The sequence below is a fragment of the Miniopterus natalensis genome, chromosome 8 (assembly GCF_054644295.1).
Source record: "Miniopterus natalensis isolate mMinNat1 chromosome 8, mMinNat1.hap1, whole genome shotgun sequence".
Classification (NCBI taxonomy): domain Eukaryota; kingdom Metazoa; phylum Chordata; class Mammalia; order Chiroptera; family Miniopteridae; genus Miniopterus; species Miniopterus natalensis.
This window is the reverse complement of record NC_142088.1, coordinates 48,860,005-48,932,093: the sequence shown is the minus strand read 5'-3', so window position 1 is coordinate 48,932,093 and position 72,089 is coordinate 48,860,005. Positions and strand designations below refer to the sequence as shown.

At 38.1% G+C, this 72,089-nt stretch overlaps 1 protein-coding gene and 2 pseudogenes across 4 annotated transcripts in view; 2 read left to right on the top strand and 1 right to left on the bottom strand.

Annotated features, from left to right (window-relative positions):
• Window positions 1-24,358: 24,358 nt before the first annotated feature.
• On the top strand, window positions 24,359-25,048 carry LOC107545694 (nascent polypeptide-associated complex subunit alpha pseudogene; annotated as a pseudogene).
• A 16,190-nt stretch (window positions 25,049-41,238) lies between these two features.
• Window positions 41,239-41,974, bottom strand: LOC107524188 (thioredoxin domain-containing protein 9-like; annotated as a pseudogene).
• A 25,570-nt stretch (window positions 41,975-67,544) lies between these two features.
• TANK (TRAF family member associated NFKB activator) overlaps window positions 67,545-72,089 on the top strand; it is a 42,219-nt gene continuing 37,674 nt past the window's right edge. For 2 of the 4 annotated variants that reach the window (XM_016196359.2, XM_016196299.2), the window contains exons 1-2: window positions 67,606-67,687; window positions 68,389-68,492. In XM_016196359.2, coding sequence (XP_016051845.2) covers window positions 68,457-68,492 — 36 coding nt within the window. In that variant the 5' untranslated portion in view covers window positions 67,606-67,687; window positions 68,389-68,456. Of the gene's footprint in view, window positions 67,688-68,388; window positions 68,493-72,089 lie in introns of all 4 variants that reach the window. The other 2 variants (XM_016196215.2, XM_016196142.2) reach the window with 1 other exon arrangement.

Genomic DNA, 72,089 nt, shown 5'->3' with positions numbered 1-72,089 from the left:
GTTATATGACTAAGCCTATTTGATTTGAAGAAAAACTAATAATTACAATGCCTAGGGTGTCTTCATGAATAATCAATAATGCACTCATTGTGCTGTGGCTGTCTGGGTAAGCTATGCTTAGATGCAAGAGGCAATAAAATAAAAACGTATTCTAATATTCTAATTGAATTTTATGGGATGGACATACGTAATGTTAGAGAGAATAATAATCAGGGAGGGGCATGGAGGCAACCTATGAAACAAGAAAATATAACTTACTTTGTATAGCTCAAGCATCGCCCCTCAAAATTGAGCATCAATTTTATTATCTTCTAGCCCTGCCCAAAGCTAGGCTACATAATAAAGCAGTTCTCTTTGCAAAAGACAGGACAACAAAACTGGCTGCTTACCCTAAGGCAAATGGGTTGAATACTGGCTGCCCCAAAGCAACTAACTAGGAAACTGGGCCATTAGGATCCTGTCCATGCCTGGCAAAACCTTCCTCACCAATCCCAAGCTCAAAAGTGAAAGCAAAGCAAAACAGAACAAAAAGTGAAAGCCATTCAGCAGATTCTAAAATAAATGCCCAGTTTTTCTTAACTAGAAATCAGAGTTACTGGGAAATGCTAACAACTCAGGATGATCCCCATTTCCAAACTTCATGCTGAAACTCTAACATTATAGTTCTCAGAGTTCTAGTTTTCTTTAGCAATTACCTCTGTGCCTCTGGACACCCCAAGGTCCATTGCTGACAAATGCAAAGAGTAACCCACCCAAAACACATTCTTTCACATGCTGGCAGCAATTCCTAAGATTAGACAATATCAGTTAAAGGAATTAATGTGACCGGCCAGGGCTCAAAGATAACATCTTAGATGCTGAGGTTTTCCTGAGGGATCCTGAGCTAATTTCCTAAAAGTGTACATACATATGCATGGATTCCATCACATTTTCTCGGTTTCACAAATCAAGGTGGTTAATAGAGAGCTGGGACCTCACATTATCCTAAATTTTCCAGCATGTGTGATTGCAAATTCTCCCCAGCACCTTCCTGTGTACCTCCTCACAAGGTTCTCTAATGGTTACCTCTTTACAGGCCCTTCTCCCCATGAGGAAGATCGGGTTTTAAAGAAATTCTTAAAGATACTAGTAGAGGAAACCATAAAATGTGAGAAGTGGGAGATTAGAGAAAAAAAGATACACTCTCTAGGCAACAAGTCCTGATGTGGTGCTGTCAATAGTCACTTCCCATTTATTATCTAACTCTTGATATAAAAAGCTCATAGGCCAAACTGTGAGCCCACAAATACAGAACCAGGACATAAAATAGTATAGACATACTCCCTCAGCTATAGAAAATAAAACTCTTTTTTTGATCATAAGCATCCAATTTAGAATTTTAAAATTTATTTACAAAGATCCTTCATTACCTTGTATCAATGTAAAATTAATTTTTTCTACCAAACAAAATCAACAGACAAATTCAAACTTAAAACATTTCAGAATCTCACATGGGAAAAAAATTCCAAAACTGGCAGCTGTAATTAAGATAGAAGTGTCAGAATGAAATTTTAAGGCAAGAAAAATCTTCAAATCTGTAAGAACTTATGTCTAAATAATGGTAGATATAAGAATTTACATTAGCAAGTGAAACAGGCACAAGAATAAAAATTATACAGTTAAAGAAAGGCCAAAACTTAACCAGTCCTCACATAAAATGTAACATGTCTATTTCTTACCCTCATGCCTTAGCCTAGCCTACAGAATTCATAGGAGACTAAGGCCTAAGGCAATTAGGTACAACCATCTGCAAATCACCCAGAAAATGATTGAAAGTATAGTATCAAAAGACTGACAAGAAGGAAACTCTTATGATGAGAATTTACAGCATTTAAGGGGGGGGGGGGGGGAGCAGTGAAGCCAGATGTCAAAATATGTATTTAGTAACTCATACAATTTCATTGCCCCAAAGTGAAAACAAAAAGAAAAGAATACCACACTTGGGAACATTTTCATCTGATGCCCCTAAAATACTTCTAACTTTAAAATAGTTCTTTAAACCTTCTTGAAGTGCTTTGCATTCATTGATATTTCTCTTATTTTATTGAGATTTTTCTGACTACAGGATTAGGAGTGGATCCAGCAGCAGAAAATCAAGATAAACCAAAAGTCAAGTCTCCCATACTCTGCTTATGCACATTTAGCTCAAACACGAAGTCTAGTGAGACGGGACAAGCTGGGGGATAAACCAAGGGAAGGAAATGGATCCACTGTAATCATATTCCTCTCTTCCATCCTCATAAAAGGCAGTCTACGAGACATATCTTTCATATTTAATTCTTTAACGTTGTTTAAAAACCTCAAAAAGAGAATAGGACTGAGTACTTTACACCGGAGAAACTGAAGAAAATGCCAGGCATGAGAAGCATTTCCCCAAATCCGTCAGCCCCAGAAGACTTTATACTCAGGTAAAATTGCAGACCCAAGGGCCAAATCTGTCCACAGATGTGTTTTGTTACTAGAGTGCCTTTCAAGAGAGCTTCACTCTCCAATTTGCTACAATTCCCACCACTACCTCTTATATTTTACAGAGACACTTCACACACTCACCTTACCAATTAGTCTCTGGGTACATTACAGATTCTGACCCCTGCAAATGAAGATTTATCTTCATACACTCATATAAACTCAATATCTGTGGGGCCTTTAAAGTTCATCTTCTAAAACAATCTTTCATTAGATAATTAAATCCTTCAGTACATTTTTGCCTAGATTTTTGCAAAGCAGAAACAGCAGAAAAACTTATTACAAATCTCCGACCTACTGAATTAAATTTCCAAGGGTGGAAGTGAGGTTGGGGGTGGGAGGATCCTAAGCACCTGTGCAGGCAAATCTGATGAGCAGCTGAGGTTACAAACGATTTCTTTATTGCATCCATTAAGAAGAATTCACTGCCTCCCAACAGTTTTTTTGAGTAAGAATGTAAAAAAGTTCTTTCCTCAGGCAAGTCTTAGTGTTCAAACTAGAGACAAAGAAGCGTTACCTGCCTCTCAGCCCTGGGGTAGTTTGACAGTATATCAGAGAGCCTTGTCAAAACTCTGCAGAGGTTTGTTATAGAAACTAGACTTCACGTCTTCTGCTTCCTGCCATATGTTTCATCCCCTGCTGGCTCCATTCTGAGAAAATTTTCCATCTCTATGTCCATGTGAAAGCTAAAGCTACCTATTCAGGTGTTACAGCTGTCACCAACAATATCCTGGTGATGGATGAAATAGATTTTGCTTCAGGAACTATAAAAAAAGTTGGTGAGCAGAAATGACACGTTATGAAATGATGAAGTACAACAGCTGGCTCAAAACTGAGTCATACAGGTGTCATTAACAAGACAAACAGGAAGCTTCTTTGTTAAATAGCAAAGTTAAATTTCCAGGCTATTTTAGACTTTCTCAACACAGGCCTATTAATCAATTCAGTCAATATAATATTACAGTGGATATGACCAAATGTTTAGCTGAATTAGGTAAAATGGCTGATTATTATAATATAACAAAGAGTCATCCACATAATTGCCTAACTGAAATTTGATAGCTGTAGGTCAAAAAACTACATCATCATAATACCAAGTCAAAACTGTATACACTGATATCTTTCAAAGCACTTGCTCACAAATTATCTCTTTGAAATTTTAAAGAAACCCTTTTGTCAGGTGAGAATGATATCATTGTATTAGTTAGTTATTTATAATAGGAAAGGAGCAAAGGGGAGGCCAGACATTATAGTCACAGTCATTTGGGCAGCTGCACCAGGAAGCTGCAACTTTGCACTCCTCAGGGCACCACCAGCCCATACCCCACAGATCACTGGGCAAAAGGATCCAACAAAGAGGAGATGGCTGCATGTTCAGTGAAGTTGGGGTAACTAGGGAATGTGCTTATCAGTCACACCTGGGGACAGAAGAGATTGGCCAGAATGTGTGGGGCCACTGCAAGCGCTCAAAAATTTGGGAATACATAATCCCCTAAACAAAGAAGTTTGCTCATAGTGCTCTCTTGTTCCTGCTTCCTTGCATTTTCCCATATTTCCTCCATAGCCATGTGGCCCTGCAGACCCCACATGCATGGACTGATGGACTGCAGCAGGGAGAACAAATTATGCCTGATGCTGGACTGGACTCTGCTACAACATGAAAAGGAAACTCTGGACACTAGCTCTGATTTTAGCTCTGCTGAAGCCCCAACTGCACTTCTATGATTGGACAAAGGGAAATGGGACCTTGGAAACTCAGGGATTTAATTCCACAGAAATAAAGCTTTCTACAATATTTCATTCTCCCATACTAGTCTCATAAAATTCTGTTTCTAGGGGTATTAAAAGAATTCCACTCCCAGAAGAAACAGGTGGGGATGAGGGCCTCTCCCTACCAGTAACAATAATAAACCCATATAATACGTGAAGAAACAGAGACTTCTGTCAAAGCACTTACCCAATTTACTCAATTAAGATCCAAGCCTGCACAGATCCCAGATTCCCCAAATCTAAGATCATGCTCAAATTCTGAGGACCTTCAGATTTTTAGATTAGAAGAGAAAGCTTAAAAATAAATAACAATAGATAATAGATGATGATAGATAGATGATAGATGATAGATAGATGATGATAGATAGATGATAGATAGATGATAGATAGATAGGTGATAGATGATAGATAGATGATAGATCAGATAGATAGATGATAGATGATAGATAGATGATAGATAGATAGATAGATAGATAGATAGATAGATAGATAGATAGATGATAGATAGATTAGATAGATAGATAGATGATAGATAGATAGATAGATAATAGATAGATAGATAGATAGATAGATAGATAGATAGATAGATAGATAGATAGATAGATGATAGATAGATAGATGATAGATAGATGATAGATAGATAGATAGATAGATAGATAGATAGATAGATAGATAGATAGATAGATAGATAGATGATAGATAGATAGATAGATAGATAGATAGATGATAGATAGATAGATAGAGAGAGAGAGAGAGAGAGAGAGATGATAGATATAGATAGATAACCAACATAAACCTAACCATAATTCTGGAAAACACATGACCAAACAGGAAGAAATGCAGTAAAAAAAGAAAGTGTGAGAAACATCCATCCCTGGCTGCCAAGAGGCATGTCAGTTTTCAAACTGAGCCCTAAGGTACTACTGATGACAAACATCTGCAACTGATTCCCAGTCACACTGAGAACCAGCTGTGAAAGTCACAGATACAGAACAGAGAACAGAAGAATACCACCACATTATGATTGTGCAAAACTTTACACAGTTATGCAGAGGAGGTGAAACCCATTTTGCTGCCAGGTAAATCCTGGCTGTGGAATACTGGGGCACAGGAACTTTGGGGAGAAGAACACGTGCAGTGCAGCTGAACAGCCTTGTTGAACTTCAGCCATGACACAGTGCTTTCTGATAGTCAGCAATGATAAGGGGTGAAACTGAGGTCCAAGGCAGTAAATAAATAACTTTGAAAATATCATTTATTATGTGTTACTTGATTCTGTCATATTTGGTTTAGCACACAAAGTTAAGTCATGGTGAAATGAGGAAGGATGTCTCTTAAATATCAAGAACTTAAAGCCCTAAATGATTAATTCCCCGGATCATTAATCTGAGACAAGAAGTTGAGTGAAAACAGTAGGGTCCTAGGGCCCTCTCTATTAAAATATATGGGGGTGAAATTAAATGTGGAATAATTCCTTGCTATTTAGGGCATTTTGTTAGAACTCTGCTATGAAATTACTAGCAGACTGAAACTATGTGAGATATGAGGATGCAAAGATGAGTAATACAGGACCCTGCCCTCAAGAGGCTTACTATAGGCAAAGCAATTCAATACTAAGGGGGGGGGGGGGGAGGTATCAGGGTATGGTAGAGACACAAACCAGTAATCAAAACTCAGATGCTAAGCAACCTTATATTCTTCTCTAAGGAATCTAGACTTTTTATTGTAGGCAAGGAGAGCCATTAAAAAGTTTTAAACAGTAATTGTCAAAATTGTGTTTTATAAATAGCAACACTCCTGAAGCAGGACACAGGATAGCATGAAAGGATCAAGATCAAAGATAGGATAACTAAATAGAAGATTGTGTGAGAGTTCATGTAAAAAAATTATATGGGCGTCAACTAGAATCATAGCAGGGAAGATGGGGCTAAGTGGAGTTGATGGAGAGCAGGAAATGAGCACCATAAGGCACCCTATTGAATATTCTTTTCCAAGAACCAGAGTGTAGGGGAGATAAAATAATTAACAATGGGAGCTTCCTGACCCTGGAAAGGGGGACCTCTTCCACAAGGTGAGAGGAGATGTCAACAAAAGGAAGAAAAGGAAAATCGGCAAAGACTAGAATAAATAGATATTTCTCCAAAGAAGATATGCAAATGACCAACATGCGTATGAAAAGATGCAAAACAGCACAAATCATCAAAAAAATGCAAATCAAGGCCACAATGAGATATCACCTTACAGCCATCAGGATGGCTACTATTGGAAAAAAAAAAAAAAAGGCCTGGCCTATGTTGCTCAGTGGCTGAGTGTCAACCAATGAATCTGGAGGTCACAGTTGGATAAATGCCCAGGTTGCAGCTCAATCTCCGGTGGGGGGCGTGCAGGAGGCAGCCCATCAATGACTCTCTCTCCCTTCTTCTCTCTGAAATCAATAAAAAATATATTTAAAAAAAGAGAATAAGCATTGGAAAGAATATGGAGAAACTGGAACTCCTGTGCACTGTTGGTGGGACTGTAAAACGGTACAAACTGTTATGAAAACAATATAGAAGTTCCTCAAAAAATTTACAAATAGAACTACCATATGATCCAGCAACCCTACCTCTGGGTATATATCCAAAAGGATTGAAAGCAACTTCCAAGAGACATTTGTACACCCATGTTCATAGCAGCACTGTTCACAATAGCTAAGATGTGGAATCAACTCAAATGTCCAATGCAGATGAATGGATAAGCAAAATGTGATCTTTCACACAATAGCCAAATATTCAGCCTTAAAAAGGAAGAAAAACTTGTCACATACTATGACATGGATGAGCCTTGAGAACATTATGCTAAGTAAAATAAGCTCAATCCAGAAACATACTTCCATCTGTAGGAGGTAACTGGAGCAGTCAAATTTATAGAGGCAGAAAGTAGAATGACGGTTGCTAAATGGTTGCGGGGCAGAAAAAGGGAGTTGTGATTTATGGGTACATAGTCTCCAATTTGCAAGATGAAAAAAATCTGTAGATCTATTAACACTACTGACCTGTACATGTCAAAAATAGTTAGATAGTTAAGATAGCGGAGGAGGAGAACAAGAGATCCGGTCCAATGCTCTCACTTCCCCTTTACCTCCTCAGGGTTGAACTTTACATGGGCTGTGTAGTAAAATTACTCAGATTGGTTGAGGAGAGCAGTTCCCCAGAGCAGGAGCATTTCTCCAGGACAGGCTATAAGCCTCTCAGAGAAGCTCTGCAATCGCATAGGGCATTGCAAAACTAGCAGGGCACCTGAGCAATAGAGAAGCAACTGGACAAGGTGCCTGACCAGATGGGCTAGGAGAATACCTTTACACCAGGGCCTGCAGGTGTCTGGGTGGTCGCAGAGGTTGTTCAGGCTGTCAAGCTCATGAGAAGTTCACCAAGACCGTGGGTGAGGGGGCTATAGTGGATTGCAGCCAGATCCCAGAAGGTTTTGCTCACTGAGGCTAAAGGTGAGGGCCAAGTCAGCAAAGAAAGGCATCAGACCATAGTTACTGGGGCCATGTACACTACAGCATCTCGTCCAGCAGGAATGCAGAGTGCAGCACAAGCTCGGGCATTCCTCTCCCATTGCCAGGAGGGTGATCAGCATTTCCTCTCACCTAGATACTATCTTGAGAAGAAGAAAGGAAATGGGAGATGCTTGAGAAGGGAAAGAGAGGGGCAACTTCAGATTTTGCAGTGCCTGAAGCTTATACAATTTAAGGATTGCTTCAGGAAAAAAACAAAATTATAAATAGAAAATTGCTAGGGTTCCTCCCAGAAACTTGTAAGGGTCCCAGGCAAGTGAGGGGCCCTGAAGCATAAGCTTCCCTTAATTCCCCTCTGGGAGGAGACCCTGAAAATCTCAGTAATTGCCCAAAACAGACTGTTCTGAACCTGCAGAAATGAAGGTATGTGTTATTGGCATGGCCAGTACGCTCTGCTGTCAGCTGGAAATGGGGTCTCCAGAGTACAGTGAAATCAGTTGTAGAAAATAAAGTGAAAATATGAGTCTTGATGTGTAAATTTCTACCACCTGCCACATTTTCTATGTTCAGAGATTGAAAAGTCACTCTGTAAATTATTCAAAAAGGAATAAGCTGCTGGAAATCAGATTTGAGTTCTATTGCTTTCTGAGTTTAACCTCATGCATGCCCATAACAATGAGGGATGTAACCCCCTTGAAACTAATAAATGTGGGGATGATAAGATCACTGGATATCTATGTACCGTGAATATTTTTCACTTTTCCTGGCATTGTCATATAGACAAACTGAGATAAAAGCTACTCTGTGACAGAGGGCTCTCAGAGGGCACACGAGGTCCTTCCTTTTCCAACTTACAAAGTTGTGTGTGGCTGGATTTTTTCAAATATACACTTCAAGCAAAACAACATTTCACAACAGATTGAATGCAGGAGCAGACATGTGAATCCAGCTGTCTTCTACTCAGCCAAAAAAAGATGGAGATTTGCAAAAATGTAAAACAATGCCACTCTCTTCACTAAATTTTTTGTTTAAAAAATAATAAAATTTATACATGAATGTATAATATATAACATAAATTATGTTACCCATGTTAAAAAAAAAAAAGTAAACTCATCACACGTTATTTTTAAATAAATTAATAAATTTATTTTAAAATTAATAAATATGTTCACATTTTTCTAACTACTAATATGGCAAATATTAATATAATCCACATAACCCAAATCTCTTTGGGATCCTCAACAATTGTTAAGAATGTAAAGGGATTCTGAGAACCACTGGTCTATGAGAACCAAGATATGTATTGTATAGCAAGCTTTATTCCAAAGAAATCAATAATGAAATACTGTTCTACTTTCATAGCACAGGGGAACCAGTAAAAGTTAAGAAACACATAAATAACACGTATTATATTAACAGTGTCTTTAAACCTCAGCTTCAATGTCACTCTCTCAGAAAAGTCTTTTCTGACCACCTTGTCCAAAAGGGCCTCTTCCAGTCTCTCTCTCTCTCTCAATCTGGGAGGGGGGGCCAGGTATGTGTGTGTGTGTGTGTGGTGTGTGTGGGAGGGTGGATGTGTGTGGGTATGGGTGGGTTGGTGGGTGTGGCCTGTGGGGGGTGTGGATGTGGGTATGTGGGTGGGGGAGTGTGGTTGTGGGGGGGGGTGGCGGGGGGGGGTGCCCATCCTTATCCTTCTTCCTTCAGGACACTTTTTAAAAATCTCTAATTATCTCATCTCTTTGCTTGGTTTTCTATGTGTTCATTTTCTGTAGTCCCCACTCCTTTCTTATTATCCATCTCTCCTCTGGAATATTAATTTCTTGCAAACCTTGGATGTCTCATTCAATGCTCTGTCCCCTGCACCTACATAAAGATCTGACATATAGTAGGAGTTTAATACTTGTTGACTGAACAAACGAACTACATCTGTTAAATACTTGCTTCCAGAGCTATAAAATGAAAAGAACTGAGAAGTCTAGAAATCATTTTTTAGAGAACATTTTTTTAAAAAAATATATCTTTATTGACTTCAGAGAGAGGAAGGGAGAGGCAGAGAGAGAGAAACATCAATGATGAGAGAGTCACTGATCGGCTGCCTCCTGCACGCCCCCCACTGGGATCAAGCCCACAACCGGGGCACGTGCCCTGACGGGAAATCAAACTGCAATCTCCTGGATCCTAGATCTATGCTCAACCACTGAGCCACGCCCAGCCAGGCAAGAACATTTTTTAAATGTGATCCTAGCTCTTCTTTTCTGAAATAGTAAATGTTTCTTAAATATTAAAGGAGCTGCTCTTCTCCTTATAGTTTTTCTTATGAAGCAAGGTCTTGTCGATAGTCAAGTCTACTTGGACCTCCAACTAGGAATATTTTCCATGAGGGGAAGATAACACCCACATGCAAACCCTGGGGAAACCTGCTAGGGTGCTTCTAGGATTGACAGAATTTTGTTTCATATTTATCTCTGGCCAGATTTACTGCTGCTTTTTGTCTATATTTGTTCTAATAACAGTAGCTCAGATCGAACCAGCATATCAAAAAGTTCCACACCTAAACACACACACACCACACACACACACACACACACACAGAACTCAACTCAGGCTATGATAAACATATATTTCTATCAAAAGGACAACCTGTCCCAGAGAAAGTCCTTTAAGTGTTTTCACTCAGGCAATGGACATTTATTACATTACAAAAACATACATCACTGTGTGTTTCCTTAACCTGCATTTCCCTCAAGCAGGGACTCTGATCTTTAGCTTACAGACAGTGCTATTCAGACCATCACATTCCATCTAGTCTGGGGCTGCATAGCTCTGAACGGTGTAGCTGCAGTGAAGCCACAGCATAGTTAAAGCATGTCTTTATCTGTCCTGGCTAACAGCATGACCTTGCTTAAATCACTAAGCCCTGTGCCCTGGTGTAACTATTTGTAAAACGCAGATGATAGTGCCTGTCCCAGGCACTCATCCTGTAAGGCTGTTGTAAAGATAGGTGAGATTAGTGATGGTAAAGCTCTTTGTTTGAAAAGTGTTATTTAAATCGCAAGTACTATTATTAGGGCTCTCTGCAATTTCTCAGCTAATGGACTATGCAACAGATGGGGCCTAGAAGACATTTGATATTATTGATGTGTCCCCTGAATTTTTTTTCCCTCTTTCCACTTGTCTTGTTTATTATTTATTAAAATTCTAACTCTCATCTACATAACAAGAAGAAAAAAAACAGAAGGCTTCTGTGTTTGGGCTGAGTTTGTGAAGATCACCTTATCCAGACAGTTTAAAATGTATTACTCCTGTCATGTGTAAATGCACGAAGGTCTTACCAGCAGGAACAACTGACACAGTTGGATTAAGCAGTTACGAATGTGTTAGGATTTAATGCAGGCAAGTGGATGGACTGTGAGTTCTTTTTCTTTCTTTTAAAACATTCTTTTTTGGTGTTTGATGTTTGGAAAATAAAAATTGATGGAAAAAAATGTGTTTTTTTACCTATACTAAAGATGTTTGTCTGGAAGGTCTAACATGAACACTTTAGACTAAACTAATAGAGTAGCGTTAACTACCGACGGAGATAACACCAGTTATTTACAATTCCACAAAGGAGGGCGATCAGGAAGACTCAGTGATGGAGGGCACTGGCCACTCAGAGACAGGAGAAGAGGGCAGTGTGGTGGATTAGATCTGGCAGGTGGAGGAGTGACAGTAGGAATAAAAAAGGTTTCAGAAAACAGCCTGATTCATAAACCTAACATAATCACAATCTCAGGCCCAGCAGCCTCCACCACCAACTTCCTTTCTGCTTTAAATCACCTCTGACCAAATCAACTCCATTTTAGTGTGTGTTTTAGTCTCCCCTCTAATACAAATTATTCCAACAATTAACTCACTGCCATGACGCAAGTTTAGGTTGAAAAACACACTTAAGATTTGAGAGGGAAATGCCCAGTAGGATACTATATTTGACCCCGATGTGGTTTAACCCACTCACCTAAAGGCTGCTGCTGCTGAAGTCTCCAATGAGCAGACTGCTGCTGGGCAGAATAAGAGAGAAAGGAGCAGGTTGTTCCTGTTTAGTGCTCCTTGGTATTGTTCTCAAATAAGTGGATGCTAATTGAGAGGGAGGGTGGCTTCAGATTTTATGACACCCAGGGTATATGTTAGGAAGTCTCAGGAGGGCTGCTTTAAATTAAAGCTAATGTTAAACTCTGCTTAATTAGCATCGCTATAACGAACTTCACTTTTCCCTGTTAGAAGAACGTGCTATATTCCAGTTTTCCTGTTGCAAAATACTAAACTATAAACTCTATGGAGGTGAAGAAGTGATTTGGGAACTGAATGACTTGCTGGCAAGGGAACCCAAACAGGATGGCATTTTACTAATTAAGATGAGTGGTGTGCTATTCATATGGGAGGAATACAGAGTGGGACAATGGAAAGAAATCCTCAGAATGCCACTATTATTTTGAAAACTATTATATATTAGATGGGATTGAGGAGGTAGAAGCAATTCCCAGTAACAAATGAGCCAGTCACTCTTGAACAGTCTGTGGTAAAAAGCGTTAAAGATGCTGAAGACTGAAGTCCTGAATTCCATGTAAATCATTCATACCTGATGAGTGTATGATAGAAACAGCAGAGCTAGGAATAGCCTCTAATTTTGCCAAATATCACTGCCCATCAGCACACCAATTGCTCTATCTTTGACTTTTCTTAATCTTATCTCTGACACTGGTTTTTGCTTGGTTCCCATTCACACACAAGCTGTGCATCCTCTGTGCACTAGTGTAAGCTCCTTCCTTGAGTGCCAGAGCCAGAGCGCCACATGGGCTGCCAGTCCCCCAATCTCTTGATGATTTCATCTGCAGCAGATGTGGAAGTATCAGGTTGGGTGTTTCTGGACTGGCCACCAGACACTAAGCTCTGACCATTGCATAAGGCACAACCAGACCAGAGGAACTTTTACAGATTGATAGAGCAAGAAGTTGCCCAGAAAAAGAAATCCAAGCTTGTAGTTAAACAAAAAATGATTTACCAAGTGAACTGTCCTGCTCACAGTCTCAGGAGAAAATGTCTGAGTATGACCACGACTCAGTCCACCAAAGAGGACCATTGTCATCTGAGAATAAAGAGATGATTATTCGGCTCTCTGATGCAAGTCAGAACACATCTCCTGCTCACAAGGAGCCAGCATAAAATGGGTACTGAGCAGGGAGAACAGGTGTGTTTGCACTTGGGGGAAGCAGCTAGGGATATGAAAATGACTTAGCAGCTGGTGAAAAAGAAGATTGAAGTTGTGCCAGGAAAAGGGTGTTTTTTCCCCCTAATTATGCAAAAGCCTTAAATTCATTGATCATGTTGTTCTTGTCTTTCTCCATCTAAATAATATGAAGTCTGTGCAACAATTCATTTGGGAAGTCAAAAACATGGCCAGGGATGCTTATTAAGGGAGTGAGGGTCAAGAAACACTCTTTAGTAGATAACCTTGCTATTTTCGCAGGGTTGATGAACCAGAGAAGCTTAATTAGAAAAAAAATAAAAGATGTAATAAAATGAGATGCAGTCATTAGAGCTGACAGAAATGGCATGGAAAGAGTGACCTCAGAAAACATAACCCAGTAAACCTGAAAGTCTCTTTTTTGTGTGTGCAGCTATTTAATTTTTGGCACTTATTCCTTCACTCTTTTGACAAAAATTTATGAGACATGTATTTTGTGCCAGGCACTGAGCTAAACTTTTAGAATACAAAGATGAAAAATGTGTTTTCTCCTTCTGCAATGGTTCACAATCCAGGGGGTAAAAAAATATTTCACCCTAATTCAGTCAAGGTGGCTGTTGAAGCAGCTGCTTAGATAGAACTTTATTCTAATTAAAATTAGTCTAACCTTTCATGTCAGGTGCAAATTCCATTTTTAAAAGTTGAATCTTAGTTGAAGTCTTCAGATGATTTGTGAGAAAATTAGCAAGTGATTTGATTGAGGGCAAGGACCTCCCTCACCCACATATGACAATGAGACTCAGAAGGCCCTGGTCTCCCCCTTGACTTGCCCTGTGATCCTATAAATGATCCTACATGAGCATGTAACCCAGATACAGTCATCTTTTCCAAACCCAAATAAAGTAAGACCAAAACCAACAAAATTTTTTTAAAAAACCAACATTCACACAAAAAGGAACAACAAAAACTGTCGGTGGCGACATCACTGCCCTTTGCCTCCATTCTCCCTCACTCAGGGAAGCAACGTGTACCAAGCGGCCAAGGAGTTGAGGCAAACTTCTGACTCCACAGCTTGTGGTTGTGAACCAACATTGCACATCTCTCGGCACTGTCAGAAACTGTAGCAGCAGTCCTCAGAGCTGGAAACAGCAGTCACAGAATGAGGTTCCATGTCTCTCTGTTTGACTTATAAAGTGTCAATCATTGTGTGGTCTCAGATACATTGACTTGCTCACTGTTTGGTAACATTGCAATGACAATGTGTTTTAAATATATGCTGGAAGGACAATTTAAACACTTGACAGAAGTGAGAGTCAAGACAGACCATATTTTCCTCTCTGAATCTAGTATGCAAGAGAATCTGCACATACTGCCAGTGTTTTATTGTCATTTACATAGTCTTCAAATGTAGAAGTGTTGGCTAAGCAGGCATTTTGCTGGTTGGTTTTACCTTGAGACCCTGATAGAAGGAGGAAAAGTTACTAGTTAAAGAGAACACAGAGGTCAGGAGCCTAAGGTACCAACCTCCAGGTTTCCTATTCATTCTGTGGCTCTCTGGATGTGGCACCTTTTCCCTTAAGACCACACTTACCCCCAGGCTACCGTCCTGGAATTTACAACCTTAAAATGCAATACTCTAAAAATGGTCATCCACTTTTATTAGGGCAAAGAGTCTAAGGAGAATGTAAGAAAGAAAAGATATAAAACACAGTGTAGCAGGGTAATTCATTGAGATACTAAATCATGCTTTATTCTTAAATTACTTTTTCATCTTCAGCCCCTTTCCAGGAAAAGATCCCTGCCTTTGGACTCCTTTGCTCCAGGTGTCCAGATAAATTCTTCCCGACTTTGTTTCCCAAACATTGTAAGCTCCTTGAAGATATTATGTTATAAAGATGATAAGAAAGAAGTTGGCCTGACAGAGAGAGAAGGTTTCACCTCATCTGTAAAGAGAGTGAGGAGCCTGTGACCTGCACCTTCCTCCCCAGGTGGGGCTTCAGCAGAGATGTCCATGGTCAGGTTGTCAGAGAAGAAGCAGGGTCAGCTGCTTCAAGGGGACTTCACTTTCTCAGACAAAGAGCCTATCAGTGGTGACCAGAATGGACCATACTGGCTCTTCCCCCACGTTCTGGGCAAAATTTAATCCTTGGGAAGGAAAGGGAGCACAATAATAGCCAAGTTTGGATTTCCCACCTCTTTACAGAAAATAAAGTAATATGACATTTATTGATCACATAAATTTATGACTCCAAATTCAACAGTTTTAAATACAAGCCAAGTAGACTAATCACATTTGTTAGCAGTTCGTTCTGCTAGGTGTCTTCTTCTCCCAGGGAAAGTGTATCTCCTGTTATTTCTTCTTTGGCTATACTTTGAAGAAAAACGCTGACTTCTCCAAGAGTCATAAATTATGGTCAGAAGCCCCAGAGTCTGTTATTTGGATCTTGATTCTATTCCATAATTTTTAATTGAATGCCATTTTGTGGTTGTCAAGAACTGTTAGTGTTATTGTATTGATTAGGTAACAAGTTAGCCTGTCACAGTTTCATGGATTCTGGCTGATGACTCTTGGGTTAAAAACAAAGGACTTTATTACTCACAGCACAGTAAGCAGCATGAGTAGCATATTTCTGTCTGTTCTCCCTTGTCTTCAAGTCCCACAGAGGCAACATAGATGGGCCCACATGGGTGCCTGCACGTGCAGTGGCTTGCATTTCAGGAATGGAACCCTGAATTTAGAGAACTTGAATCTTTTATATTGGACAGCAAGCATGCCTATCTTTTGCTCTGGAGGGAAATGCTATTTCAAAAACTGTTTGCTATGCTTGTCTCCTTGAAAAGACATTACAGGGCAAAGGACAGTCCATGTCTCTGCTCCCAAGACATGCAGAAATGTGAGAAACACGTGGAAAATTATCTCCCAACAGTGCTAAGCCTTCTGTAGAACTTATAAAAGCTAAAGAAACGTGACCTCAGCCCTCAGAGAATCTAGTGAAAGAGATCAATTAGCAAGTGTGGGACTATAAGCAGAGAAATCCAATTTCCAGTGCTTCTCTTTCTGTGATTATAAAATAGGAATGAAATCTTCCCACTCACTGCTTATTTTGAGAAATAAAGGAAAAAGAACAGTCTGACAAATGCTTTGAGTTTCATGATGGACACTCTAAAATAGAAGACATTATATAAAAAACATACTGGGTTCTAATCACACTTTTATTCTCTGATGTCTTTGGAGGAAGTGTGATAAACATACAGATATTTATTCTGATAAGGAAGAGATACTTATTTTTTAAAGGGTAAATATAAGTTTAAGCCATTAGTTTCATCAAACTGTAAAGCTGACTAGATATATTTAAATACTCTGTTCTTATTAAAATCACTGTTAAGATTTCTTAAGAAATCAAGTAGATTTGCTTTTTTTGCTTTGTTTTGTTTTGTTTTTGTCTTTGTTTTTTTTGTTAATCCCCACCCAAGGATATTTTTTCCATTGATTTTTAGAGTGGAAGGGAGGGAGGAAGGGGAAAAACGGGGGGCGGGAGAGAGAGAGACATCGATTGGTTGCCTCCCACACTCACCCCAACCGGGGTAGGGATTGAACCTGCAACCCAGGTACGTGCCCTTGACCAGGAATCGAACCCTCAACCTTTCAGGGTGTGAGGGTCAATGCTCTAACCACTGAGCAACACAGGCCAGGGCAGTTTGCTCTCTTTTGATCGCATCACTTTCTAGCTGGAAAAAAGTACCAATGTGTGATCCCGGAGTCCTCACAATGTCTTCCCATACCTCTCATCATCTCACACACACAGTTGGCAGGACTGCCTCCCTATCTGTCTCCCAGCTAAGGGGTAGCTGATCTCTTCATTCCCCCAGTCTTAACTCCCTCTCTGCTGCCCAGTGAGTTTTAACATAAAGTCAAAACTACACTATATACTTACAGCTACAAGAATCATTAGACAACCCAGGCTGTATTTCAAAGTTTACCTAGCCCCACCAGTGTGGCTCAGTGACCAAGCGTCAACCCATGGACCAGGAGATCATGGTTTAATTCCCGGTCAGGGCACATGCCTGGGTTGTGGACTCGATCCCCAGTGGGGGATATGCGGTAGGCAGCACCAATAACTCTCTCATCACTGATGTTTCTGTCTCTCTCTCCCTCTCCCTTCCTCTCTCTGAAATCAATAAAAGAACTTTTTTTTTTTAAAGTTTACCTATATTCAAATATAAAACCTCCAGCATTCTATGGTTAATTCTACAGCAATTGTGTTAAAAGACATCCTAGCCCTGGACCAGGTGGTTCAGTAGGTTGGAGCATCGTCCTGTGCACTAAAAAGGTTGTGGGCCTGATTCCCCTTAGGGCACATACTTGGGTTCAGTTTGATCCCCAGTTTGGGGCGCCTATGGGAGGCAACCAATCAATGTTTCTCCTTCACGTGGATGTTTCTCATTTCCTCTCTCTCTCTCTCACTCACTCATTCATACGTGGAACTTAATGAACAAACTGAACTACCAAGCAGGCTGACAGCTCTGGTGAGGGGTGGAGTCTGGGCAGGGGAGGAAGACTGAGCAAAAAAGAAATATGAAAGAGCCCATGGGCATGGACAACACTGTGGTGACTGGCGGCAGGGCATAGAGGGGATAAATGGTGATGGGAAAATTTTTTTTAAAAAATCAATAAACATCCTCAGATGAGGGTTAAAAAAAAAAAAGATGTCCTAAATTTCCCTGAAGACATTGCTTATCATGTGTTCTATAACCCTTACAAGAGAATGCCTAGGCCTACACTCCAGATCTGGTTAATCAGAACATCTGAGGATAGAGTCCAGAAATATGCATTTTAACAGGTACCACAGGTGATTCTCATAGCCACTAAAGTTTGAGAACCTCCTTTAATATAACAACCAATAGAACTGGTGGTTCAATAATTATGTTTATCTTCTAAATTTTCGAATATAAGACAGAAGCAGAGGCCACCCCTTGAAAGGCAAAAAAGGCAAGAGACAAAAGATTTTTTTTAATGAAATTAGAAGATTTAAAGACCAAATAATTTTTAAAGACCAGACTTAATTATAGACATAAATAGCCTGATCCTTTATTAAAAGGCAAAGAATCTGAAAGGGTTAAATATCCAAAAATAAGAAAAAAGTTAACTAAATAGTACATCTCCTGGGTGAAATATTCTGCAGTTGTTATAAACGATTATTATGAAAATTATTAAGCAATATAAAAATCTGTAAGAAAATAAACAATACAGTAGAGCACAAAATTGCAACTAAATCTATGTATGATTTTGGAAAAAATAAGAGAGAAAAAGTCAGATTATGGGTGAGTCCACTCCCTTCATTTTGGGAGGTTTTTTTTTTTTGAGGGGGTGGTTGTTTTTTTCTCAAAAATACACTTAATGTTTTATTTCCCTAAAATTTTAAATAAAATTTAGATTGTGATAGAGGTGGGACTCCAAATGCAGCCTCTAACAATTCTACTAAGTAGATTAGCACTAATTAGGCAAGTATTATGAAACAAGGAAGTAGGTGAAAATGTTTCACTCTAACATATTAAGATCTTTTTATTTCCTATCATCTTCCCACTACATCCAGCCACTTATCATCAAGACTTTTTTACTCACTTCTCAAAGGAGAAATCAAATAACTCTCCTCCTTCCTCCCCTAACAGTTTCATGTGCCTGCATCTGGTCTCTGTCTCGAGGGGGTAGCCCAAAGATCCGCTGTCCAGAAAGTACCTACATTTCCCCTCTCTGGAAATCCATGGGTCAACTGGCCAAACTTAGAATTCACAATAAATTTTGCTCTGCAGTACAAAAGCCACTGACTGACCTGCTAAAATTGGACACATTTGTTTTTATATTGCAGTTGTTTTTCTTAGAGTTTCAATTTAGGAAGAGAGAATTCTTCCCCCTCTACTGACGAATTGAAAATGATATTGAGAATCCAAGATGAAATACTCTTCTTAAAACATCCCCTTAATTTATAAGCAGTAAAATAATACAAATAAAATAAAATCTTGTGTCAGAGACGCCATGAAAGGTTTTGCAGGAGGTGCACTACACAAGGGCTCAGGCAAGAAGCTGAGTGGCAGCCAATAGCCAGCAGAGCTTTGCTCAAGCGGGAAGTGTACATTTCTCTGCTGGGAGAAAAAAATCTGCTATATGTTTGTTTATTTTTAAAGCTTATATTTTTCTTGCTCTTTTAACTATACTGGGACAAAAAGAAGTTGGATCGCACGCTACCAAGACTGCTCCTAATGCTCAATTTCTTCAGGGCACACAGACTTCTGAACAGAGTCTGACTTGTACATATTTCCCTGACATAAGGGAGAAAACCCTCAACTCTAGCATCTGTTCCATCCAAGCACAATTCCAGAGAAGCTCAATAATAATGATGCTGGTGTCCCTGAAAATGGCATAGCTCTTTCAGGATGTGGAATAAAAAATGTAAGCTGACACTATGTACCTACCGTAAGTCCTCCCTATTTATGAGCGTTTAACTTCACAGCTAATGTATACAAGTGCTTAACACAATACCTATGACAGTTGTGTACCTAATGAATCATAATATTATTATCGCTATTATTGTTTCTCCCATCTAAGCTCTGAGTGAAGGGGAAATCAGTCAAACATTAAACTGGAGGTGGGGAGATCCCAAACTCATGCACTGGGTAAGTTTCAGATTAGTTATAAAACTGCATTTTCCGCTTAGCTAACCCTTACCAAGATTAGTGAATATTTGTACCACGCTTAGCAGTGAAACCATTCCTTGTGACAGTCATGTGCCCAAACAGCTGTCCTAAACCACCACGAGACTGTTTTTATCACGAAACCCATCTTACAATTGTTATTAATTTTTAGTCACTGGTATTTTTCTTTTTACAGAATTGCTCATTTTTAGCACTTTCCAATCCAACAATTTCCAATCCAACAAAAACTACAGCTTTCAATTTCATTATTCAATATTTAGTGTCCATTTGTAGAGTTGTCATCAAAAACTTTTCCCTATGAGTTCAGCCTTAAGTGATTCAGACAGTCTTGATTACGTCAAATTATAAAGAGGCAGCCTCAGAATTAACCTTTAATTAATAATTCAGAAATTCCCAGGGTCTCAGAAACCCGTAATGCTAACTACTGAGTGTTACACCTAATTAATCTCTAAATTGGAGTGCTTGAGACTATAAGTCTTCCCCAGTTCTACCTGGCTCTACCTCAAGTCAAGGCTCCAACACCCGGCAGCTCATTGAATTCTCTTGGGTACCTCCAGGCTTGGGCTAAACTGATCCTTCACCTAAACTTGCAGACTGCCAGGCCACAATCAGCAACAACAGAATTTTTAGAGAATCTGGGAGTTAGGCTGACATTTGGCTCTTTGGCTCCACAGAGAGAGAAGGGTCATATCATAGGATAGGAATAGTCAAAGATTCACCGGAAAAATTGAAGGGAGGTGACGAAAAGTGAGGGGAGCCAGATCACAGCTCACTCAGGTGTAAAACAGAGCTGTTCACATCTACCTAATATGTTTCACATGCAAGGCGGTTGTTGATTCTTAAAGAAATAATTTTTAGCCATCTATCATGTGTAGAAAATATATTCATGGATATAGAGAAACATGATCTAACAGGCCCTTCTGGGAAACACAGCATGTGTGCCATACAAAGACCCTAGACCCTGGAGACAAACCTCCCTGAGTTCAAATCCTGATCTGCCATTAACTATCTATACCCAGGTTACTTAGTCTCTCTGAGCCTGCTTAATCCTCCAAAAAATACCTAATTTACAAGGTAGTTGTAAATGAAATGAGAAAACCTAGCTAGCACAGAGCAGGCACCCAATGAGAGTTAGCTCCTTGCTTCTTATTTTCATAAGAATTTGCAAACTTGGTGTTAAGGTAATAAAAATAATCTCCTTGTTTCCAAGATTGGCCTTTTGTGGAGCTGCTCCACTTCAAGACAATCTAATTAACACCCATTCTTCACCTTCACCCACAGTTCATCAGTTTCAAGAACAGTTAATGGCTAGCAGGAGGTCACAGAGCAGATCCTGCCTCCCGATTCTTAATCCCAATTGATACCTCTGAGTATCTGTTTGTGACAAAGAACCTCAATCAAATGAAAACACAATACTTTGGAGTTTAAAAAAATATATACAGGGCTTCAAATTCATGCTCCCATCACCCTTCTAGGCTCCAACACAATAACAAGATATTCCTAAGTACATGTTTACTTTAGTTTTTATATTCATTTATAAAGCAGATATTTATGCTGTAAGTATAGCTGCCTTTTTATGGAGTGTAAATACTCTTTTTTTTCTTTTTCTCTGCAGGTCTTTATTTTTAAAGTCTTTAAAGAAATAAAATATGGACTTTGCAATGACATTTGCACATAACCAGGAACATTTTTTTAAATGCTGAGGCTTGGGACAAACCTCAGATTAATTAAATCAGAATCTCTGGGGTGGTACCCAGGCACTGGGGGGGGTTTCTGGGGCTCCCCAGATGATTTTAATGAGCAGCCTGAGGGAAGTAGGATGGAGTAAACATGACTACTTCTTTCCCACTTTGTTTATTATACCTCAGAGCCCTATTCCCCACTGATTAATCTCTGAGTGCCAACTCTTGCCAAGACACCAGTTGGGATTTTAGAAGAGGCACATCATCTTTCCCAGGAAGGAGTCCTGTGAGTTTGCAATGACTTTCTGGCCCAGCCTGGAAGCATTTTCTATGATGCAACTGTTCCTTTCAACCCTCCAGATGACTTGGCCTGGTCCTGTGTCACTCCTGCACTTGGCTCTCTCCTAATCTCCTATCTTGTGCTAATAGGTTGTGTTCTTTCTGCTAGTTGTCCAGGTCTGGTTTCCTGGACAGAGCAAGAATCACCTGGGGATCTTGTTAAAATGCAGATTCATTAGATTCAGGCTGAGAAATGCAAAGGCAGGGCCCAGACATTCTGCATTTCTCATAATCTAATGGTGCTGATGCTCCTGAGCTGCCAACCACACTTAGGTAGCAAGGACATAGATGGTATCAGAGTGAGGTGGGGATTGAGGAGTGTAAGAGTAAGTCAGGAGGAGAGTGAAGAGGTCCACTACGCCCCCTTTGTGCCCCTTTCCTCACTGCAGGTTCTGAGCCCATCTTAGTTCTAGGGTAGATTATGTTGTTTCAAGGCCTTTTTCCTTCTGTGAGACATTCTTTGTTTGCCATTTCTGGTATATTTAATGTTGAGTCTTTAGGCAAAAATGCATCACTCATCAGGAAAAACACAATCCATGTTATGAAAACCCACTTTCACATTCAGCTCACAGGAAGCACCATGTTCAGGAAAAGGGAGAATTTCCTGTCTAAATAAGTTGATAAATACACCTGGAGCAGTATATACTGACTATCAAATGAAGGCATTGACCTGAAATGGGAAATACACAACAACCACAAGTATGCCCCACTGTCTTCCCTCTGGAGCCCTTGGCAGATATCAATGACTATTCTTAACATTCTTTTTCTTTGAGCTTGTAGGTGGCCTTAGAATCCCTCCCAACACAGAGACCTACCCAATAGCCAACATTGGCATCCCTGATATGGATATGATAAGAGCTCAGAGAAGGAAACAAACAACTCCAAGTAGGAGCACTTCCCTAAGGGAATTAATTTTGATTCAGGCCAGACAATTTTCTTTCTTTGTGATGCCAACCTGCCAGTGATAACAAATTAGAATGTTTAAGTGTTCACACACTTAAAATAACATTAAAATTCATCTTGTTTGCAACTATGTAATTATGTGCGTTTTATCTATCCTTGATTTTCATCTTCTTGATATACTATTAATACTAACAAAACAACAACAATTTCAAATGGTACCCAGAAGTAGCATTGATAGAAAATTCATAGGCAACATTTATGATGGGCTTAGCTCCTGCTGCTGACTTGGAGAACTGGTCTGCAATTTGCTACCACTTTTGCTCCACAATCTGTTTATCACTATCCAAAGAACATGCTCCCTTCCTGATTAAGTTATCTGTTTCTTTGCCAATTGGTATATCACTATATAGTGAGTGGCTTAAATCAGAACTTCGAAAATGTTTGGATTTTATAAACTAGTACTATTTTCAAAAACATTTTGGAGAACAGTGTAAAGTTGTTAATCTTTAATTTGCTAAGCAAAGATATAAAATCAAATAACTACCATCCACTAACACTGTTGTTTTATTTTTAAAAACCACATATTAAAACAAAGCAAAAAAGAGAAAACCGTAATCTCTAAATAAAAAGCAGTTCTTTTTTCCCTTTTTATTGAATTTATTGGGGTGACACTGGTTAACAAAATTACACAGGTTTCAGGTGCACAATTCTACACCACATCATTGGAACACTGTATTGTGTGCTCACAAACCTAAGTCAAGCCTCTGTCCATCACTATTTTAAAAATCAGCTCATTAAAATGAATAAATTTCATTTTAGAGAAAAAAATCACTGCATTATTCTTTTCATTTCCCATGGTCTGATTAAAACTTTATCATAGACAACAATCCATACACTCTTCTTTGGGTACCACAGTCTTAAGTAACTGGAAATTTTGACCGCAGGTAATGTTTCCCTTGTCAACAACAAGGACCAGGGGCTTTGCTCAGAAAATGAATGGGATCTTTTTAAACAAGGTTGAAAAACAGTATCTGCTAAATTTTATCTGCATATATCCTGCATTTTGTGCTCTATGCAGTAGACACCTGCTGTCCCTGGAAAGCCAGTTTCTATTTCCAGTTGTTCCACCTCAGCTTCCTTCTTCTACCTGCTAATCCATATTGGCCTATCAAGGCCAACCAGTGTTAATCCTCTCTTATCTATTGAAGAAAGTCCAGAATATGAGTTGCTGATTTCCCTCGAGTTGTCACATACTGCATTACACCACGCAAGCTGCATTAGTGAACCCATTTATGAGCAGCCCACACAGTGTAATTACCTAGAACAGGAACAAATTTCTGAGTCTCTGTCAGGATTTAATTCTGCCACCATTTTTAAGAAGCTGTGATAGCTTTCAAAAGAAGGCAAAACTATGTTTCTCCCATGTTTTAAAAGTGACTTCAGTAACAGTAAAGATTAAGTCAAAGGAAAGATTTTGTAGTTAGAGATATATTAACTTTTGAAATCTTTATTAGTCATCAAGCAGTGAAAACAGTGATAGAATCCTTCCTTCTGAGTCATAACAATGGGATGAACCATAATGAAATAAATTCAAGGCCACAGACACCAGAACTCAAGCAAGGGAGAAGCAGAAATCCAGTCCAGATTGTAAATTCAGAATTGGAAATATGATCATTGAAATCGAGAGTAAAGCTTCCAGGCTTCCTTCTATGACAGACATGGGTCATGCTACCTCTGTCTCTTTCTGCCATCATCTTGGTTCTGCGTTCTCCGCACAAAAAACCCAGTGAAAGCACAGAAATCATCCCTGCTACAGAGCAGGGATTGCCACAGCCCCAGGCTGACACAGGGCCTGGAACAGAATCAGACAGCGATGAATCAGTACCAGAGCTCGAGGAACACAATTCCACACAAGCAACCACACAACAAGCCCAGCTGGCAGCAGCTGAAATCCATGAAGAACCAGTCAGTGAAGCAAAGAGAACCGAAGTGAAAAGAAGACACAGAAGGCTATGTCCTAACTGGGTCTTCAGACAGGTTTCAGGGGTTACTAGGGTCACTATCCAGAAATCTAAGAATATCCTCTTTATCATCACAAAACCAGATGTCTACAAGAGCCCAGCTTCAGATACCTACATAGTTTGAGGGGAAGCCAAGATATAGAATTTATCTCAGCAAACACAGCTAGCAGCTGTTGAGAAATTCAAAGTTCAAGGTGAAGCTGTCACAAACATTCAAGAAAACACACAGATGCCAACTCTACAAAAGAAGAGTGAAGAGGAAGAGGTTGATTAAGCAGGTGTGGAAGTTAAGGACATATAATTGGTAGTGTCACAAGCAAATGTGTCGAAAGCAAAGGCAATCCGAGCCCAGAGGAACAACAATGACATTGTAAATGTAACCATCTGCAAATGAGGATTTTTATTTTTATTTTTTTTTTTGTGTGTGTTTCAAAAGAGTAACTGAAGTTTGATTTAAAATTTGTACTGTTTCTATCATTAATAAAGTTATGGCTTCTTGTGGACTGAAAAAAAAAAAAAAAGAAATCAAGAATAAAGCAGAAATAACCAGGCTGTTAGAGTCTGGTGACCATGCCCAAATTAGGAATACAGCAGATTAGAACTAGGTCATTATATGAGGAGCAGGAACACAAAAGACCAGAGATGGATGAATGTTAAGTGAAGTCTTGATTCAGATTTTCTGGGGAAGAAGACTGACGAGATCTTAAATCTACCTCTCAGAAATCTTTTCCTCTGTCATCTCTAGCCTACAAAATAACTCCCATTTGCTCTGTCTATTCATTTGCCTGTCTGTAGGAACCACCCTGAAAGAATGATGAAAGTCTCTGAGACTAATTCTACACACCAAACTGGTCCAACGGTATCAACTACAGCAATACCTTGAGAAAACAAGTCTGTAAATTAAGTCATCTAGTTCTGTTTATAAATATTGCCCCTCAGCCCTTGCTTCAACTGTATATGCTATCCAGACTCTTTGTTTGGAAACAAATTGTGCTAATTGTGCTTAAATTGTGTCAATAGTGAAATTATTGATGAGTAGAGCACTATAAGTAGACGTGTTCCTGTTGCCTCTGATTTTCGCCTGAAGCCCCAGAGCAAAGAACAGTGTTAAGAGTTCACATTATCCGTAAACTTGCTTAGGGGTCACACAAAAAGGTGATCCAGAAATTCAACCCAGAGAGAGTAATCAGAGCAGAGGTCATTTTCTCTATGTATCTCATTGGAGGATTGGGGAGAATACTCACAAGCCCACAATGCATCCAGTTAGATGAAAGGGAGAGGGAGCCTGGCTGTGTCCACTAAAGTGGGTTGGGTACAGAGACTCTTACTTGGAAAAGTTTAAAGGCCAGAGGCTGGCCTAGACCTGAGTTTGAAGACAGAGCAAGGAGAGAGGGTTGCTGCAGAAGTAGCCCACACTTCTACAGTTGACCAGAGCAATGTCATGGGTTTTCTGGTGGACGCTATGGGAGGGAACCATGTCTAAGTCAAGGTTCCAAAACAAAGAGTCTGGGTAGCATATACTGTTGAAGTAGGGGCTGAAGGTCAATAGTAAGAAATCAAAGAGCGCATTGTTCATGCCAGGGACAAGTGTCTCACAAACAATTGGGCATGTGCCCTACACAGAGGCCTTCCAAGTCAAATTTACACTCCAGCGACACATCTTCTGTTGCATACCTCTCCTCCATTCTCACAACCCTACACCTATATCTGGAAGACACAGAGTTTCTGTCTGCTGGTCCTGAAGGTCCTGGTTTCCTGGACAGAGCAAGAATCACCTGGGGATCTTGTTAAAATGCAGATTCATCAGATTCAGGTTGAGAAATTCAGAAGCAGAGCCATGTCATTCTGCATTTCTAATAATCTAATGGTGCTGCTGCTGATGATCTGCCAAACACACTTAGGTAGCAAGGACATAGATGGCATCATAGTAAGGTGGAGGCTGAGGAGTGTAAGAGTGAGAAGAGAAGACTGAAGAGGCCTACCACGCCCCCTTTGTGCCCTTTTCCTCACTGCAGGTTCTCAGCCCAAGGCAGGCCAAAGCTGGGGAGAAATCAGTACTTATTTAGATGGAACAAGACTTTTTAAAATCATGATACTTGTATCAATTCACATTATGAGACAGTAAATAAAAATATACCAAGGAATAAAGGACAACAACAAAAAACATATAGCCTCACCATGTGCTCTGCATTTTATATGTTTTACGTATATTAATTCATTCATTCTATTCTCAAACTACCATAAGATTTAGGCAAGGAGGTATTCAAGGATGGAGTCAGGATTTGGAACCTAGACAATATGGCTACAACACCTTCTGCTGGACTAACCACTTTCTGCTGGAATGGCTAACCTTCTGCTAGACTGCTTCTCAATAGAGAAGTAATGTTTAAATCTGTTTAATGTCTCTGATGAGCTACAAAAAGTGCCGTGGAGCTTGGTTCTACAGCACCCTCTGCCCAGAGGTGATCAACCTAGAGCAAAATGAATAAATGAAAGACATAGAAAAGAAGTATTCCTAGAGAGTTTGTTTTTTTTTCCCACTCAAACAATATTTTAAAATATGAAACCCAATGAAAAGGGAAGAGATGGGCCTTTCACTAATAGGATAATCAGAAAAAGTTCTCCAGTCACACCCCACTCAGCTTCCAAACCTTAACAGCATCCTCAAATTATAAAGTCAGAGTTGACTGAATACTTTGGAGCCAGGATCTCGAATGCCACTGGAAATCTATCAATACCATCAGTGAGATATTTAATATTGAGAAAAATCTCTCTCTTCAAGTCTCAGTTTCTTCCTCTTTGAAGTGAAAGAATTCAACCAGATAATCTAAAAACTAGTATGTGCACAGACACATACAATTATTCCCACTCTTCTAACACTACCTAAATTTTTCTCCCTCAAACAATAGCTTGTGATTTTACTTAAGATCCACATTTATTGAATCTTTCATTATGGCTCTGACATCCCCCCCAAATATGATCAAATTAAAAGGAAACTTAACTGGTAAACCAAACAATAAATAACAGAAGGAATCTTGAAATCTCTCTGCAAGCTTCAGCTACTCAACCCTCCCAATCTCCCCCTGGAGTCAAGCTAAACAGTTTTCAAAGGTCAGATCTCTTTGGAAGTCTGACTTTTTTATTAATGTCACTGACAAACTCTGAGTTTACAGATTATCTTTTCTGTCTTTCCCTCTTTTTTCTTCTCTCTAGTTTCTCTCTCACTGTTATGCTATGCATGGGCTCGAATGTTTTTTATCTCCTCATTTATAGAGAATTACGAGTATGAACTATTAATCCCACTAATATTAGAACCTGTATCAGACATAAGTTACTGTACTGTGTGTGCTCACACAGAAAATTATTGATGACCTTACGCACCTCACAGCAATTGCAATTTCATGAATTTGTAAATCCAAAAGAAATATGTTTTAGGTAACGCAAACTTGTTTTCTACCATTTATAAATTCTGGACCTCTGTGAGGGAGCCAAGTAATTTCTATTTTCTTTATTCTTATACGTAAACCACTTTTCTGAGTTTCTCAGTTTAGAAAGAAAATGCCTGTAAGACTCATTCTTTTGGTTGGTGGTTCTCATTAACCTTAGACAGGAGAAATCTCAGTACATAGATCAAAATAAAAGGGTTATTTGGCAATAGACTAAATATATTGCTACCTTGGCCACTGAGAGAGAAAGTAGACTGTGTAATACCTTTCTATGGAGAGGTGCCTTCATTCCCTAATGAATTTCTGTCAACTCATAGAAATTTTTTATGGAGCCTTAGATACTTCACCTTGTACGCTGAAGAAAGTACCATGGATTTTTTATGAGGCTTACTAAGCTATACATAACAGAAAGGAAAAACTGAAGGATAAGTAATTCTGCAGAAACAAATTGTGCACTGTCATCCTCCTTAACTAATGGCACTGACTCTGCTTCAAGGCTACCTGATTTCCCTAAATTGGCATTTGAGAAATAGCAGCAAGTCTAGTTCCCTCCACTTCTCAACTAAGGCCCCACTTCTGCACCACCCTCCTTTTCCTTTCCCATCCTCCTGCTGTCTCCAATGATATTATCCTTACATGCCCATCCCAACACCAAACTAGTGGATGCTGAACAGGGATTAGAGGTGGCATACTAGAGGAAGGATCTAGTGGAAGGATCTCAATTCATCAACTTCTTGTCAGGTTGGAGGCTTTCAAAATTGGGCATAAGAAGGAATAAAAAGTGGTAGAGTAAACATTTATTTTTACCTCCTCTGATATTCCATGCTATCAGTGAATAAGGAAACCTATATTTGATAAAGCTCATTATAATGAACATCCCCACTGCACTGTAGTAAAGTTGTTAAGAGTATGGACTTTGGAGACAGATGCCTATCTCCACTTACTAGCTACATGTACTTGATTGAGTTAGTTAACTTCTTTATGCCTCAGTTTTGTATCTATAAAAGAGCACCTTCCTCACAGGGTACTTTCAAGGATTAAACGAAGTGATTCATGTGAAGTACTTAGAATCGTGCCAGGACCAGAGTAAACGCTGTACAGTCATTATTATCTCATGTTAGATGTTAACACCCTTTCAACATTCCCAAGAAGTGATCACTTATCTTATGCTTGACTTTTCCCAGGAAAAGGGAACTCATTATCTCCCAGGGTGACTATTATTTTTACTATTAGAACGTTGATCTCTCGATAGTGAAACAAAATTTATTTTCAGATGGAACTGCCATTTGACCCAGTGATCCCACATCTAGGAAGATATCCTAAGAAGCCTGAAATACCAATCAGAAAAAATATATGCACCCCTGTGTTCACAGCAGTGTTATTTACAATAGCTAAGATCTGGAAACAGCCCATCAGTAAATGAGTGGATTAAAAAAATGTGGTACATTTAGGGGGAAACAAGATGGCGGTGTATGTAACAGCTGCACCCGCCGCCTCCCGCAACCACATCAAAATTACAACTAAAACACAGAACCACCATCACTCAGATCCTCCTGAGGCCTGGCTGCACAGAAGCCACACAACCAGGGAGCTGAAGAAGCACCAAGACTGGTAGGAGGGGCACAGACGCGGGCGGATGGCGGCTGAATCGGGGCTGAATCAGAGACACGACCTCGGCCCACACCCGGTGCTGTGGTTGAAACCCTGGAGGGAATCTCGGCGGTGGGGGTTTCCCGGAGGAGTGAGGGCTCCCAGCCCCACAGCAGGCCCCCAGCCCAGGGCTCCAGGGCCAGGAAGAGACGTCCCCACAGCTTCGGGCTGTGAAAACAGTGGGGACTGTCTCTGAGGGTCGCTGAGGCTGCAGGAGCCCCAGCAGCTCCTCTCAAAGGGCCCGCGCACAGACTCAGTCGGACGCTCCCTCTGAGCCCAGCGCCGGGCAGCAGCTCAAAAGGACCCGGGGCACTCGGGGAGGAACTAACCTGCCTGAAATCCGGGTGAGAGCTGGAGGGGCGGCTTCCTCCTGGACAGAAGGGCTGTGAAGGCCATTGTGACTTAGGCGAGTCCTCCCGCACACAGCCGGCAGGCAGGCGCCATGTTTGAATCGCCAGCACCTGACTCACACCGTTGGCCCCGCCCCATGATTCCCGGAGGCCCCGCCCCTCCCCACCTGCAGCTCATCCAGGCCACTTCCAGGGGCTTTTCTGTGCAAGTGGCCTCTCGAGCCTCATGCTTAGGACTTTCCTAAAGTCTCTCAAACAAGCAGCAGCGGGCCCCATAGGGCTTGATAAGTGGCCCCAGGCATGGCACTAGCGGCAGCCTGCATTGGCTCATAGCTGGGCCTCTCCTGGACAACGCAAAGCCCAGCACTAGTAGCAGCCAACTACCGTTTGCTGTGTAGCTCATGCTGGGTGGCCCTGGGCAAGGCACTGGCACAGGCTGACTTTGCACCTCCCGGGAGGCCCCAGAGACAGTGCACCCGGTGGTCAGACTTGACCACACTGGATTACAACCCTACCACAGCCACGAGTGACACTCAAGGGGCGCACTTGGTGAGCACCAAAGCTCCATTGAAGTAAATCCTGCACCATAGGGGTGTCTCCAGCACAGCAGCTCTTTGGCTATAGTTGCAGCTGGTCCTCACAGCTGATTGGCCTGGGGGTCAGTTCCTCCCAGGGACGCCAACAGCAACCAAGGCTCAACTACAACAGGACAGCGCACACAGCCCACACAGGGGAGCACCTGGAAGGCCCAGCTCAGGTGACTGGGGAGGCTGAGCCACTGGACCCTACAGGACACCTACTCCACAAAGCCACTCTACAAATTCCAGGAGACATAGCAGCTCTACCTAATACATAGAAACAAACACCTGGAAGCAGCCAAAATGTGGAGGCAAAGGAACATGTCACAAAGGAAAGAACAGAAGAAGTCTCTAGAAGAGGAACTAAATGAAATAGATACAAGCAAGCTAACAGAGAGTTCAGAATTTTGTTTATGAGGATGTTTAAGCAGACTATTGGGGAAATAACTGAGAAAATCAATAGCATAATAAAGTACCAATTTGAAATGAAGGCTACAGGAACTGAAATAAAGAATAATTTATAGGGACTCAACAGTAGAGTAGAGAATGCTGAGAATCAAATCAGCAATTTGGAACATGAGGAAACAAAAAACACCCAACCAGAAGAGCAAAAAGATAAAAGAATCCAGAAATATGAAGATAGTATAAGGAGCCTCTGGGACAACTTCAAGAGGCCCAACACTTGTATTATTGGGGTGCCAGAGGGGAAGAAAGAGACCAAGGAATTGAAAACCTATTTCAAAAAATAATTACAGAAAACTTCCCCTACCTGGAGAAAGAAATAGACTTACAGGTCCAGGAAGCACAGAGGCCCCCAAACAAGAGGAACCCAAAGAGGCCCACAGCAAGACACATCATAATTAAAATGGCAAAGGTTAAAGACAAAGAGAGAATCTTAAAAGCAGCAAGAGAAAAGCAATTAGTTACTTACAGGGAGCACCCATATGACTGTCAGCTGATTTCTCAACAGAAACTTTGCAGGCCAGAAGGGAGTGACAAGAAATATTCAAAGTGATGAAAAACATAGAACTACAACTAAGATTGCTCTACCCAGCAAAGCTATCATTTAGAACTGAAGGTCAAATAAAGAGCTTCACAGATAAGAAAAAGCTAAAGGAGTTCATCACCACCAGACCAGCACTACAGGAAAAGTTGAAGGGTCTTCTTTAAGAAGAAGTTAATGAACAAAAGAATCTGATGAACTAAATAAATCCAGAGACATTGACGCATGCAACAGATGATCATATTTCAGAGGAAAGAGGGAAAGGGGGTGGAGGGTAGGAAGGGATTAACCAAAGAAGTTATATGCATAACCCATGGACACAGTTAATAACGGGGTGAAGACCTGGGAAGGGGGTGGGGACAAAGTGGAGGGGATCAATTGGGAGGGAAAATGGGATACCTGTAATACTCTCAACAATAATAAAAAGAAAAATCATGGTACATTTATACCATGGAATACTACGCAACTGTAAAAAATAAGGATCTCTTACCCTTTGAGACGGCATGGAGGGGCCTGGAGAGTATTATGCTAAGCAAAATAAGCCAGTCAGAGAAAGGCAAGTATCATATGATCTCACTTTTATGTGGAATCTAATGAATGAAATAAACTGATGAACAAAATAGATCCAGAGACACTGAAGCATTCAACAGGCCGATGTATTTCAAAGGGAAGGTGGGGGACAGGGAGGACAGGAAGAAAACAACCAAAGAACTTATATGCACATATGCATAGCCCATGGACAGACAGTAGTGTGGGGAAGGCCTGGGGAGGGGGCGGGAACAGCGTGGAGGGGGGCAATGGGGAGAAAAAGGGGGATATCTGTAATACTTTCAGTAATAAAGATAATTTTTTTTTTTTAAATCATTTTCCTTTTAGTTCTTACTTGTCTGAGGTCTATCATGGAGAGATATAGAAAAATTTCATTGATATTTGAATTGATATTTTTTTCTCATTTTTCTCTCAGTTAAACATCCGCCATTCCTACAATCACACACATATAATATGGATAAGTATTTAACTAGTTTGTCCATGGTCTTCTTAAAAAGTGGTACCCAGAAAGAGGGTCTGAAAGAAGTGTTTCCCTCATTTTAGAGGAACTTCTAAGTTCCTGTTCATTTTGGAATTTTTAAAATATCCCCACAACATTACCTCATGTAAAACTCTTAAGTCATTTTTGTATGACTGCAACTAAACTGCATCTCATCATCACCTTTCTGGACTTGTGCAATTTTTTCCTGTCTTTTGTTTGTTTGTAGGATGGTGGATGTTTGTGGGATGGTTGTAGGATGGTATAGAATGCATGGTAGTAACTGGACAACTTTATAATTACTCTTGTGAAATTTCATGCTGGGATCAACCTACAACTTGAGTTTGTCAAGTTATTTTTGGATTTTAGTTCTAGTAACCTTCTTTTCATCATACATCACTAAGTGTCCTCTTTCTTTTGATAACCAAAAACATGTAGCCATCATACAATGAGGATGACAGAGTGCTGAGAAAAGTAAAGCCAGCATCTTACTTTTATCCCTAGTCTCCAAAATAATAGGTCTAAGGTACTTCTTAACTGCTCAGGGTACCTGTGTACTTCACAGATTTGTTTAAACCTCTACAATGTAAAAAAACAAAACAAAACAAAACAAAAACTAAGATTTTTAGAAATTATTTACTTATGAAGTTTTAGAAATGAGCAAAAAGCCACAAGTTTAGCTTAAAGAAATCAAAGTGAATTTCCTGAGAATATGGGAAAATGTAGGAAGAGATCCTTTGCCTGTTTGCTTCTTCCTTAAGATCATGAGCTCCTCAAGTGCAAGAAAAAGCATTTTAATAATCCCTACACCCAGCACAGAATGTAATACATATTAGATAATAAATGTTTGTTGGATAAATAATTGAGCAAGCTTGCTAACTGCATGTCCCTATTGATATAAGGCCAGTCATTAACTTAGGTTGCACTTTAAGTAGAAGAATTGTAAGAAGTAAAGCATTTCTCTTTCCCTACCCTGTCTCTACCTCCACTAAATCCCCTTTCCTCATTCACTGTGGCCAGAAATTCTATTAAATAATTCTACAACTCTCTAAGACATAAACTGCAAGTATCCCCGCTGGAGAAGCAATACTTTGGCATAAATCCATGTTAGGTTGCAAATTAGTGATATCAGCTACATCCCCAGTGCAGTTTATAGAGATTGGGTGGTATTACGAAAAGAGCATCCATCATCCCCACAGGTCCCAGCCCCGCTGTGATCATGGGCCAATAAAATCTTGGAACATTAGCCCCCTAGCAAGCAGAGGCTAGAAAATTCTACTGCTCCCACAAAGACCGTGCCTAGAACACAGACTCATTCTGGACCAAGTTTCTCAATCAAACACCTACCCCATGCAGCCTAACTAGTTTCTTGGCCAGAGTTGTAGGCACCTGGGTTTCCCCTGAAGGAGTAAGCCTATCTCTGAATCCCAGCCAGCAATTTAGAGCCCTGGCTTTCTTGCCCTCCACTGTCCCCAAGGAAGACTTTGCTTTCCAGGTATTCTTAGGGAGGCCTTTCATCCCGACCTGCCCTGAGACAATGCTGCCTGTGGTGGTGATCTCTTCAACCTTTGATTAGCAACCCCTTAGCTACAACCCTGGACTTGAATGGGAATCTGACTTTTGCCTTCCATCCCCTAATTTGGGCTTGAAGCATCCCCAAGTCCCTTCCTGCTCTAGTCATTGTGCCATAACTCTTGCCAATTCTGGCTTAGTACTGGTTTATTCCTCCCTCCCCTACAGGGATCTGCATTTCTGTTTGCCCTGGTTACATGATTTATGACCCTGAGAGGAAAAAGGAAGGGGAGGGAATAGAAAAAGGAACCACTAGAAACAACAAAGATAAAAAGTTCCATCTGCCTCGCATGTTTTGCCAAGAGCCAAAACTGCTTGGTGGTATAGGTTTTAAATTCCATGCACTCAGACAGCATTTCCTCAAAAAGATCTCTAACTCTGGCTTCTGTGTTTTGGCCTGAGGACCCTCTTGCAAGCAGTGCCCCTCCAGGGTCGAGGCCAAATACCCAGGAATGGCCAGTTCCGCTGAAGCTTGGGCATCAGCCAAGCTCAAATGCCAAAGCAAATAGAAGAGGAAAGGGGCACAGATGGAGAGACCAAAGGGGCATTTCCCCAGTTAGGACATCAGCACTGCTTTTTTTAAAACAGCTTTGTCTTTAAAATCCTGCTCATTCAAAAATGTAACTACTTAAGAAGCATGTTTTCCTTCCACCAGTGGCTACCTCACCTTTTTGTTTTTCTATATTTACAGTATTAGTTAGGTCTTATTTTTCCATCACACACAAGAAAGTATAATGTTTGATATCAGTAAGGTAGTTATAAAGCACAAGGCACAGAAGGAAATTAATTCTTCATTCTATGTCAGATGAGTAAATGGAACATTTTAAATCATAAGCATATTCATCATTTTAGATACTTTCAAAATTATTTCCTTTTTATAGAATAATTTCATCATGAGTAGAAACATCTCAGGCTTACCTAACCTCTAATTTAAGAGAGGGCAGTGTTTTAACATGGACAGGACACTAGACTGAGAATCAGAAGTTCTAAATTCTAATCCTTTTACTGATGGAGGACCTTCGGGTAAGGTCTCCGACTCCTCATCTGAAAAATGGTGGAACTGAACCAGGAGGCTCTAAATCTTTTTTTGGTTATAGCTTTTTTCCTGTTTAATAACTTGAGAGGCTGAGAGGATAGTACAGTAAAAAAAGACATGCCCTCAGATTCAAAAGATTCCGGTTTTAATCTGAGTTTTGCCTCTGACTTTCTTTGTGACTTTGAGCATTCACCCTCTCCTGTTTCCTCACCTGAATAAAAAGGAAATAGAACAGATGGTGTCTAAGGACATTTCCAGCTCTAAAAGTTTATAACAAAGAAAAACATCCGTGGCGCCTGCGCTGCTTTCCATCCAAGGAGCCTAAGGACACAAGCATTTGTAAAGCATCTCCCCACTGTGCTGGCAGTGAACCTCAGCTCCCAAGGAGAAAAGCTGTCTTGAGAGCTTCTTTGCTTCACCTCTCTTCTAAGTACCTGAGGTCAGGCTCTGGAATCCTGCGGAAACATTATTATTACTGGGCTTCATTAAGTAACCCCTGTAGACAACTATACTTAAATCTAGTCTTTGCCTTATGTTTACAAATACACTTTTAGGGTGGAAGGTAACTTCTTAAAAGCTAAAAAATTTAAAAAGCTATTTATCCAATAAACTTACTTTTACATCCTCTTACATGATAATCCCAAAATATTTTTGTGTTTATAATTTCTGGATTTTTGTTAAAATGCCCTAACCGTTCCAGTAAAATGCCTTTGCTTCAAAAGGAAGTCAGAGCTACAGTCCCGGGTGGTTTGCAGCACAATTTGTGGTAGTCTTTGCTTCATTTCAATATGTTGCCACGATTGGCCGTTGAGAGCTACAAATAAGGAAGTTTTCAAGTCAGGGGATTTCTCAGTGGAAGTTCCCAGTTCAACACGAGGGAGAGCTCAGGGAGGTTTGGGCAGCATTCTAGAGCCTGTGCATGAGGCTTCCAGGCTCTGTAACTGCCCACATCTTTAAAGGGCACTGGTCTGTGAGGAAGACTTGTAATCTGAAGAAGAGGCGGCCAAAGCTGCAGCAGTTCCTCCTGACTCACAACCGAGCAAGGTGGCCTGGATGTCTTAAACTGAAGTGTGGCCGGTTTGTTCTTCTCTTGCTTCTGCTAAGTGAGTAATTTATGACATGATTCAAGAAAACCTTTGTATTCATTGCCATAATTAGAAATTTGATGTTTAAAAATGAGGTCCTTAGCTAAGACTAAAGGAAAATTTAAAATACTGTGGAGTTTTTTTATATTCTTCCCAATGTTTAAGATAAAATTTATGTTTCTATTTGAAATGATTTTTTTAGTTTCTATCTGAAACATACACCTGCTCTGAGTGGTTTTTATAACATAATCTAAGACTTAAAAGATACGTATTTGTCATAAGTTAAGATGTATATAGCTTACTAGTTTGAAAAATACACTAATACTGTATATATTGGTTCATCTTTTGGGTTAAAATTTTAAAGATCAATTCTGGTCTGATCCAGTGTGTTCGTTCAGGCATTAACTAAAGTTTATATTTTTCCGTTTTCTAAGAAGTACATGTTAATGAATATATCTTTATAGTAAAGTATTAACCTCATAGAAAACTTTCCATTTCCTATCTTAAAATATTTAAACTTACATAATTAGAGTAATCTAGTCTTATTCTATTACCAATTGGCTTTTATGTTCATAACCAAAAATGAATACTAAAGACAGTATAATATTTTCTTAAATATTTTCTTAACAATAATCCTAGGAAATGTGGATAGTTCAAAAAGATTAAACATCAAGAGTCATTATCACCATTGTTATATTAATAGCTGCCATTTATTGAGTGTCTTCTGGAGGAAAATAATCACAAGATCTTCCAGCTCATGGCAGAGCCAGGGCTTAAACATGATCTCATATCACTTTTTCCATGGCTCTCTGTTTCCACTGCCCTGCCCTCTTACAACATTAAATAATATTTTGAGATGTCTTATCCAAACTGTAAAATGATGGGAAAGAAAGGAAGGTGACCTAGCCAAGGCCACAGAGCAGCCAGGTCATTCATAGAAGCTTAGAAGTCATTTCTAGGTCTCCCTTCTCTTCACTCGCCCACCACATTCCCTCACGCCCTCCAGAGTGCACTTTTACCTGTGCACAGGAGCACACATGAGTCTGCCTCCACACAGGGGGACATGGGCTGTGTGTCAGGTCCGACCTGACTGAGGTTCCAGCTTGCAGCTGACTAGAGCCCTAAAGGAATGCCCAGTTACATCTTTTGTGACAGTGAAAGAGATGGCCAACTGGAAGATTTAAAACAAATCTGTTAAATTCCTCCAAAAAGTTCTGGTTGGAACTTCATAAAACTCATGCACTAATTTTTATGTAGAGAACCTGCCTGTTTGCAAACATTCTTTCTCTCCATGTACTTAGGGCCTCGAGAAATATATAAGTTTTTGTTCATAATAAAATATATTCCAACATATTTTGTTTTCTTTGTGTGGAATAGGGATTTAGGAACGTTTTTTATTTCATAATTTTATCTTGCATCCAGCCATTGTATTAAGCCTTTATTTATTCCAAATTATTTTAGGTAATTTTCATGTGATTCCTAGGTAAGAAAAATATAATTTTGTATTCTCTTTTTTTTTCTTCTCACCACATTGTGCAGAACTTCTAGAACAGTGTTTAATAGCAGAGGAGATAGTAGCCAACCTTGTCTCATTCTGATCTCAGTGGGAATTTCCCAAGTGGTTAACATTAAAAATGACGTTGGCTTTTGGTTTGAAGTAAATTAACTTGTTATAAAAACCAAATATACTTCTAACCCTAGTTTACTAAAGGTGTATTAAGACTCCAGGTTACGGTTGAGCGTCGACCTAGGATCCAGGCGATCAGGGTTCAATTCCCGGTCAGGGCACATGCCCAGGTTTCGGGCTGCAGCTGATCAACGACTCTCTCATCATTGGTGTTTCTATCTCTCTCTCCCTCTCCCTTCCTCTCTCTGAAATCAATAAAGATATATTTAAAAAAAAAAGACTCCAGGTAAAGCTACATTCTATGTCTTTTTGGTATCATTAGAGACAATTGTCTCATTTCTCTACTTTAAACTTTACAGTGCTCTGCTGTTATATAATACAGTAATTTCCTTTTTAAAAAATTCCATGTTATCAAAAATCATGACTTAGTAATAAAGATAGGTTTATAGTTATAAAGTATATTTTGTTTTTCCTCAGATTAAAATAATAAATTGATTGATCAAAACCAACCAAACCAAACCTACACGTTTCCTCATTTTCTCTTCAGCCCACATGCTTAGACGCCTCTCCTCTAATGTTTTGGCTTCACAATTTAGTTCACAACTCAAATTAACAGGAAAGAATGAAAACAATGTGACATAGCCAAGGAGCCCTATCCAGGCAGAGCACCCAGATACTCAAATAAAGCAGCTGTTCCTGTGCTTTGTGCAAATAGCTTTCTCCCTATTATGACAGTGTGAGTCGCAGACCACAATTCAGTTACAACAGTGGTATACAAAATGTGTCCAAACTGACTAATCTTATACCAATTTAAATTAAGAAAATGTACGCTGAAAAAGAAATGTCTGTAATTTTCTGAGAATTTTTGCTTTTTACTCTTAAATGAAATTAATCTGTATTTTTAATTTTCTGAAAAAAAATAATGAAGTTTTCCATGTTCTAAAAAAGTTTAATGGGTATTATTTGCTCTTTGAAATGTTTAATGAGCAAACCTAAGACTGCTTGTCCTTGGCACCCACTTCTGGTTGTTTTGTTCCTGTGACTCTTTTAATCAATTTTTTCAAATGTATTAGCATACATGGTATTTTCTTGTACTTTTTAAAAATCATCTCCATAACTATGTGGATAAATAACCCTTTTTCATTACTTATTTTGACCATTTATGTTTTCTCTCTCTCTTTTTTTTTCCTGATCAGACATGTCAAAGAGTTAATTTCTTGGATGTATCACTTTTATGGTTAGCTTTTTTTTAAAAAAAGTTTTTGTTTTTATATTTATTAATATTTATTAATGCTTTATTTTAGAATATTTTACTTTTCCCTTTCTGTTTTTTAAGTTGATTAGTTCATTCATTTTTATTCTTTCTTGTTTTGTAATGGAAGTATTTAAGGCTAGGAAGTTTCTTTGAGTACCATTTTTTTAATTTATTTTTCTTTTTAAATATATCTTTATTGATTTCAGAGACAGGAAGGGAGAGGGAGAGAGAGAGATAGAAACATCAGTGATGAGAGAGAGTCATTGATCGGCTGCCTCCTGAACGCCCCCCACTGGGGATCAAGCCTGAAACCTGGGCATGTGCCCTGACCAGGAATCAAACTGCAATCTCCTGGATCATATAGGTAGATGCTCAACCGCTGAGCCACGCCGGCCAGAGTTGAATACCATTTTAACTACATCTCACTTTGATGTGGCACTTTCACATGGCCATTATTTTATGTTTTTTAATTGCAGTTTTATTTCCTCTTTGATCCAAGAGTTATTTAGGACAATAAAGTTTCTTTTAATTAATAGGCTTTTTTTTAAGAATAATTTTAGATTTAGAGAAAAATTGAGTAAACATTACAGTTTCCATATACCCCATCACACATGGTTTCCTCTATTATTAACATCTTACATTAGTATGATACATTTGTTACAGTTAGGGAACAAATATTGATACATTTTTATTAACTCAGTTCATAGTTTATTCAGACTTCCTTAATTTTCCCTTTTTTCCCTTTTTAAAAAAATTGAGGTAAAATTCACATAGCATAAAATTATTTTGAATGCTATTGTAAATGGAATTGTTTCCTTAATTTCATTTTTGGATTGTTCATTGATGATGCATAGAAACACAACTGACTTTTGGGTGTTGATCTTGTATCCTGCAACTTTGGTAAATTAGTTTATTAGCTCTAGCAGCATACTTGTGGATTCTTTGGGATTTTTTATATATTGAATAATATCTGCAGAGATATTTTCACTTATTCCTTTCTAATTTGGATGCCTTTAATTTCTTTCTCTTGTTTAAGGACTAGAACTTCAGGACAGTGTTGAACTGCAGTGGTGAAATAATTATCCTTGTCTTGTTCCTGGTCTGAAGGGGAAACCTTTTAGTTTTTCACCATTGAGCAAGACGTTAGCTATGGATTTCTCATAAATTCTCTTTATCATATCGAGGAAGTTCCCTTCTATTTCTAGTTGTTTGCATCTTTTTTTTTAATCATGAAAGGGTGTTGGATTTTGTCAAATGTTTTTTCTGCATCAAGGGAGATAATCATGTAGGATTTTTTTCTTTATACGATAATGTGGTGTATTGAATGATTTTCTTATGTTTAACCACCCTTGCATTCCAGTGATAAATCACACTTGGTCATGATGTAAGGTCTACTTAATATGCTATCAATTTAGTTTGCTAGTATTTTGTGGAGAATTTTTGCATCTTTATCCATAAGGTATATTGGTTGTTTTTTTTTACAGTTCTTTAATAGTTATGTAAATATATTCCAGAAGTGAAGAGTGTTTATAATTCATTTGCAAGTGCAGTCTGTTACACCAGTAAATGTTACTTGACCTGTTGTATAAAGTAAATAATGCATGAGAATTAATCCTGAAACTGTTCACTGAGTTTCTATTTCCAATCCAGTGGATTAAAAACACAACTGTGAATGGTATAAAGACATAAAAATCATATTGTGATAAAATCAATTGCAAAAATAGAGAATCCAGATTTTGCCCAGATAATTTAAGAACTCAGCAGTTTTCCTCAACTTAAACATGAGCTCCACACAGAAAATATTAAAGATGTCTTTCAATGTGATGCAACTGTATAAAGCTAGAATACGACCAGTAGATGACCAATGTATCAAAAGTCAACAAAATCTAGAAAACACATCTATTCTAAAGTAAGCATAAGTAAAAAGGCAATTTACAAAGAATTAAAACCACTCTCTAATCATCGTCAGAGTCCAAATCATATTTTTCTTTGGATAGTTTTCTTTTCCAGCTTTGTGAAGTTTGTTCCAAATTTCTTTTGTCTCTGAAATGGTGTCTCCATTAAATTCCCATTGTAATTAAGAATATCAGAACCACCAAGCCTCCCTTCTAAAGTTTCTGTGGTGAAGTCATCTATATTTCCTAGGTCAGTAAATCCAAAGACATAATCTTGTGTTTTTCCATTTTCAAAAGTCCTGGAGAATCGGTTTGCTTCAGACCACCAAACTAGTGGAAGAACATTTGGATGCTTCCACTTTTACCAGTGTCAGTGTGAAAATTATTCTGATCCTCAGACTCTCAAAAAAGGAAAGGTGCTTTTCCCACATCCAGCTTCAAAAATTTGGTCCCCAGATGTTTTTTGGACAATATCACCAAATGCCTGTCTAGTATTTTTGCATCTGAATGTGGAGTCTCTGTAGAAATGGCAAACTACTTTTTTACCCTCCTTGACCTCTGTCACTGGGGACTGCTCTGTATTCTCCACGTCCTTTTGAAAGCCTCTTGTTTCCGCTGTTGGGCTTTCCTTAGTGCCTCAAGTCTTGTTTCTGTGAGGTGTTCCAGTTCATTTTCACCCATCTGATCCAATTTCTGAATGTCAGCATCCAAATATTCTTCCACTAGTTTGGTGGTCTGAAGCAAACTGATTCTCCAGGATTTCTGAAAATATGTCAACAGGTACATTAGCGTCCATTCTTTACAACTCGGCCTTGCTGAGCTCTCGGTGATACCTGGGAAGTGATGGACCAGGGGCCCCAGAAGACCAGTGCACTCTGGCATCAGCCTGGCAGCAGCTGCTGGTGGCTACAAACTGGTTGTCACTTTCCCCTCCAGATTTGCTGAGGCCCTTCTATGCTTTACAGCCTGAGACACCAAGGAAGTGAGGAGGAGAGGATTATTGGGTTTTAGTCTTCTTTTATTGCAGTGTTTTGTCTGGCTTTGGTATCATAGTAATCTTGGCTTCATAGAATGAGTTAGGAAGTGTTTCCTGCTCCTCTGTAGTTTTAGATTTCGAGAAGGATTGGTGTTAATTCTTCTTTAGAGAGTTGATAGAATTCACCAGTGAAACCAACTGGTCCTGGACCTTTCTTTGTTGTAAAGTTTCTGCTTACTGATTCTATCTCTTTGTTTATTACAAGTATGTTTATATTTTCTATTTCTTCTAGATTCAGTTTGGGTAATTTGTGTGTTTCTGGGAGTTTGTATATTGCATTTAGGTAATCTAATTCATTGGCATATAATTATTCATAGTATTTTCTTATAATCCTTGTTACTTGTTTGGTTGGTGGTAATGTCCACACTTTCATTTCTGATTTTGGTTATTTGTTGTTTTCTCCCATTTTCTTATGAGACTAGCTAAAGATTTGTCAGTTTTGTTAAGCTTTTCAAAAACATGATTTCAACTTCATTGATTCTATTGTTTTTCCATTCTCTATTTCATTTATCTCTGCTCTGATCTCTATTGTTTCCATTCGTCTGCTAGCTTTGTGTTTGTTCTCTTTCTAGTTCCTTGACCTGTCAACTTAGGTTATTGACTTCAGATTTTTCTCTTTATTTAAAATGTAGATGCTTACAGCTATTAAATTCCCTCTGAGCACTGCTTTCACTGCATCCCATGAGTTTTGGCATGGTGCGATTTATCTCTAAGTAAATCTTAATTTCCCTTGTGATTTCTTTTTTGATCCATTGGTTAGAATGTGTTGTTTAATTTGCCCATATTTGTGAATTTTCCAGTTTTTCGATTGTATTGATTTCCAGCTTCATTTCATTTTGGTTGGAGAAGATACTCTGTATGATTTCAATATTTTAAAATATATCGAGACATTTTGTGGCCTAACATTTAATCTATCCTGGAGAAGTTTTATATTCACTTGAGAAGAATGTGTTATTCTACCGTTGTTGGGTAGAATGTTCTATATATATCTGTCAGGTCTAGCTGTTTATACTATTTTTCAAGTCCTCTATTTCCTTTTTGAACTTCTGTTTTTTCTATCATTTATTAAAAGTGGTATAGAATGTCTCCAACTATTACTGTAGTACTGTTTATTTCTCCCTTCTGTTCTTTCAATATTTGCTTCACGTATGGAGAGGGGGATGTTTGATGCCTATATATGTATAACTGTTATATTTTCTTGATAAATGACTCTTCTATTACTATATAATGCCCTTCTTTGTTCTTTGTTCTTTTAATTTTTTTACTTAAAAGCTATTTTATCTGATATTAGTAGAGCTACTCCATCTGTCCTTTCATAATTATTTGCATGGAGAATTTTTTCATTCTTTTACTTTTAACTTATTTGTGTCTTTTTATCTAAAGTAATCTCTTGTAAACAGCATATAGCTTGATGATGTTGTATTATCCATGCTGCCAAGCTCTGCCTTTTGGTTGGAGAGGTTAATCCATTTATATTTAAAGTAATTATTGATAAGGAAGACTTACTTCTGTTATTTTGCTATTGATTTCTGTATGCTTTATACCATTTTTCTGTTCCTCACTTCCCCCATTACTGCCTTCTTTTGTGTTTAATTAACTCTTTGATGTATATCATTTTATTCCATTCTTATTTGCTTTTAATATTTTCTAAGACATTGTCTTAGTAGTTATCATGAGGACTAAAATTAGCAACTTCAATTTATAACAATCTAATTTGAATTAATTCTAACTAAACTTCAATAATATACAAACACTCTTCTCCTGTACATCTTGGTTCCTTCCCTTATGTTGTTGTAATAACAAATTTCATCTTTATACATTGTGTGCTCATTAATATAGATTTATAATTGTTTTTAAGCATTTGTCTTCAAAATTATGTTGGAAATAAAAATAGGAGTTCAAACCAAAAATGCAGTCATGCTAGATTTTATATTTACCTATGTAGTTGTGTTTGCCAGCTTTAATTTTTTGGTAGAGCTTTAAATTACCATCTAGTAGCCTTTTATTTGAGCCTGAAGGACTCTATCATTTTTCATGGGGTAAGTTTACTAATAACAAACTCCCTTACTTTTTTATTTTTGTCTCAGACTATCTCAATTTCCCCTTCATTTTTGAAGAATAGTTTTTCCAGACATAGACTTCTTGGTTGAGACCTATTTTTTTCCAGCACTTTAAATATGTCATTCCACTGCCTTCTTTCCCTCATGATTTCAAAGTGAAATCATTTGTATTCTTACTGAGGATCCCTCATTCATAATGAGTCATTTCTTTCTACTTTCAAGATTCTTTCATATTTGACTCTCAACAGTTTGGTTATTATGTACCTCAGTATGAATCTCTTTGTGCTTATCCTACTGTAGTTTATTGAGCTTCTTGAATGTGCAGATTCAGTCTTTCATCAAATTGGGGAGTTTGGGGCCATTATATTTTCAAATATTTTTTTCTGTTCCTTTTCTCTCACTTCTCCTTCAGAACTTTCATAATGTGTATGTTGGTTCACTGGATGTTGTCTCAGAGGTCTTTTAAGCTCTTTTCTCTTTTCTCTTTTCTTTTTTCTTTATGCTCCTCCAACTAGATAATTTCCATTGTCTTATCATATTTGCTGCCTCCTCAAATCCACTGCCAAACTCCTCTAGTAAATGTTTTGTTTCACTTATAGTATTGTTCAGCTCCAAATTTTCTATTTTTTTTCTTTTTATAATTTCTATATCTTTATTAATATTCTCTTTTTTTCATTTATAATTTTTCTGATTTTCTTTGGTTCTTTGCCCATGGTTTCCTTAGCTCTTTCAGCATATTTAAGATAGTTGATTTAGTTTTTTTTTTTAGTAAGTCCAATGTCTAGGTTTTCTCAGAGAGAGCTTTTAAAGACATTTTAAATGATAATTACGACTATTTACTTAAATTAAAAATAACTGCATGTAGATCCACATACCTGAATTACAGAAATTATCTATATTAGTTAATATTATTGAGTTCCTTCTGTAGGCCAGTCCCTGTTTATACATTATCTCATTGTACATACACACATACACACACAAACTTTGAGGTAAGTACTATCACAATCTGCATTTGACAGATGAAGAAATTGAGGCACAGAGCTAATAAAGTCATATTGCTAGTAAATGGCAATACCAACATATGAATGAGACAGTTTTAACTCAGAATTCTGTTATTACCAGTATGAATTAGCCTATCTCAGCTTGGGTTTGGATTTGGGAGGTAGGGAGGGCAATAACCACCTATGCCTCAGACTGGTGGTTGCGCATATCCTTAATGTCATGTAATAGCCATCCTAACTTCAAAATCATCTAAATGTACATATTGAAATTTTAAGTGTGGTGCATGTCAAAAAGTGGAAAGGACAGAGTGAAATAGAAATCCATAGCTGAGCCCACAGTTCTAACCTGGAAGGGGAGTCAAGTGAGGTCCTGCTTAGAATCAGTCCATTTAGCTAAGTCCTCAACAGACCAAGTAAAACATGAGGGAAACATGTTCTGGGAAGAGAAAACCACATTTAGCAAACACCTGAAAAAGATAGAACCCGGAACATTTGAAGTATTAAAAGAAGCCCCAAATCAGCAAGAGAAAGTGGGAAGATACGAATCTAGAGGAGTAAGAAGAAGCCTCATACCATGCTTAGAGTTTGGATTTTATCCTAAGGATAATATGAAACCAGTGAGTGATTTTAGGTGATACAGGAACATAATAACATTTAGAATTTGACAAGAGTAAAATTAAGGAGAATAGTGAGAAGGCTACTATGGTAAATATGAATTGGTGACTTGAACAGAGGTGGCAATGGAGATACAGTGGCAATGAAGCCAGAGTGTGACAATAGGGGCACAGAGTATACACGTGTAAGAAATGGCACAGGGGAGTACTTACGTGAGTTACCTTACTGGGTGATTGATGAAATGTTGGGAAGTAAGAGTTTTATATCTTTGTTATATAAGCACTGTTTTCTTTCTTCTCCTATTTACATGAAAAAATGAACATATAATTTTTTATTCTACTTGTATTTATTTACCTTCACATTTTTAAAATGTTAACATAATATATGTTCAGTTATCACAGTTAGAATGAGATCCTATCTACCATTTACTTATTTCCACATACAAAAGATAAGAAATTAATAAATTAGAAATTTTTACTTCCTGCCACCTCTCTTTCACCACCTGAGTTTTCATTGCTATAATCAGGAGGTTCAGAACACATTATTATTAAATTATTTATTAATATTTATATCTTATGTCTTAAAAATTCCTTTTAATATTCTCATTACATTTGCAACAAGTTTTTACTTAATCCAATATTTAAATTATTTCAAATATTTATAAATATTTCTTTTATATCAGAATTTCACCATTGGTTTTTTAATTTTGATTCCCTTCTCAACCAATCAAAGTGTATCTTCAATTATTTCAGGAAATGAGTGATATATTTCTGAACCTTGAAGTATCTAAGAATGTCTTTGTTTTCCTTTCCTATATGAATAACTTGAGTGGGTATAGACTTTGTAAGTGAAACCTTTCCCAAGCAACTGTAAATGTTATTCTATTCAGCTTTTGAAACTTAATGATGAAGATAAGGTGACTTTTCTTCCTTTGCAAGTAATTTATTTCTTTTCTGATTAAATTCTTGTTGACTATTTTTCCATACTTTAGATACAGGCAGTCTTCCCTCACCCTCCCAACCCTGAGCTAAAGCCTTTCCAATGTGTTTTCAGAGTATCCTACCCTATTGTAATGTTGTAATACCACATTGTGTAGTAATTGCCTGTTTCTTATATGTAGGTCAACCACAATACACTCCAAGTTATTCAAGGTAGGAATGTGCCTTGGTCTTCTTTGTATCCCTAACTTTTAGCACATATCAAGTACTCACAAAAATTTGCTGAATGAATAAATTGATAAATCATTAATATCAATTTTTTTATCAGAATAGGTCAAAATGCTTGGCCTCTTTTCTTTAATATTTTTCAAAATTCATTGAGTCCTTTTCATCTCTACTTTGGACCAAAGTATTACTTCAGATACCTTTTGATATAGCTTTGGTTGCTGTTTCTGTTCCATTTACTCTGATCTCTTCTGAAGAAGTTGGAGTACTAGCTTTTCACTACTTCATGTAATGGTTTTCATCTATTTGTCCTTTCCATTCACATTTTAATAGTTTTTCAAGCTTTTACTCTACTCATTTATTTAATATCCTGCAATATTGATTCCATCCTTGATTATGTCTAAATAGTATTTTAATTTTGCCTTTGCATATACTATGGCCATATAGCCTTAACTTATTCAATGTTTTTATTTCTCCCTGTCTCTTAACTAGGTCTCTCCTTATCTTAGTCTAATATCTTATATTTCATCTCCTGTTTCATAAAAACGGCAAAGTGGATTGGTTCCATTTACTTATGCTTCTGGTACCATTTCCAAAGTGTTCACTTTCTCTGTGTTTTGAGAATTCTGTCCTTCCTTTATGCAGCATAATTTTTAAAAAAGGAATACTTTGTCTTGAATTTACTCATTCCAAGCCTTGGGTATCCTTTACTACCCAGATATATAGATTTTCCTTAATTCTCCTCATTATCTGCCTGATTTCTACTAGTTCCTCAGCACAGATTTTTGGGCTCAGAGACTGGTATACATGCATAGTTCACAGCTAAATTTTTGGCTTGAAACTAACATTTATCAGTTTTGTCACCATGGGTATTGGCTTTCGGTGAGATCCCTCACCCTTATTGCCTATTTATTTTACTATGAAGAGACAAATTTCTGGCTAATCAGAAACCATCATCAGTCTTTTCCTTGTTTGGAACCGGTATGAAAAATTAAACTCTGGGTGAGAGTCAAACACACAGCTCTGTCTGCCCAGCCCCTTTTGTTATTGGCTTCACATACCCTTAAATACAGAGCATCGTATCTCTCTACTCCCATGGGATCATATTGGTATAATCCAAACCATAGCTCCGAAATGGATAATAGAGAGAAGTACTCATGGTGAATACTGGGGTAAGGAGGTGTAAAATGCTACTTGTAGGTAACACATAGTAGTGGGGTTACTGTCAATTCATTCGGCAGGTAGGTTTTTATTGTCCTTCAGGCCAGCAGATTTAGTCACCTTCAAACAACAAAGTTCATGTCCATTCCAGCCCCACAATTCTTGCAAATGGTGGAAAATCCTGTCAAATTTTGTCACTAGGATGCTTGTCAGCAGGGTTACAGCTATTCTTTTGATGCCTTTTGTGACTTAGGAAAAAGCACCCCTCTAGGGGTGATTCAAGCCCAAGGGGGTAAGTGAGCACCTATGTCAGCTGGGTACCCTGAACAGAGCACAGACTGCTCAGCCGTACACCTAGTTAGCAATCCTGCCTTTCAATGCTATTATGAGTTCTCATGTTTTTCTGATTTCTCATTTAGTTTAGAGAATTTGAGACACCAACAGCTATTCCAGATGTCATCTTAAATCAGAATTCAACCATATTCTATTAATAGTGATATTTCACATCAAAGATTTGAGTGAGATCATTGATGCTTACCTGACATTCCAAGTTGTAGTATTTATACTGGCAGCTTTCCTTGTCCCTAGATTTATATTCAGAACACTCAATAAAATATTAAGCAGTTTTGAAAATACCTCCTAAAATACTTTTAATAAGCCTGCAATTCTCATTTTCATCCCACCCTACCACACAGTACTGCTTGCTAACCTAAGATATGAAATAATATGAGTAACAAAAAATTGGAGTAAAATTATGTCATTCATTTTAAAGATTATTTTCCAAAGAAATGTCTCAACTGAATTCCTAACCTTAATAAGATATACTGTATGTCAATTCTAAAAAAGTCATCATCATTATAGAAAAAGGAAAATGTTTTACACTGTTGTAGAACAGAACTCATCCATCTACTCCAGCATTCCTGTTTCACACATTGGAGAAGTATGCAGCCACTTCTCTTCATAAATACAACATCATAGGAGTGGAAAGAGGGAAAAGTATGTATTTCAGAAATGTGTATGTTTAATTTTTCTCCCTTATTCAAAGTTTTTAGCACTTCAATATTTCAAAATGCTTATGCATTCAGTTTTAAATTCTAAGTGTATCATTAAATTCTACTACTTCAATTAGAAATCATCAAACAGCGTCTTTAATTTTCTCCAACCAGTGCTGGATAAGTTAGATTTCATTAAAATTAAATTTTTCTGCCCTGTATAAGACACTGTTAAGGGAATAAAAAGGGAAGCCACAGACTGGGAGAAAATATTTGCAAAAGATACATCTGATTACCCATTGACTTTGAATGATAATGATACGTCAATGTAGGTTTATCTATTGTGGGAGATGTTGATAACGGAAGAGGCTTGTGCATGTGTCAATGTAAGGAGTATTGGGAAATCTCTCTACCTTCCTCTCAGTTTTGCTGTAAATGGAAAACTTCTCTAAAAAAATTAATTCTTTTAAAAAAGTTTTGTATTGTCATGTTTAACTCAATAACTTATTACAAGAAAACTGTTCAACTGGTCACAATGTTATACACAAGAGGTTTCTGTTTGTTTAAAAAGAGTTTTTTAAACTATGTTTTGCCTTTGACTTTTAAAAGTAAGCCCAATATTTTAAAATGCATTGCAGCTGGCAAGTTTTTAAATCCTTGGACTTACCTGCTTAAGGGAAGAAGGGCAAGCATGCAGGAGCACAGGGAGAGGCTGAGGCAGCTAGCACCTGATCCTCCAGCTCTAACGGAGAAAAAATTCTATCACAGGAGGAGCAAGATGCTGGACTCCCCTGGGGAGATAGCAGCTTCTAAGTTATGTGGACCACATGACCAGAAAAAAAGGGGAACTCCAGAACTCCAGAGCTAGGCTTGAAACTCTCAGGATGAAGATAAAAGCACGGGCTGAAGACCTGCTGTGGCATGCCTTGGCCAAGATTACCGGGACAGGAGATTTCGCGACTTTCACAATTTTGTCAAGCCTATGGATATAAAGTGATGTTCTAGAGCCTGACAAAAAGACATCGCCTTCATGGTCCTTTTTTCTTGCCTGTCAAGCTGCTACTTCAACGTCCTTAGTACGCTTGTGCTTATTGGTGGGGTCTTTTTCAAACGCCCTTATTAACCCATGCCAAATACATGCAAGAGCAGTGAAAGTTTTAAAAAATGTTTTTAATTAAATAAATACTAGGCCATCGCCATGGAAGCTTTCTGAGAGTGCTCCCCGCAGTCCTCCAGATTCAATCACTCTGCTGGCACACACAGAGAATCCAGGCCTTAAAAAAGAGAGAGAAAAAAAAAGAGAGAGAGCGAGAGCGCCCAGGCCTCAGTGCTCTGGGCACGCTGCACCCTGCGCTGTGGCTCTGCCTGCTCGCTCCTCCTGCACGGAGCCCGAGAAACCCCAGGGACGGGCAGGAGCCAGCGCCCTGTGACGGACCCAGGCCCGCTTCCACCTGCAGAGCCTCACCGAGCGCTGTGGCTTACCTTATCGGGCGGGTCCTGCAGCCTTCCTCCCAGGAAAGGAGGTCAGCACTGTCCTCCTTTGTCAGATAAAAAAAAATTAAGGTCCCTGAGGTTAAACGTTGCCTTAGCCAGCAGGTGCCAGAGCTAAAACTGGGAGGACACACACTCTTCTCGAGTTCTCTGCCCCGAATTTTTATCTTGGAGACTATTCAAGCATGGCTGAGAAATGGCAAAACTGGCGAGACTTAATTCGTGGGAAACTTTCTAAGAAGTCTATTTGCATTTACCAACCACTCAAAGTTTAGCAAGTATATTTAATGAAAGGTGTTCCTAGTTGTGGGAAAAACCAAATGTGTGTGCGTGCGCGTGTGTGTAATGATCCTCAGAGTGTGGACCTTAATCACATCCGCATGAAGATCTGTCGAAAATGCAGGTTCCTGGGCTGTGCCCAGCTGCTCTGAATTCTAGGAATCCCTGTGGGTGAGCTGTCAGAACCTACAGCGTTAATAAGCCTCGCAGGTGATGCTGTATGCGAAAAAATCTAGTCAAGACCCCCGGGTGACCTTCTAACTGTGTTTGGCAAAAATCTAGCCAAGACCCTCAGGTGACTTTTAAACTTTTGCCACAGTTGTTTTCTGTGGGGGGCGGGGCGGGGCTCCGCGGGGCGGGGCGGGGCCGGGTGAAGGGTGAGGAGTTAGTGGCTCCGCGCGCAGGCGCCGCCCTCCGAACAGGAACGGAAAGCAACTTCCGGTCGGAGCCACTCGGCCAGGTGCCGCCGACCCGAGGCGTGGAAGATCCGCTCGGAACCCCTCAACGGTGAGTAAGAAACGTGGCGAGCGAGTAGGTGTGTCCGAACCCGTCGAGCGCGGCGACGGAGAACTTGTGCGTGTGACTGAGAGGGCGACGCCGGCAGTATGGCCGCCGCGGGGAGAGAAGCGGAGGAGCCGCGGAGACCTCGGGTTCTCAGAACGGGGAGGGACCCGTGCGAGAGAAACCGTCTGGTCTCCGTTCCGGAGCGGACCGGGAGGGGCCTTCCGGGCCCGCGACGTCGGCGCAAGTGCGACGTCGCCCGCCGCTACGTTGCAGGGGAGGGATTGTGTCCGACGCCGACTTCTTCGCTTGGCAACTGGGGAGCGGGGCTTGGGGTGTCGGGGCGAGCGGGGGACCCCGTCGGGCGTGCGGACTTCCTTCGGGACGGGCGCTCTAGCATGGTTACGCTTTCGAAAACTTTTCCGCAGGCTGTTGCACAGCTCCGTCCTCTGCTTTCCCGTGGGGTGTCATCACAGTCTTGTCAATGAGAAGTTGGGTAACTTCCCCGAGGGTCACGGGGAGAATGGGTGGCCGAGGCGGAACGAGCCAAAGCAAACCCTGCCGGTGCCGGGAACGTAGCGTGAGGTAGAGTCCCCGCCCGGTGATGTAAACCGACTAGCCGCGAGTTACAGCCCGAGAAGGGGGAATATGCTCAAGCCAAAGGGCAGTTGTCTCTCTCTTTTTGTTATGGGGTAACAACCAGAAATAGAGCAGCCTTGCTATCTAGTGTCATCATCTCAGATGCTTTTGACACAGTTTTATCGTAAGGGAGAAACGGTAGAAAAGGAAGTGAAGTGACATGAAAATGAAAGGAAATGAATAGGTCTTTCTCCCTACCGCGATTGGAATATACATTTCAAACGAGATGTAGCAGACAAGCAGGCACTATATTCTGTTGAAAAATTATGTCGTCCCTATCGTTTGGGACAGGAGGAAAACCCTGAAATGATACAAACGTGTATAAAGCAGAAAATGAAACTCCTCCTCAGCCCTGCCCTCAACCATAGGTCCCCAAGGCCGTTTACCTGTCTTATAGGTACATAAACATGTTATTTCACTTTCTCATGAGAATGAGATTTTTATATGCATACTATTCTATTATCTGCTTTCTCAAGATAAAAAATACATGCCATATGTAAGGCTACTTAAGGGCAGCATGGTATTCCTGTGTCTCAGTGTACCATAACCTAACCATCTCTTTAAATGGCCTGTCTATACATTTTATCTTTTATTCTTCAAAAGTATATTTTATTAGGATACAGATATATTAACTCTTTGTGAAAATATGGCAAATATTTTCAAAAACTATCAGTCTTTTGGTTTAAAATACCCAGGTTTTGTATTGCCTAAGGTGGTCCCCACTTAAAAATTATTAAAATATTTTCCTATGTTGTCTGTTAATTTTTTAGTAGTTATGCTTTACTCGTTAAAACATCTGAGTTATTTTTGTACATTGTTTAAGATAGGTATTTATCCATTTTTTCCTGAAATCATGTGTTGAAATCAATTCCTTCCTCCAACTGACTAGAAATAATACTACTTTAAAATAGTAAAAATGTGTACATGGGTCTTTTTCGCCTTAAAAAAGAATTATTTTAGTAGATTTCCAGTTTGTGAACCAAGGTTACACCTGGTTATGGTATAATATTTAAACATAGGTTCCTTTTGGTAACATGTTTATTGAAAAATCAATAATTGAGTTTTATCTGTAGTCTTCTTTTCCTGTGTTCTTTGCCAAAGTTCAGTATTAAGGTTATGCTGGTTTCCTAAAAAGAACTGTGAAGAGTTCCTTCTTTCTGTGCTCTAAAGTAGTGTAGATAGCATAAGAGCTTCTGTTCTTTGAAAGTCTGAAAGAATTCATTCATGAAATCATCTTGACTTGAAAGTACATTCTTAAAACAGCAACAATATTTAACAAACAGGTCTAGAACTTTAAAAAGCAAACAAAAACTCCTTAAGATAAGTGAAAGGGTCTGAAATTCCCCCCCTTTTAAAAAAAAATTTTTTTTAAGTTTCTTTATTGCTGAAAATATTACAGTTGTCCCCTTTTTACTCCCATTGATCCCCTCCACCCTGCATCCACCCCACCCCCAGGCCTTCCCCATACCAATGTGTGTGTCCATGGGTTATGCTTATAAACATATAAGTTCTTTGATTAATCTCTTCCCGTCCACTCTTCCATCCCCTCTTTCCCTTTGAGATCCCTCAGTCTGTTCCATGCTTTTATGTCTCTGGATCCATTTTGTTCATCAGTTTATTTTGTTTATTACATTCCACATATGAGTGAGATCATGTGGTACTTGTCTTACTCTGACTGGCTCATTTCACTTAGCATAATAATTTCTGGTTCCCTCCATACTGTTCCAAAGTATAAAAGATCCTTCTTCTTTACAGCTGTATAGTATTCCATGGTGTAAATGTACCACAACTTTTTTATCCACTCATCTACTGATGGGCACTTGGGCTGTTTCCAGATCTTAGCTATTGTAAATTGAGCTGCTATGAACATAGGGGTACATAAGTTCTTTGTGCTTGGTGTTTTGGGTTTCTAAGGATATATTCCTAGAAGTGGGATCACTGGGTCAAATGGCAGGTCAATTTTTAACTTTTTGAGGAAACTCTATACTGCTTTCCATAGCGGCTGCACCAGTCTCCATTCCCACCAGCAATGTACTAGGGTGCCCTTTTCTCCACACCCTTGCCAGCACTTGTCGTTCGTTGATTTGTTGATGGAGCCATTCTGACAGATGTGAAGTGATACCTCATTGTGGTTTTAATTTGCATCTCTCTGATGATTAGTGACATTGAGCATTTTTTTCATATGTCTCTTAGCCATCTGTATGTCTTTTTTGGAGAATTGTCTGTTTAGGTCCTTTGCCCATTTTTTTAACTGGATTGTTTGTCTTCCTTTTGTTAAGTTGTATGAGTTCCTTATATATTTTGAATATTAACCCTTTATCAGATATATCATTGGCAAATATGTTCTCCCATACAGTGGGCTCCCTTTTCATTTTATTGATGGTTTCTTTTGCTGTGCAGGTTCCCTTTCTTTATGGTCAAGGAAAATGCTGTAAGGTAGACTGAAGTTGATAGTAAAATGTATTACTTCTCATCTCTATTCCAGGTATAGTATAAAAGAAAGGATATTGCGTCTACATGGGTAAGTTCTTCTATGCCCTGAAAGAAACCAAGAGTGAAACTCAATTGAAAGAGCATCAGTTTCAGTTTGTTGTCATCAGCTTCCCGTTTTTGCTGGGAAATTTATTCCTTTAGACGTAATAACCAAGCTGACACTCTACTGTAGGCAAATCCCATAGGGTGGTTTTACAGTGAGTGGGTGAGAAAATACAGAAGCTCAGCATTCTTGTTCTTATTTAAATATGAAGTGGAAATCATCTCACAGTCCAGGTATGTGTGTGGCATGTGCACATACGGAACAGGGCTGGCTTCTAAGAAATGCAAACCATCTAACCAAAGCCTACCTTTCTACTCCACTGATAGTTTATTGTTAATATGTGGATAATAGTATATTATATAATCTTTGGTAGAGTCATTAACTTTTGTAAATTATTATTTTTAAATACTTTTTGATTACTTTCAAGGATATTACCTTAGGCAGGTAATGTCATTTAGCAGTGTACATCTGTGAACTGTGGAGAATACCTCAAGACACTCATAAGTGTTATTTGCAGATGGATGCAGGCAATATTCAATAGCCATTTTTAAACTGCATACCTCACCCCATCTCCAGATTCTGACATGGCACCTACTCAGAGGAGAGGATACCCTTTACATAGCTGAGCAAGCTACCTGAACAGTGCCATGTTTATGTTTACCTCAGAGGGGTAGAACATAACATGCCCAGTTTCTCTTTTGGTTTTATGTTGTTTAGTTGTGTATTTCAACCCATAGAATTTGATAAACAGTCTGAGAGAAAGTACAACTGGAGAGAAGAAGAAAGTGAGGCAAAGGTGTCGTCTCTGACTGTGAAGTCTTCTTTTAAGAAGATAGCGCAAAAAGTTTCACCAATTTCTAACATCCAGCAAAGTGGAGAACCTGGTCTGGGGAGCTTTCGGTTTGATAAGTGAGGTTGTCTTACCTTGTTTATCCTGATGCATTTAGCCAAACAGCTTATGGAAAAAATACAGAATCCAGATTCTGACAATGCTAGATCTCTATTTAAGTTTCTGTTATTGCAGCTGTCTGATTGGGACACAGTAACAATATAGTTCAGTGTGCTATGGGTATATCCATAACTGAAGCACAAGTTTACATAACTGAAGTTTACAACCTAAAAAGTGAGACTAGAAATGCAAGCTGTCATTTGAGGAAATTGGCTGCCAGTGCCATGGAGTTCTCTTAAAAGTGGGAAATGATCATAAATAAATGCTACAAGTGACAGTTTTCATCCATTTCCTTTCTTCAAATAAGGAAAACACACATACTTTTGAGTCTCTTTCAAGGGTTACCTTAGCTAACCCTTTTATTAATGTGCATGTACTGCATTATTGACTTACTTTCTGCGTTTTGCTTCTGATGCTTTTTGTGGGTGAGGAGGCCAACGTAAAACTAAGATACAGAAAAGATAGGATGTATCTCTCACTTATTTACCTCTTTGTTTGCTCAGGTGGTAACTTTACTTAAATAGAATGGGAACTCTTATTCATACATACTCTAAGGGGTTGGGAAAAGCAGATGACTTTCTTTTCTAGGACAGAGTGGAAGAGGTAACAGTTACTTAAGGTGATTTCTTTCCTCCATCCTGAAACTGCTTTAGATTTAAACTGGCCTTTCACCTCAAGTGTGAACACTTAGAATAGTCTCAGCAGTGGGGGAAACCCAGAGGGGCCTTTCCTACCTCCCAAATCACTCATGCTGTCTACCACCCCACAGAAAGTAGACCTTATTAAAGAATTATAGATCATTCTGGGGTGAAGGTGGTGGGAATCTACCTTTAAGCCTGTGTTTCTTTTCAATCTTGAAATTGTGTGTGTGTGTGTGTGTGTGTGTGTGTGTGTGTGTGTGTGTAAATAATCAAAGTTGAACTGCTCTGGTTGAACTGGACAATTGGTAGTGGAACATAGTTTTGCTCACACAGTTCCGGCCTCAGTGGAGCTCCACAAGCGCCATTACATACCTTGATTATCACTTTTATTTATTCAGGACTGGTTACCTATTGATTGGCAGCATAATACTGATTGCCAAAGGCAACAGGCTTAAGATATTTTATCTATAAAATAAGAAAAGAAGTTCATTTAAAAAGGAAAAGGAAGGTGGGAGGAATTAGAATACCATGTCACAAGATTCAACATCCATATAGTAGGAGTCCCAGAAAGGGACACAGAAGGAATGAAATTGCCCAAAAAACAATTCAAGAAATTTTCCAAGAACTGAAGGACAAACTTCTAAATGGGTTAAGTACAAAATCAGGAATCAAAATGGCTCTAAATTCCAACAAAAACAAATGGAAGCTAGAAGAGATCATAGCAAAGCTTTCCAAATTCTGAGGAATAATTACTTCCAACCTAGAACACTTAACCTGACAAACTATCAGTTAAATCTGAGTGTGGAGTAAAGATATTTTCAGTTATGCAAGGTCTCAAAAAATTTACTTCACAAACACTCAGGAAGCTACTGGAGAGATAACTCCACCAAATGGACAACTAAACAAGAAGAATGAAGATTTGGGATACTGAAAATGAGGGATTCGACTAGAGAGGGAGATGAACAAAGGGAATCTTCAAATTCAAGGTGAAAGAAGGTCTCAAGATGAAGACTTTTCTTTAGGCATAGAGATCAACAAGTCTAGGCTGGAGCAAGTCAGAAAGCTCAAAATGAGCTGCTTTTAAAAAGATGAAATTGATAAAATAACAAGTGTTTGAGTGGATTGAGGAGTTGTATTAGTAATAATAAGAAATAAAGCAAACAAGAAGTTTTTCAGGGGAAAAGGTTTTTCAGAAAAGGAAAAAGAGCCATAGTATACAGGGTGGGCAAAAGGAGGTTTACAGTTGTAATACAAATAAATAATACAATAATTATAAATAATACTACACTATAAACTCTGTATTTTGCATATTCACGACTCTAAACATACTTTTGCCCACCCCTGTATTATATGGCTCAGCAGTGAGTAGCATTTTGTAGTTGTAATAAAATAAAAGCTAAATGCTACTCTAACCAAAAATAGGAGAACAAGGAGGGTATAAAGTGTGTGTGTGTGGCAGGGGAGGCGGGGGAAGGATGTAAAAAAGAGCTTAATCCTTACTTTGCATGGTGGGAAGATAGGTAAAACTGAAAAATTAATAGTGGCAATATAGTATGTTATTTAGAGTACAGAAATACCAGAAAGAACCAAAAGAGCTGAAAACTGTTGCCAGGATGAAACAGGAATGGGGAGAGGAGAGCAAGGAACTATTGTTTTTCTTAAGCCTTGTGAAGCTATTTAATTTATATATATATATATATATATATATATATATATATATATATATATATATATATCTTTGATTTAAAAAAATAAAAACTAAATTAGAGTGAAAAGAACCAGAGATTGGATTTTTACCTCAGAGAGAACTGGATTTATCTGGGTCTTCCATTTTCTAATTCTGTGACCTTGGTTAATGTTTTTAAATTTTTGGTGCTCTGTTTCCCTATCTAAAGAGGGAAGATAATATATGCTCCTGCAGAGGAAAGATTAAAATAAGGTAGTTTATGTAAAAGTAATATGGCAAGTAATTTTAACTCAGTAGGTGGTGTTCCCTGCCTCTGTCCCTAATGTTTCCCATGAGAAAATAGGGAACCTCCTCCTTCATTGTTGGGATGCCTGACATTCAAACACAAGACTAAGATTTTCCTTCTGTTCCATGGCTTTGTGCCTCTTTGGGATTGAAGACATGACATTGGTATGTATGTCTTTTCTCAATTATCTGTAGGTAGTTTGAGAATTTCAGTATAATTGAGATGATTAGAGTATTGGTAAGGGGAGCATCATATTAAAAGGGCCACTGCTGCTTGTTGGGAGAAGAGCTGTGGTCACACTCAAATACATAAACTTCAGTGCAGATGCCATTATTAGAGTCTCTTCCATTCATAGAGAAAATACTTGTATGGACTGATGAGTTGTAGAAATTTTATGGAACTGCCCAGCCGGGCGTGGCTCAGCGGTTGAGTGTCGACCTAGGATCCAGGCAATCAGGGTTCGATTCCCAGTCAGGGCACATGCCCGGGTTATGGGCTCGATCAGTGACTCTCTCATCATTGATGTTTCTCTCTCTCCCTCTCCTTTCCTCTCTCTGAAATCAATAAAGATATATTTTAAAAAAAAAAAAATTTTATGGAACCAAGATTATTAAAGTGCTATTGTTCTGGGCCATCTGCCAAAGTATCAAAATACCTTAAAAAAAAAAAAAAAGAGCATCTTCTATCTTAGCAACTGCTATTTTTGTTTTCAAATTCTATACAACTCTTTCGGAACAAAAGGACACTGTGAAAGCCTGTTTCCCTGCCTTGGTGCATATTTGTGTAGTGTGTGAGCACAGAGTACAATGCTTTCCCAGTTATAACTAGATGCCCCTATGGCAGTGACCCTAAATCTGTTTCACATCTGCTCCTACCTCCCCCACCCACCCCACAAATATGATCCAAGAAGTCTTGAACACAGTTTGCTGATTTTTTTTTTTTTAACTACTCTCGATGATCCTAATGTACTTGTAGGTTGGAAACTCATATCCTACAGCATTCCCTACCCCTACATACTAAACTGGGGCAGATGAGGGAACAGAGGTTCCACAGAAAGGTTAGATGAGTTGCTCACTCATACCCATCAATAAACATGTCTGGACTCGACATGTATTCTGTACACCAACTCTGACTTTATCTTTGGTTGACTAGGCTTTTTAATTTTGATTCTAATAGAGAAATTAATACATATAACACAAGATGTGGTCTCATTTAAAAATTAAGTTTGTAATCTTTATTTTATAGTATCTTTTTTGTTTTTTCCAGATACAAAGGAAGTGAAATGGCAAATCAAAAATTTTAGTAAACTCCCCTACAGCAAGTGTTAGGATTTACTAGTTCTGAATATTCATATTTGAGAAAAAATTCTCAAATTTGTGGCCCTGAAAAGAGTGGAAATGTGGGTAATTTGGGTACATATACAGGTTTGAAAGGTTGGTTTGTCAGACCACAGGGATTTTTGGGTCCTGTCTCAGGAATATTCAACAGCTGGAGTGATATAGTGTGTTGCATGGTGTAAAAATAGTATATCTGGTTTTAAACTTTTATTATATTAATACATTTAAAATCGCACCCTAAACATCTTGGGAATGACTGGAAGTGGAGATCTGGAAATCTCTGTAACCTTATTTATTTTCTTACTGGGGTTCTCACAATTACTTCTAATAAAACAAGTTGTGACTTGCAAACATTTGCCCAACAGTCTGTAGGTGTCCTCAGGGAAATTAAAAGCAGGGGTATGAAGAGCTATAGAGTCCTGTGCCAGTGATTAAGAGCACAGAGTACAGCTTTATAATTATGTAGGCTTTTGCCTGTTCCCATTTATCATCAGTAATATTCTCAAGGCTAAATGACTGTTCAGCAATTTAAACTGTGATTTAAGAGAAAACGGGCCTTTTTGTGAAAAGGTCCTCTGTCTCCTGAAGTTTAACTCTTTATAAAAGAGTTCTCTCCTTTTATGATGGCTTTGTTCTTACACAGTAAATGACTCAAGAGATGGTGGAGAAGCCCTTAATCTGTTGACTCATGAGATTAACTACTACTTTTTCAAAAACAGCTTTGTCCTTTATGAATCTGGTGCAGACTGTGCCATCCATTGCTTACATTATTGTCTTCTATTTGGGGGACCTTTTTTAGATTACTTGAAGGTATTTAAAAAATAAAAAATAAAAAAAACTTTTCTGAGTAAGCCCAGAAGATAGATAGTTTCCTACTCTTGTGAAAAATCACTAGTAATACTATTTTATTGTCATAAATTTGGTAAAGTGGAACAGAAAGACTTAAGAAAAATCACACATTCAAATGCTACAAGTTTTTTTGTATTACTTAGTGATATGTGAGGGTTAACAGAACAGAGCATTAGATAACATTCCTATTTGGCTAATAGTCTCTTTATGTGACAACAGACTTGTACTAAAATACCTTTCCCTTTTATGAATTACCTACTTTTCCTTCTGACATTGTACAGATAATAAGTGGGCCTGTTCTCTTTTTTGGTTTATATTTGGGAGAGAGAAGAAAGTGTACATCTGAAGACCTAAAATTGGTACAATAATGAGTATTGTTTCTTTCTCTCTCCACTATTTTCTTTTAAAAAATTTAGTTATTTCCCTGCAGTGGAAAAAAGATTTTGGTCTAGTTAACTGTCCAAAGAACACTGGACATTCAAAACACAACTTCAAGAATGTAAGCAGAAGGGAAGGCATACTTAGTCTTCATTTCTTCCTCTAGATTTAGTTATCATGTAGTAGCTACATTTTTTCTGCCTGTTGTTAATTATATCTCTTCAAGCACTTTTGTCCAAAATTGAATACTTTTCCCTTGAAAATTTTCTTCCTGTTTCTCTGTGTCTAACTATCATCACAGTCTACCTAGTATTTTGTAAATTATGGCTGGTGAACCATCTTCAGCAGAAGCACTTGGGTTACTGTGCTTATCAAAATGCAGATTCCAAGGGCCCATCCAGGCCAACTGATTCTGAATGACAGGGCCCTGAATGCTGCCTTCATGCCTATTATGCAGATCCAATTGGCCAACTAATCCTGTTGATTTTGCCTTTGAAATATCTCTTGAATCCATCCATCTTTCATTTCCCGTGCTCTATTCAAGCCCTCATCTTCCATGCAAAATACAGCAAGTTTACTATGGATATCCCCATTTTGTCTCCCTCGGTTTATAGTCCATGCTAGTGTCCAGTTTACCTTTCTAAAACATGTCCATCTCCTGCTTTTTCAGGAGGTTAAAGTCTAAATTTCTTAAAGTCTAAATTATAAGGTCTACTATAGCATGGTCATCACTGAGTCTGCTGCATATAGTTTTTGCAGTCTGGTAATTAATAGAGTTTATTAAGGGAAATTTACAAATGAGGCATGTCTTGGAAGGCTGCAAGATGACATGGATTCCCATGCCACTTGGCAGGCACCAAAGAATTATACAGGGTGGGGAGGTGAGGACAGGGATGTAGGAGGAATAGCAGGAGTATTAGTACACAAATGCTACCAGGTCAAGAACCAGCACATAGCAGGAGAGAAGGGAGGGATGCTGATTTATATCAGAATGAGCATCATTTATGATTAGACAGTCTCTAAGGGGAGTTTGCAGGAAGCAGCCTCCATTCTGGCACAAGTCCAGCCTCCGTGACAGCGATAACATGGAATAGTCTCTTCTTCATGGGCTAGAAAGTTGTAGATCTAGGATCTGAATCCAAAACCTATACTTTTTTTCATTCTACCTAGTAAAATGTCAAGAGGGAATATATAAATGTTGTTAAATAAATATTCATTAATTTCAACAGTGTTATATCACATATTTTCATAGTATCATATTATCTCTTTACTTCCAGGACACCCTATATAACTTTATTGTATGCTTCTCACCATCTTCAAATGAAAGCCATATCAACTGGTTCATAACTAAGGCCTAGTTTATAATACAATTTGAAACAAAATGGCTACTCCTTTTACATCTTTGTGTCATTTATGAGGGAAAATAAATCAACATATTTGCCAAGGAAAAGCTTCTATTCTGTATTTCTTTGGAAATGCTATCTAATAATAAAGTTGAAGGAGATTCTATCACTTAACCTCTTAATTTTAAAATCAAGGAAAATTGAGGTCCAAAGAAGATATAGGATTTGTTTTTTATTTTATTTTCACTCTTATGTTTCTAGGATCATGGGCAAAGCACTAGCCTAATCAATGATTTCTATGATTGACCATTATTGTTATACTTAAGAATTGTCTCAGGTTTGCAGAGTCGTCCAGACAAGGAAAGTCAAGCTAAACAATGCATATAATCCTGGTCTGGTTTAGAGAAGAATGGATATTACCTAACACTAAAAACATCTTTATAGCCATCTGGAACCTGTTTTAGAAAGGAGCTGCTATTTAGTAATCAGAAAGGAACAGGTGAGGTCATTCCTACCCATAATTAAAAACCCAGTACAAATGCCACTATCTCCAAAGCCTTTTCTAAACCTTAGAAATAGATGCGACCACTTTCCTCTCCAAAGTCTATAGCTTTTGGGTATCTCAGGGTAGTCATGTTTATGTTTTGAGTTGCAGCTAGCAGTGTCTTCATGAGAATAGGTTTCATGTCTGTTTTGTTCTCATTCCATCAGTGGTTCCCAACAAGCCTGCTCATAGTTGGTACTCAGTTAAATGTTGTATTGAATGAACATATCCACCATAATACTCTGGGAGAATACTTTGCAGCAGGCTTTAATAACAATCTTTGAACAAAGAATTTGAACTAAGAATTTTAATTCCTGTGAGACTTACCAGTCAAATGGGAATATGAATAATAGGAAATGATGAGTTGGTGAAAAAAGTTTGTGAAAGGAACACAGCTCTAAGGTAGTACCACTTCTGAAGCCCCTTGCTGCACCTGACACAGTGTTTTCCATGTAGTAAGCAAACAAATGCCTTGTTTTTTGTTTGTCATTGAATTCAATAGTAATGGGATGTATTTTATTAAAATAAAAAATTGGCCCTAGCAGTTAGCACACCTTTGTTGGGGTTGTACAACTTTACCAAGGGAAGATAAAAGTATCTCCCTTGTGCAGGCTGCCTCACCTACCCTAAGACAGTTTCATTGTTGAGCCAAGGGATCAGTGAAAGAGGAAACAACCTATTGCCCAGGGATTGTCTTAATACTTCCTCCTGGGTGGCACATGCTGGACCTGGGAAGCAGAACAGGAACTTACTGCCCCCCCCCCCCCATTTTCCTTCTGGCAGGAACCATCCAGGGGAAAAAAGGAAGTCCTGATGGAGGTGAGTGGGTGGACCCTGGCTTCTGGAGAATTGGGGGAGGGGGGCACTTTACATTCTCTCCACCCATCTACCTTATGAGGCATCAGTGACTTAATTTTTTTAGTGTGTGTTGAAAGGAAACCAGCAAACTAGACTCAGAAATAGAGAAATTACTGTGGAAGTCTTTCCTAAATATATTTAAAAGAGTGAAACCGTAACTAGAAGAGTTTCCAAGACAGAGTTTGCTCTAGCTTGGACTTTCTGGGCTTGGGGAGTAAGAATGGCCATAAAATTTGGGTTTGAGCATGTTTACTATAAATAAAGCCATTTCCCTGGAGCCTAGCAGGTTTTGGAAAAGACATGCCAAAATGTAATTGAAATGTGACTGCCTCTTAAATTGTGAAATTAATTTTACACTTAACAAATGCTTTAAAAAATAGAAGAACAAGTGTCTTTAAAGTTCAGGGTGTTAATATTTGAAATCTGTCCAATTTAATTAGCTGGGTCCCAGAGACTATTTCCCTTTTCCCTGGTCAGTGTCACTCATCTAACACCCAGTTCTCTTGGTTGTGAGATAGAAATTAAATGCATCATTTATTTAGTTGTATTGACCTGAATCATATCTCCCCAGCATGCATTCTTATTTCAGTAAATAGGATGCATCCATGTGGAATTTACTCAGTAACTCAGTGACATTTGTGTGATCTAATTCAAGGACCTGAATTGAAGGCTCCACATGATTTACTTACATATGATGCAGCTATTTTTAATTCTACATTTACATTTTAAAAAACAAGAATGCACCTTCTTGATGGAACAGACATGAATTTTAAGACACACACACTCAAGAACTATAGAACAAAGAAGTTTCTTAGAAATCGATTCTAAACATCTTTTTTATATTGGAGAGAAAAAACTTGGTTACAAAAAGGTTTTGTTGCCCTGAACTAAGGTCAGGGGTCAGATAGTAATAGAACAAAACAAGAAACTAGATGAGTTCCCAATTCAAGGCTTTTGTTTGTCCCAGATTTAAAAATATGGTGAAACCTCGACCGGTGTGGCTCAGTTGGTTGAGTGTCATCCAGTGCACCAAAAGGTCACCATTCAATTCCTGGTAAGGGCATATACCTAGGTTGTGAGTTTGATCCTGGTCCAGATGCGGGTGGGTACTGTGTATGGGGGGCAACCGACCAATGTTTCTCTCTCTCCCTCTCCCTTCCTCTCTATCTAAAATCAATAAAAAATACAGTAAAAAATATTTTATATACATATATATGTGTGATTTATATTGACAATTTGTAATGATATGTGCAGCTTTTTCAGACAGTGATATATAACTTAAAACCTCTTGTTTCTACATTAGCTTATTATAATATATTATCCTCCCTGTAGCTACCTACCCATATATTTCTTTTCCTGCTTATATACTTAGTTTTAATCACCTGTGTAAGCTGCCTTAAGTCCCATTCTGATTGATTTAGTATATAAAGTAGTCAGAGTGATACTTGTATTTATGCTAATTTTACTGATGTTTGCATAGTGTCTATGGCATGTCAGAAATCCTGGCAATATTCATTATTCTAACAGTATTTCATCTTCTTCATCTATCAGAGGTAGCAATAGAAACAAACTTCCTGAATGAAATGTTTAAAAAGATTACCATTTTTTATTTCTTCAGAAAGTAATTACACTGTGATCTCCATAATAAAAGCCTTGAAATTGTATTTATTAAACCTGAAAATTGACTTAGGAATGTATTTAGTATATTAAAATGAAAGACTGGTTGATAGAATTGGAATATTACTACCTAGGTATTTAAAAGAGCATTATGATTAACACTCATCCATTTTTGACAATGGCACCAAGGCCATTCAGTAGAAAAGGAATACTTTTTTAACAAATGGTACCAGGACAGTTGAATGGCTACATATAAAAGAAGGAATGTGAACCCCTACCTCACACCATGTACAAATCAACTCAATATGGATCAAAGATCTAAAGCTAAAATTATAAAATTCTTAAAAGGAAACAGGTGATAGTCTGTGTGACCTTGAATTAGGCAATGGTTTCTTAGATATGATAGGAAAAGCACAAGTAACAAAAGAAAAAAATAAATTGAACGTCATCAAAATTTAAAACTGTGTGTGTCAAAGAATACTATCAAGAAAATGAAAAGATAATCTAAAGAGTGGGAGAAAGTATTTACAAATTATATATATACATATATAACATACATAATACTATGTCATGCATATATATATATATATATGAGATACATCTCTAGTTTCCAGAATATATAAAGAACTCTTACAACTCAATATTAGAAAGACAACCCAATTAAAAAGTGGGCAAAGGACTTCACTAGACTTTTCTCTGAAGAAGGTATGCAAACGACCAATGGAAAAATGCTTAACATCTTTAGGGAAATGTGAATCAAAACTATGGTGAGGTACCACTTGACACCCAGCAGGCTGCATATAATTTTTAAATGGACAATTAATGTTGGTGAAGATGTGAAGAAATTGGAAATCTTGTACATTGCTATTAGAAATATAAAATGATACAGCTTCTTTGGAAACAGTTTGGGTGGTTCCTTGAAAAGTTAAACAGAATTACCATCTGACCCAGCAATTCTGCACCTTGGTATATATCCAGGAAAATCGGAAACATGTTCACACAAACGTGTGCACAAATAGTGGCTTTATTCAAAGTAACCAAAAAGTGGAAACAACCGAAATGTTTATTAATTGAAGAACAGATAAATAAAGTGTGTATATCTGCAGTAGAATATTATTCAGGCATAAAAAGCAATGAGGAACTATTACATGCTACAGCATGGATAAACCTTGGAAATTGTATGCTATGTGAAAAAAAGCCAAACACAAAAGTCATATATTGTATGATTCCACTTATACAAAATGTCCAAAATAGTCAAATCTACACCATTAGAAAGCGTATCTCAGTTGTTTCCAGGAGGAGAGAGGGGAATTGAAACTAACTGCTAATAGGTACAGGGTTTCTTTATGTGGGGACAAAATGTTCTGGAATCATAATGGTGATGGTTGCACAGCATAGTGAATATACTAAAAAACAAAGAAGCATATACTTTTAAATGGTGAATTTTATGTTATATTAGTTATATCTTAATGTAAAATACTTTAAAAAATTTTAAAGCATTATATACGCAAAGATAAAATGAAAGACCTTATGAAAGATTAGAAACTGGAAGGTTGCCAGTGATAAAAAGCTAAATAATTTGATACTACCAAAACCTCCTCTTGCTTTCAGAAGGTTAAGAGAAAGGTCTTGTGATGTGGTTTTTACAGCTGGACAGGAGGAATTAGTCGTCAGGATGGCTCTCTGCTCAGAGCCATGGAATGTAGTTAGAGATGTTATGCAAATTGAGATGATAAAACCAAATTACCTCCACTGAGTAAATCACCTGTAGTTGAGAAACAGCAGGGAGGTTGGAAAACGAGTAGGGAGTGGGGGTAGTACTTGAAGGAACATGATTTTTCTTTTTAAATATACAATCCAACAGCAGCTCTCCCTAGATTTTGTGCTAAAATAAGAGCATTTTCACACATCTTAATTGCTCTGCGATAACAACAGTGTGAACTCCATCCACAAACATTTATTATGTATTTAATTTTGCTCTAATTTCAGTGTAGCGAGAATTCACCTTGTAAGTGGGAGTAACTGTCCGTTTAGTAAAAAGAATCTCTTCCCACATTGCTAATCCTGATGTGCATTTCTATAAAGCATTAATACCAAAATGGCCTTTTAGTGTTTCTCCACTTTTAGGTTGCACTTTACTATTTTCAAAGTAGCATCTTTATGAACTGGAACCCCACTTGCTCCTTTAACATTAATAAAGAATATTAAAAAATTGTAGAAGTTAATGTTTCACAGTACTTACTAGGATTTTACATGAGACTTTTATGCCTTTATAAACCTTTATAGTACTTGATGCTATAATGTTCATGATAAACCATATAGAACTGTCTTTAAGATGCATTTTAAAAATGAGATTTACATACTTTAATAGCTATAAATTGTTTTGATTGTTTTCCAGACCTGTCACTTACTCCATCCTTTACAGTGATGCTACAGGACAGAGAGGAATGGATAAAAACATTGGTGAACAACTCAATAAAGCTTACGAAGCCTTCCGACAGGCATGCATGGATAGAGATTCTGCAGTAAAAGAGCTGCAGCAAAAGGTATGTGGTTTTGGTTCTTAAAGTTATTTATCCTGGTAAATGGAATTTGAGAGTCTTTTGCTACTGAAAAATATACTGTTAGAAACTGCCTTGAGGAACTATAATTACTGAAACATGGGGATATATGGATGAATATAATCTGAGATTTGTATGTGACCTGTGGGAAGAGTTCATTTTAAGGTGATTGTATTTTTTAAAAATGACAGATATTCTTCATAAAATATTTTTTTTATTTTTTAATAACAGTTGATACTCAGTATTTGATATTAGTTTCATAGTTTTTACGTAAAATGACAAACTGAAAGAAGTATCACTGTCATAGCTAATTTTGTGTTTTGGGTTTTTTTACTTTGTTATTTGGTAGCAGGAAGGCAATACAAATTTTAAAATGTCCTAGAACTAAGTTATTAATTTATAATAGCCTTCATATCTAACTACAGAAAAATAGACTATTTCAGTGAAATCTTTAATGACTTACCAGAATTTTCAGCTTTGTAAAATTACCACTATACACAGTGTACTATAAGGTAATCCTATAGCTCCAAAAAGAACAATAGCAGTACAGGAAAAGAAGCTGTAAAGGTATATTAGGGCCCTGTCATGATTAATATGACTAAGTAGTTTGTACTATATTCTTATTCAGTCAAAACTTACTGAAGGATTAATACATGCTTTAGAAAAGTCTTTATATATTTATACAGATGACTGTGGGATAGAAGATAGATAGGATAGAGGACAATGTGGAATTCAGCTCAACAAACATATATCAATGCTAAGCAGTGTTCTAAGAGCCAGGAATTTAAAAGTAAGTGGCAACCATCAAGTTGAACTTTATGTACTTTTAAAATAAATTATACATTAATATCTATTAATATGTATATGTTAAATATATATATATTTTTATGTTATACTTCTGTTTTTAAAAGAAAACAAATGGCATTCATTTCAAGCAATCAAAATAAGGAGTTAAATTAAGTATTAGGGATGAATGAATTGGGGAAGAGAGCTAAGATTTATTTAGGAGATAGAGTGGAAAGCAGGTGACACCTGAATGCAGGCCACTTCTGAGAGTCACAGCATGGATTCTAGAATGATATTCAGTTATCTGGAATAGAAGACTGGGTTAATGGTGGTACTGATGACTGAAATCAAGAATGGAGAAGAAGGCACAAATTTGGGGAGAGAGAAATAAGATGTGTAATTAGGTTTTAGTTATTAGGTTTAGTTACCTATGGGGCATACAGGTGGAAATGTCCAATGGGTGGTTGCAAATATGGATCTAGAAGCCTGTATGGAGTTCTGAATTGGATACTATAGATACAGATTATAGAACAACTGATTTTATTATAGCCTTGAATGTGGATAACATTTCTGAGTTAGAGTGTACAGGGTGAAAAAATAGTTGAAGGAGAAAAGGGTAAGAGGAAGGAAATAAGGCCAACTCCTTTGGTCAGGAATAGGTTAAGGAATTTACTATGAACAAGAGGAGAAACATCTGTTCCTCTGAGAACTGGAGGGAACAAAAGGAAAACATAGCTGCAAATAAAGATAAGTTTGCAGCCTGGCCAGGCGTGGCTCAGCAGTTGAGCATCGACCTAGGATCCAGGAGATCGAGGTTTGATTCCCAGTCAGGACACATGCCCAGGTTGTGGGCTCGATCCCCAGTGTGAAGCGTGCAGGAGGCAGCCAGTCAATGAGTCTCTCATCATTGATGTTTCTCTCTCTCTCCCTCTCCCTTCCTCTCTCTGAAATCAATAAACATATATTTTTTTTTAAAAAAAAAAAAAGATAAGTTTGCAGATAGGAGGTGGTAGTTACCAGAAGTTGAAGGGTTATCATTTATCACTTATATGTAAAATTGAAAAAAGTCAAACTTATAAAAAACAACAACAGTTAAATGGTATTAACCAGGGGGTCAGGTTGGGGAAGAATAAGACTTATGGTGTTTAAGGTTACAAACGTAGTAAATAAGGGTACAAACAAGTAGTAAATAAGACATAGAGACCTAGTGAACAGTATAATGAATGTAGACAGTAATATTGTGCTATAATAAGGTAATGTGATAAATAACACTACAGTGGTAATGATATTACAATATATACATGTATCAAAGTAACATGATATACACCTTAAACTTACACAATGTTACACATCAGATTTATTCAGTAAATTCATCTGAGCCTTCAGTGAGTCATAATTTCACTGATAGTCTTGGCTCAATGTTGATGAAAAGGCAGTATCTATGAAGCACAGAAAAGGGAAGTGCAATAAAACAAGGTATGCCTGTAATATAATGAAATAAGAGTTCTGACATTGGGTTTTATACTTTATTTTTAACTTTTTCTAAAACATGTGTGTGAGAATACATTTATACTTCCTTTTGACATATCTTGAGATTTTATTTTATGGAACATTTATTGTTTTCAAACTTACAGAATCAGAAGTACCAAATGTAAATCACTAATTTCTCCTCATGTATCTACTCCCAGAAATGACATTGAACTTTGAAATAAAACAATCTAGTTATTTCTCATTTATAATTTTAGTAATAAGATTATATATACAAGTCTCAAACTTCTAGTATGGAGATAAGAACAAAGGCTCTCAGGTTAGACCTAAGTTTTTAAATACCATTTTAAGTACTTCCAAGATTTTCAGCCTGGATGAATGGAAGATTGATGATGCAGCCACAGAAATAGAGAATGCTGATTTGGTAAAGGAAATTATTATTTGGATATTTTGAGTTCAAATGTCAGAAGATTAGTCAGGGGAAGATAATCAGGCATTTGAAATGTGGATCTTTGGAATAAGGTATCAGTTGCAAATACAGATTTGGAACTTGTCTTTGTAGAGATGATATTTGAAGTGATAGGAAAAAGAGGTATCAAGGAGAAAGAGAATGGAGCAAGAGAAGAAGAGAAGAAACAGGACAACCTTGGAAAAGTTGCATACCAACAAATTAAATAACCTTGATCCAAGTGGACAGATTCCTAGAAACACTCAACCTACCAAGACTAAATCATGAAATATAGAAAACCTAAGTGATTGAAACAGTAATCAAAAAGTTCCCCACAAAGAAAACCCAGGACCCAGAGGTTTCACTGATGAATTCTATCAAACATTCAAATAAGAATGAACACCAATTCTTTTCACATTCTTCCCAAAAAATTGATTAGGATAGAATTCTTTCTAACTCATTCTATGAGGCCAGTGTTATCCCAACACCAAAGCCAGACAAAAACACTATAAGAAAAACTACAGACTCATATCCCTTACAGATAGTGATGTAAAAATCCTTCACAAAATACTAGCAAACCTAATTCAGCAGCATATTACAAGCATTACACACCTTGACCAAATCAGATTTGTCCTGAAATGCAAGGATGAGTAACATACAAAATCAGTCACTGTAATACCACTTTATGATTGGATAAACAAAATTCTATATATACATACAATGTAATATTAGTCAGCCTTTAATAGGAAGGAAATCTGACACATGGTACAACACAGATGAACCTTGAAGATACTATGTTAAGTGAAATAAGACTGTCACAAAAAATGATTCTACTTTTATGAGATACCTAGAGTAGTCAGATTCATGGAGACAGAAAGTAGGGTGATTTCTAGAGGCTGGGGGAGGGGAATGGAGAGTTAATGCTTAACAGGTACAGAATTTCATTTGGGGAAGATAAAAAAATTCTGGGGATGGATGGTGGTGATGGCTGCACAATAACGTGAATTTACTTAATGCTGCAGAACTGTACACTTAAAACTGGCTAAAACAGCAAAATTTATATATTTTATCATAACTTTTTAAAAAATCTGTTACAAAACAAATTATAATTGGTGTAGCCTAGATTTTCTTACTAGCTGTTTTATTGCTGTCCATCTGTCATTCATCAGTTTGAACAAACTCACCAGTCTTTTACCACTTAGCAGTTCATACTCCAAGCCAGCTCTTGTCACAGTGTTTCTTCTAGTTCACTGCAGTTTAAGACTCCGAAGCTCCTCTTTGAGAAGTCAGTGTGCTACATCCATTCAAGAACATTCTGTCAAGCAGATGCATTTGAGTATTTCAAATTAATAAGGGCGACAAAGACAAATAAGGCAGGTAAGTGATTGTAAAATATTATTGGCCAAAATTACAAAAGCAGCATATGCTTATTGAAAAAAATGCAAATAATTCAAGATACACAGAATATAAAGTGATGGTCCTCTTTCTCACTCCCCAGGGGCAACCACTGTTAGTAACTTGATATATATCTTTCCAGAATATGTGCATCATATTTTATCAGAAATGGAATCATGCTAATCTGAAAATGGTTCTAAAATTTTTTAATGTTTTTCTCTTTATTATCCTCACTAAAATTTATTGAGGCCTATGTTTGTCAAAGTGTTT